At 41.0% G+C, this 72089-nt stretch overlaps 1 protein-coding gene across 1 annotated transcript; it reads right to left on the bottom strand.

The window, feature by feature from the left end:
* Positions 1 to 13460: 13460 nt before the first annotated feature.
* CLCN1 (chloride voltage-gated channel 1) lies at positions 13461 to 56409 on the bottom strand (the record flags this gene model as incomplete). Its single annotated transcript, XM_079541350.1, has 23 exons — positions 13461 to 13853; positions 14329 to 14415; positions 16552 to 16656; positions 17289 to 17327; positions 18019 to 18101; positions 19764 to 19869; positions 19987 to 20213; positions 20684 to 20817; positions 21441 to 21654; positions 21788 to 21898; positions 23414 to 23483; positions 27163 to 27312; positions 27734 to 27818; positions 28915 to 29016; positions 31588 to 31672; positions 33808 to 33933; positions 35796 to 35874; positions 45920 to 45997; positions 47528 to 47661; positions 47765 to 47893; positions 49170 to 49301; positions 49759 to 49912; positions 56203 to 56409. The coding sequence occupies 23 exons, from the start codon at positions 56407 to 56409 to the stop codon at positions 13461 to 13463; spliced, it is 3030 nt and encodes a 1009-aa protein (XP_079397476.1).
* Between the last annotated feature and the right edge of the window lie 15680 nt (positions 56410 to 72089).

Raw genomic sequence — 72089 nt, 5'->3', positions numbered from 1 at the left:
TAAGGCATATAATCAGTGTCTAAAAGATGTACATTTTCCTCCATGCAAGGGAATGACAGGGAAATATCTACATAGGAAAAAATGTGAAAAAAACAAGAATTGGACTTACGGAAAATTCTGTGGATTTCAATAGTGAGGGAAAACCTATCTAGAGTTTTCTAGACTCTGTTGAATAGGATGTATGCTGTATAATTTCATAACCTGATCTCTAGAAATGTATAGATAGACTCATTCTTTGTGCAGTCTAATGAGTTTGAGGAGTACTCTGTGAATACTTCAAAGCTTACGACACTCTATAAAGTTTTTTCATAAAGGTCATGACTTTCTGTGAATGAAATTCCAGCCTATTTCTGAAAGATGAAAAAGGCTATTTTTCACAATCTCTCCACAATCCAGATGATAAATGTATCTGCTTCTCTAATTGAAAGGAACTTGACTGGAGATAGCAGGCCACCCATAATCACTTGCTACTTGAGTAAGCATCCAGAGCTGAACTGGAAAGGTGATTTGAATACAAGTGAAAGGTTTGTATAACCTGGCCTTTTCTTATCTAATAGGCTTGCTGCTTGTGTGTATCCTCTATCAGAGAGAGTTACCTGGAACCTAAAGCACATTTTCCAAAAAAGCCATCATTATATAGTTACCTATTGAAGCATATGGAAGGCACAGGTGCTCTGTGAGCAAAATTTGGCTTCCAGTTCTTTATCCTGGTGAGGGTGGATGAATTGTACAGTGTCCAGCCAAGTACTCAGAGTGCATATTGAACAGTGAGGCTGAAAATAGTAAGGAAATGTAAGCTGAGTATACCTGATCTATCGTCAGGGTTGCTTATTTTTGATCAATTACACTCCTTTATTTATACCCAGCAAATGGAATGGGGGAGAAATAAGAACATCAGATTGGCAAAATCTTGGCAGATTTGTTATATTAAGATTTGGAACAAGTGCTGGAACCAGCAGCTTTGGGCTGCCCTAATAATGCATGAAAAGTGACTACCTCAGAACATCGGAGATGAGCATGTTTCATCTCTAAGGCATAGTTTCTGGCTCGCTTACATGTTGAGGGGGATGTAGGGAATTACTAAGTGGTACATGAATATTCTATGCTAAAGCCTTGATCAAAGAAAGTGGCTAGGAAAGCGAGGCACCTTAGAACTACTAAGTCATTGGTTTGGGCCTCTACCTTCCTAGCAGCTGTTAATCTTCCCTTTATGACCATTGATGTAATTTGATGAATGTCAGATTATTGCTTAATTGTTCCCCTTGCTTCTTTTCAGTGATGGCATCAGAAATGACATAATGCTAGTGCTCCTGTTCCTGTTGTCTTATGACTCAGAGGGAGGGCAGATCTTATTTACTTTACCTAAGATACAATGGAGTGCCCCTGTTTAGGCAGCTCTGGACTGCACCCATCCAATTCAGTCATATGAGATCTACAGACCCTGCTGTGTTTCACAGGATGAGTTCCTTCCATTCAGGGCCCTGGGATTACAGTGACTCAACAATTTTGCTTGTTTGGTCCAAACCTTAAAGGCAAGAACCATACAAGAGAAGCTTACATAATTTTTTCTTTATAGACACATTTTAAGCACTCTTCACAAGCTTTTTGAGTTTTCTTCAACCCCATTACCTCACACTCTGGGATGGAGAAGTCAATCTGCTTCTTCAGTTTCTGTGCTTCTAAGTCAGCAACTTCTGGGAAACCGCTGACAAGTCACCCACTTCCCTTTTCTCTCTTACCCCTTTAAGACTTTAAATTATCTTTCATGGTAAGGTTGAAGCAAAGAACAGAATTTAACCATAACTTTTAAGATGATAAAACGGTGAGATGCTGTGAAGGAAGCAGCCCTCTGCCCTGATTGTACTCACCTCCCACAGCCCTTGTGCAGATACTGATAGACAGCTGACCCCACAACAAACCTTTATACTCTACTGCAAAAGGGAAGAGGGAACAGCTGTGAGCAGATGGAGAATGAGCATTATTCTCAGCATCTGGTATTTATATCAGGTTAGGTAAACTGTGAAAGTCCATTTTGAAATTATATCTCCATGACAAGTCTAAGCTGCCAAAGGAAGCTGTCATGCTTCCTGCCTTTCCTCTCCAACAACTGTATGCTTCTGCTGCCTAAGAAGCATGAGTATTAACATTCATTTGGCTGCTCAGGAACTGGCACCAATGAAAATGAACTCAGTTCCCTATTACAAAAAGAGTTTCAGCAATTTTTATTGTTTCACTTGGTGAAACTTATTTTTTTCTGGATGGAATATCCCTTGTTTGTTGTTCAGGCAACTCTATAAACAAATCACCATTTCCCTTAAACTAATTGTTTGACTTTTTTTTTTTTCTTTTTCTTTTTTTTTTTCCTCCAAAAGAAGAACAAGAAAGGAAATAGAAATGAAACCCATTCCAATACCGAGATTATCAGCAACACCAGCTTAAAACTAGAAAAATATAAGTAACAGATTCATTGTGAATTTGATTCCGCTCCCCTGTAGTAATCTGACAGGGAAAGATTGCTATGCCATGGCTCAGGGAAAGGAAAAAATAAACAGGGAACGTGTTAGTAAAGTAGTGCCTATTAGAACTAAACGTATGTGTAGCACAGCCTACAGTCATTAAAGCACAGTCTCAAATATGAATGCAGGCTGCAAAGTCAACATCAGGTGCCTCTTCTGTATGACAGTTGTTTAGCAGACTAAATAGTAGTGAATCTGCGCAGGAACAGAAGAGTAAAACTTGACATCTGTGTCAGAGCAATGTCTTTCTTCATCTCAGAATGCATCTAGAAGCCTGAGCAAGAATTAACTGGGGTGGGAAAGAGGACAGATAGTTATTATGTTAAGAAATGGACACAGGAGACCTGCATTACAACATAAGGGTCTATTTACTTTTTTCCCCAAAATAGGGAAAAAAAGTGGTATCTTCTCTTTGGTAATCAAGAGAAGCTCTATAAATGTCTGTTGTTGGTCCATAAGATGGACCAAGAGAAAAAGGTGGTGGGTTGGTTTTTGTTTTGTTTTGTTTTGTTTTGTTTTGTCAGTGCAGATACACAATGCTGGAATTGGAAAAAATTAGTCAGTCCAGGACTCTGAGAAAGAGTATGTTTACTAAAACTGTGGAAACTTGGTTCTTAAAGTTATGAAAACTTGTTCAAGTAAGAAGTCTCTCAGTGCAGATGTCAAAGAACTTATGTACTGATGAATGGTAGTGGTAGCTGCTATCTTCTAGGAACAGAGGAGTTGCAGCGTTATGTAAAAAGAATGTTATCTGTTTTTATTGGGGATGTTTTGCATGTGCTGGTCTTGTTTCTGCTTTTCCCTAAGGGAGCAAATGTCCGTGCTAGTCAGACAAAAACATCTAAAATGGATTTTCTCCATGTTGGAAACAAGAATATGTGAATGAAGATTTACTTGTAATGAGATAAAATCATCTAGTACATATTTACTAATTTGCTGGATTCATTTTCATTAGGCATGGAACTCCAGTGATATGTTGGAGGTTAAAAGGTTAGGAACCCTTTTCTAAAGCTCTGCTGAGCTTCCATGGGGCAAATGCAGGTGGACTTCACTTCTTTTTGGATATTGCATGTGAGCAATGTAGCAAGCCAAAAGCTCTTTCGCAGGCATATATTCTTGTTTGACTTCATTTTCTCTTCTCTGGTTTGTGGATATTGTGGATTATTGGAGGTCTCTGAGAATCCCTAGACAACATGGTAGGAACTCAGAAGTAATTTCACAGGGAACATAATTTATCTGTTTTCATATATAGGAGGGTCCAGACTGAGGATCTGGGAGATGCAAGGGTGGTTGATGGGACTCTGGGGTGTCACGGGGAATGCATTCCTGGAGCATGTTTAAAAGTAAGTAAAGGTTTGGGGCTCCAGTTATTGTATTCTTAGTTTCTGAAACTGCTTTATCACGAGCATATGGGACAATGGAAGTTGCAGCAAAGCAATTTTAAGACCAGTCTGTACACATTTTCTGTAGGGGAAGGCTGCATGGTGATTATTTGTATTCTTTCAAATTAGTGTTTACAGAGATGCATTAATGTTTGGTGGGAAAGTATGGAATGAATGGAAGTAAAACGAAAAGAGGAAGAGGTCCACTATTGTAAGCTTTCATCCCTACCTAGCCCTTAACGATGATTTATTTGCCTTTGGTCTTCCAGCTCCAAAACATGTTTGCCTGAAAAGTTTTGTTGAATATACTTCGCATGTTTTGATAATGTGACTTATGAGATAACACTTCTACGAAGATATATATATATATAAATACATACATATACAAATACATACATACACATACATACATGTACACACACTACATATAGACTTAGGAAACTGTATGGCATTATACACCTCCATGCCTGTATGTGGCAGCAACCACATAGGGGAGGTAGCTCAAAATAGCATGTACAGTCCTTTATGGAGTTGTTATTAAACAGAATGTGGTCTTGCCATCCTGGCTGGTGGAAGTGTTTTATTTCTGTGGGACAGGGGAGTTGCGTCTGAGGAAGGATGATCTCAGGAAAGGGGTGGGTCTCAATTAGACTGTCTGATGGAAAACCTTGGAAAGAGTCCACATGGCTTGAAGAAACTCCCTAGAGTAGACCATCATATACTGTTTCTCGCTGAGAATATAACAACATCGCATGTTCTGCTACACAGGGTTAAAATCTCATGTGTGTCTGTGGTTACCTTGAAACAAATTCTTGGCCATTGTGACAAATACGATGATACAATCACATTGACAGGATCTTCTAGTTTAGCAGAGTGAGTTTTCCTGTTACACTGTAAGGGCATTTTTCACATGAGATGTGTAAGTCTTGTCCTGGTATTAGTGATATGCTGACACACCTACTGCAGTTGGACAGAAGTTTCACAGCAGTGGGTTAGGATGGGGCATAAAGAGGTGTCTGATTCTGGGGTGGCACAGGCACTGATCATGAATAGCAACACTGTGGTTTCATATTTTACTTTTAAATTGGCACTTCTCAGACTGCTGTCTGATAGCAGGTTGGGGGAATTGGTTAATCCAGAGAGAAAGGAGCATTTCTGAAATGCCAGTATTCTTGTATTGTCTGCCTCTTCTTAAAGGGTTTTGAGACGTTAGGCCAAATTCAGTAGCACTTTGTGGATTGTATGAGAATTCTATGTTCTAAACATGCAAGATACTTATTTCAACATGAAGATATTTACTTGTGTTTCTTCCATTGATTCTCTCAGGGTCTGAGCAGTGTCACACGCCCCGTTTAAGGCATACTCTATTTTGTAATAAGGAATTTTTAGGTGATCTTTGCTTTCTGTCTTCTGTTTAAAATTAATTTCCTCCCATTTTACGTACCTTTACCTACTAGATAGGTAGTAGGCACCCATCTTTTGGTATATGTGTCTGCATAAATATATTCATTTAGTTAATTGTGATTTAATTTAACTCCTTATATTTTTTTCCTCCAGTCCTGCAAGTCCCCTAGTATCCTAGTATTTACTTTCTGTGTTTTGTTTGGTTGTTGTTGTGGGGTTTTTTTCCTTTTTTTTTCCTTTTTTTCCTTTTTTTTTCTTTTTTCTTTTTTCTTTTCCTCCAAATGGCATCTAAATTGTCATCTAAATGCAGAGTACTGAATGAAATCAGTTATTGCACTTGAGCCCCTGGAAAAAGAACATGTCTCCTGAGCTTAGAAATGGTACCTTAAATATAGGAAAATTGTTTTCTTGATTTAAGATGATGCTACAAAGATGATGTGCAACTACTGAGTGCTTCATCTATCAGAACTCTTTTATCATCATACAAGTCTAGATTTATCCCTCAGTTAAGTACTTATCCTCTGGATTTAGCTTCTGAGCCCCAGCATGATCTTCACTCTGTGGTGTCTGTCCCAGTGTCTCATCCACACTTCTTATTCCTCTTTGTAGACTAGATGGCAAATTTGCTCTGTGTTTCTCACATCTTACTGTCTTACTGTTATCTCATATATTTTCCAAGTCAGTAATGAAAAGAGTAAATAAAAAGGGCTGTACACCTCACTGGCTCTGCATTTTGCCAGCTATGAGGGTATTTTCCATGAATAGTGCTTCAGAAAGTTTGTGGCTTCTGTGCCATAAGTTAACAGCAAAAGGAGTATCAGAGATAAAACCAGTCTGCTACTTGGTGAGGATGATCACCTCACAAATAGGGATGCAGAGAAGTTTAATGCCATCTTTGCCTCAGTCTTTGGCTCTGGGACTGCTGGAGCCCTGTGTTGGAGGATTGTGATCATGATAAACTTCTATCCAACCTTGAACCTGAATAGGATTTGCTGCTCTGGCTGGATATCTATAAGCCTGTGGGGCCCACTGGGATTCATCCTAAGGTACTCCAGGAGCTCACCAATGTCAATGTGACCTCTCTCTCTATTATTTTTCAACAATCTTGGGGATCTGGAGAGTACCCAGTGAACTGAAAGCTGGCATATATTGTCTCAGTATTCAAGTAGAGCGATAAAGAGTACCTGGGTAATTATAGGCCTGTCGGTCTCACTTCCAGTGCCTGGCAAAATTATAGAGAAGGTTATTCTGAAAGTTATTGGAAACACCTGGAAGACAGTGTAGTCACTGGTCACAGCCAATATGGGTTCACAAGGGGAAAGTGCTGTTTAATGAACTGAATTTCCTTTTTATGACTAGCTTACCCACTTAGTTGACCAAGGGAAGCCAGTTGATGTAATCTTTTTGAATTTCAGCAAAGCTTTTGATAATATCTTTCATGGCATCCGTCTGGACAACATGTCCAGTGTACAGATAGACAAATACATAGTATGATAGATGGAACAGCTCGCTGACGGGTCAGTCTCAAAGGATTGTTGTAAATTAAGTTATGTCAGGCTGGTGTCTGAGTCACTAGTGGAGTTCTGCAGGGCTCTTTAATACTTTCATAAGTGACTTGGATGTAGGACTCAAAGCAATACTAAGTAATTTTGTAGATAATACTATTAGGGAGGAGCATGGACTCCCTTGAGTGTAGAGAGGCCTTAACAAACTGGAGAGCTGGGCAATCACCAACCACATGAAGTTGATGAGAGCAAGTGCTGCATTCTGCACCTAGGATGGAGCAACCCTGGCTATCTTTACAGACTGTCGGTCAAGAAGCTGACAGCACGTTGAATCTGAATCAGCAGTGTACCCTGGCAGCTAAAAGAGCCAACCACACCCTTGGGTGCATCAGACCCAGCACTGCCAGCCAGGTGAGGAAAGAGGTTGTCCCACTCTGCTCGTGTGCAGCCTCACCTTGAGCACTGTGTGCAAATATGAGCACCACCATATAGGAAAGAAGTAAAACTACTAGAGAGTGTTCAAAGAAGGGGTATAAAGATGGTGAAGGGTCTGGACAAGCAGCTAAGGTGCTGTGGTTTGTTTGGCCCAGAGTGGCCAGGCCCTGGAGCAGGCTCCCCAGGGTAGTGGGCATGGTTCCAAGCTGCCAGAAGGTTTTTTTTGTTTGTTTGTTTTAGTTTTTCAGTTTAAATAAATCAAATTCTGTGACACATTTGGTCATAATCCAACCATTCCACAACATCCTTCCCCCTCCACACCCCCCAGACCCCCCTTTTTTTTTCCTTCTTTTTTCTTTGTTTTCTTTTCCCAAAGCCTATTTGTTTAAGTGCACAATAGAAATCTGAGGGTGGCAAAAGGAGTTTTTTTTTTCACAACTATATTTCTCATAAGCTTCTTATTGCTGTATTTTGCATTTTTTGCTGTGCAGAATAATTGTGAAGTTTCTAATTTGAGTATGTGTGACTTTAATTCTTACCACCATTTAAGTAGGTTTTGTATTTTAAAATCTGTCCTTTAAAATAAATATATAACTATTCACTGAACACCCAGATATAACAGCTTTTAGATTGCAGTTTGTATAAAGCAAGCAATTCATGTAGATGCTCTAGAAGCATTTTCTTCTAAGTTGTTTATTTTATAAATTTGCTACTGGACTTTTCCTCAGCATCTTTTGTTCTCTATATCAGGTCCAGTCTTTTAAGTTGGCTGGATGTGTCTCAGTAACTAGTTTTACTATGGAGTACAAGAGGTTTGCACAAGCAGCACACCAAAACTGCTTGGATAAGAGCAAAAGCACATCTGAAAGCCCAGTGCTCACACTAGTAGGTTTGTCTAGGACTGGTTTCATTAGTCAGCGTGCTAATCCCAGTGAATATTCACAGTATTGTCCCTAGCACAATGAGGCTGCATCAGGACTTACTGACTTCCAACAAGCTGAAGAGGGGAGATTTGACTCGGCAACCCAATTATAGACCTGTCTGCTACTGCAAACACAGGATTTGGAAAGGGAGATGGAGTGATGAGCCAGCAGTGTGCCACTCTGGCCAAGAAGGCCAACAGTATCCTGAGGTGCATCAAAACATGCATCAAAAGAGTGGCCAGCAGGTTGAGGGAGGTTATTGTCCCCCTCTACTGTGCCCTGGTGAGGCCACATCTGGAGTGCTGTGTCCAGTTCTGGGCTCCTCAGTTCAATAAAAATAAGGAACTACTGAACAGAGTCCAGCAGATGATCACAAAGATGGCTGGAATATCTCCCATATGAAGAAAGGCTAGGAGACGTGGGACTCTTCAGCGTGGAGAAGACTGAAGGGATTTCATTACTGCTTATAAATACCTAAAGATCAGGATCTCATTGGCCTGGGCTCTTTTCAGTGGTGTTAAGTGACAGGACAAGGGCAATGGGCAAAAACTACAACACAGGGAGTTCCATACAAATATGAGGAAGGCCTTCTTAACTTTGAGGGTAATAGAGCACTGAATCAAGCTGCCCATAGTGGTTGTGGAATCTTCTCGAGATATTCAGCGCCTGCCCGGACACTTTCCTATGCAACATACTCTGGAAACCTACGTTAGCAGAAAGGTTGGACTTGATCCCCAGAGGTCCCTTCCAACTCATACAATTTTGTGATTCTGTGATATCTGTGTGTGTGTGTGTGTATTTGTGTCTTTGTACTTGTTGACTGTTTGACTGTCCTCTATGAGAAGGGGACACAAAGAAAACTTGCAGTTATAGCCAGGCCAAGTTTAAGCTTGCTTTCCATAAATAAAAACTTAAAATTTTGCATCATGTGGCTTAAAATAAGAAGTCCTTTTTCTCTAATATTCAGTCATGGCTTTTATGCAGAAATATAAATTATTAATATTAATTAATTAATCCAGTGCTAAGTTGTTAAGAGAGTTGTGCCCAGATCCTTGTTTATGTAGCCATGAACAACTCAGTGTTAGTTGTTACAGTATATTTAACGTATGATTTTAATTATACCTTTACTAAGATTGGACTAATTTGGCAAGTAATGATCTTTCCTTCCTCAGCTAGTTAGTGTCCTGGCTTGTACTGTCTGGCCACAAAACATGTACAAAACACTTCTGTACAGTGTTTGCATCACCTGTATGTGTGTGTGTATTTATGCAGAGTTATTTTTTAAGTACTCTTAATTCTGTCTGTCTCTCTCTTCCTGTCTGTACTAAGTGGTTTTGTCCGTTGGATTAACAAACTAGAATTTTTTTAAAAAAAATTCTGAAATAATGTGTCAACCAAAAAAAATTACATGGTTCTTTTTCAAGAATATTTTTTTGGTTGTCCACTAATCTGTCAATATGTGATTTCTCCTTCATCTAAGTCATGACAAAGCACCTTATCCTTGTCATAACTATCCAAAGCCTTATCCATTGTCATATTAGTCTTGCCTTCTTTATTTTTAACTTACATGTGACTTTAAAAACAGGACTTTTGTTTTCAAATTTAAATGCCACATAAAAGGAAGACTTCCAAGTTTTGGTAGATAAGAATTTCATAAATAAGTTCATGCACTCATTAACTGAAAAACAGTAAGCTGGCAATTAGATGAGAGTTGGTTTCCATTTTTTGAGAATACGAGGCAAAAGGGTAATTTTTAATGGCTTTTTCTATGTGTGTGTTTGGTGGTGATTTCCTAAAAATGTCTGCTCTGATGGAGATCTTTAACTATCATGTACTTTTCAGAGTATTTCCTTGTATGTTGGGTACCAAATGTAGTTCAGCATGTGCTTGGAGTTGAAAATGCTGAACAAGATGAACACTGTATCAGCACTTTGAGCGATAATGGCAAGCTTGGTGTGACACAAAACTTTGCCCAAAATAAGTAATTCTAAGCAACTGCACAGGTTATCGAGGAGAAAAGCAAGTTTCCGTTGTTCAAAACAGCTTCAGAACTTCTTGTTTCTCAAGGCTTGCTTGAACTTGGATTTTTGAGATTTGATTTTTTTTCAATGAAGAGGAGGGTCTCATTGATGAAACAAATTTTCAGGACAGTTTCATCTGGGAGAAAAATTATTTCTGTGTGTTCTGTCAAACTTTGACAGGATGAGAGATACAGCTATAGTGAATGATCAATGATGCTTTGTATGTAGAAGTTTCAAGTTTAAACTTTGGAGGAGTGTGCTGGGATTGACCAAGAGCAGATGTAGAATTTTCTTGACAACAGTTCAGTGTCGGCTAACTGGACATCTCACACCTACTAAAATACTTAGCATCAACTCAGTGAAGATTTTATTATAGGAAAAATGGAAGAGGAAACATCGTCAGACATCACAGGTCATCTTTGCAGTATGTTTTTCTGTTTCCTCCTGGCTCCCAGTCCATGTTCATGTAGGCATAATTTTTCTCAGAAAGTGACACAGATGAATACCACTTCTGCTCAAAGGGTGAGGACATACCTGGAATGTCAATCAAGGTGGATCTTGAGCGATGTCTCCAAAAGCAGCAGTAAAAACATGCATCTTACTGCTTACTGCTTCCCCACAGAGAACAGTCCAGTTCATCAAAGTTACTCTGAGACAGCAAAGAGTAACAGGAAGAGAGATACATGTGTGTGTTTGTGCAGGAATGCATGTATATGCCCTTGTACCCTCATGTAACAAATCTCATGAAACTTTTCAGGTTAGCTTGTTTCTTACTGTGAGCTTCCCAAGCCCTTCCATGTGCATCGTTTTTTGTTCCAGCTTCATCTCCCCCAGCTCACAACCTGTCTGTTGTGACTCATGCACTCTCTGACTTTGATTTAGATTCCATCTGCTCTCCCATCCAGTCAAATCCATGTTCTTCTAATACACTACAGGAGAAGTGGGGGAGCAGAACATGTATCTGTATTCGGACTAGAAGCAGCAGAGATGCACTGACTCCAGCCTCTAAATTTCTCCATCTTATCTCAGTGCAGTAGTTTCACTAAGCAAAATGTGGTAGAAACAAATCTGTACTTGCTGGAAAGGGCTGAATCGGAGCAACTTGTCCTTCCAGAGGATACGTGGACCTTCAGGTCATAATTGGTCTCAGAATATTACTACTCACTGTGCATTTATGGATATTTAAAAGGAATGTTATTTCTCTCTGCTTATACCAAGGTGTATCACAGTTACCTGGGAAAAATAGCGGTTGTATTATCTCTTCTTTGCAAACAGGGGAAGGTGGCACAAAAGTAGCAACTACAGGCTGTTTTCTAATGCTTGGCTGTCAGAAATATGCCCCAAACCTCAGGTGGAGGTAGGTGTGAGTTAAAGACTTGCCTTCACATTGCAACTGGCTTCTCTCAAGGACAGGGTGGCCCTCAAAGAAGTGATCTTTGAAGATCACTTCAGACAAAGAAAGGCTGTCCCTAGGTAGCACAGAGGGATCATGTAAAAGAATACAGAGTAGGCTATTGAGCTCTTGAGTTCAGAGAACAAAAGCAAATCTCTCCCTCTCCAAGAGACTCTAAGAGATTTCACTCTACCAGACTTCTCCATCCACGAGTATCAGAAGAGTGAATTAGTACAAGGTCAGTCCTTGGAATTAAGGCCAGAAGGGAATTTTCCTAGGGAGACTAGGTTCGAGGTAACTGTCTTTTCTACTTACTTTTGAGACAGCTTATGGAAGACCATCCATTGAGGTGAAACTGGTCATTCTAAGTCAGATAATGCTTTATAAATATCAAGGAAAGGGATGTGGCTCAAAATCCAGGAGAATATTCCCAAGAATATGTTCTCAGAGCCTGAATTTTTTCTGTGTTGCTGATAAATGAAAACACATCCAGTAGCCTACTTGGGATCACATCTAAGTGTTTTGACACACTGAAAGTATGATGGAAAGAGAAATAGAATGTTAGAGAAAAGCTGCAGAATAGGCCAAATCGAATTCTGCATGTTTACTGAGAAAACCCCACAAGGACAATGAGTTAAAGCAACATCTCACCCTTGGATACTATGGTTTTGCATTCATGACATTAAGTTATGAGACATCTCTTTGCAAGATACAGATCAAGATCTCCTTCAGATCTACATCTGGAATAGAGGGATGCTGTAGACAAGGGCTGTAGTCTCTACTTCTAGTCACTGGAGACACAGGGGAAAGCGGGAGCTGATCTATGACATGCAGAAATATGTGGAAAATAAATAGAGCAGAATTATCAGGAAAAAGAGCAGGAGTTTTATTGATGAACCTGTTTCCAAAGCATAGAAAATGATTCCCTCTCCTGTATTTCTTGGTACTCCATTTTTTTAATTTTAATTTTTTTTTTTTTAATTTTAAGTTCTTGTATTTTAAGACTATAACTTTGTAAAAATTTCAACAGTGGTTTTGAGAGACACAGTTGACAGTTGTTTAGGCGCGTACATGATGTTTTACTCCTCTCCCTCCAACAGAGGATGCCCCTGTTTAGGATTTTCACATTCTGTTTAAAAATTCTAGAGATGGGAAGACAGAGGCTTTCCTCACTTTCAGTGCTTTTCTTTGAGCTCTGGCTGAATTCAAGACATGAAATGTAGACCAAGTATTTTCCTTCCTTTCACCTGATTTTAGGGTATGGCTCTGCTAAAGGTCAGTGGAGAAACATCTAACTGCAGTTCCACCCAGGAAGATCCCAGAGTAAAGATTAAGAAAGAGGAAAAATGTTCTAGATGGGAATGTTTTGGGGGGTGCAAGTTAAGAGCTAGCCAAAAGGAACAACATAGACAGGACTGCAGACAGAAGCAGCAGTATGCTTCTTGGCTGGAGGTCTGGTTTGCAGTGGTGCCTGCATGTCAGGTGTGACTATAAGGATGACACCAGTGGAGAAGATTTGCAATCCCTCCACTTTCTATATGGAGGATTGACCGAGGGCATCCTGATTATGTCCAGTAATATTCATGCCCTCTTATGATCCTTTCTGATATGTTATGTAGACACTTGCTCACCACAAGTGAAAGCAGAGGCCTTTAACATTATGAGCCTGCCCTCAGTCACCTTGCAGACTACATCTGACTCCTGTACACAGCTCAATAACCCAACTGATATTTGTATATAAAGCAGCAGAAAAAAAGGTTAAGTCCTATGTTCCTTCCCCCAACTGAATCAATTCTCTATGGGGTTTGCAAAGAGCATCCAAAAGCTGTGAGGAGCATACGCAGGACTGGCTCAACACGATGGTCTATGCCCTCACACCACCTACAAGGGGACATCTTCATCCTCATCTTCATCCAGATCAGTGGTGTGTAGGCTGATGTCCTTCAAGATGTCTGAGATGTTTTCATTAACTGGTCCTGTCAGCTCCATCTCTTCCAACTCGGTATCGGTGGCATAATTGGAGCACAGGCCTTCCCCTTCATCATGTAAGTGAGAGGGCTGTGGAGAGTGTGAGTGCAGAGGCAGTGTGCTTTTTGTCCCCAAGTCTGCTGCTTGCTGCGCTGCCACCACGCTGCTGTCCTGCTGGCTCCACACCTGAGCACCCTGGCTGACCTTTTCACCGCTGATTGAAGTCCTGTTTGTGTCACGGAAACTGGCAAGGGGGGGGCGGAGGCGAACTCCGGAGCGTGTGGAGCCCTCTATTGCCTTTTGAAGCTATTAGAAGAGAAAAAGTTCAGAGAAAAAATTGACGAAAGGAAGGCTGACTCAGCCCTACCCAAAAGTTCATCGGCTCTCCAGGGTAAAGGACTCACAGATAGAGTCACATCATTGTATAAGCGGTGGGGCCTGAGATCATCTTTCATACAGGTATTGTAATTAGTCCACGGTAAATAACAAATCCTGCACTACTGAGACAATAATAGCTACTCAGTTAAGAGGTCTGCTTTCAGGAAAAGGACAAACAGTCCAACGTGCCTGTAAATAACATCTGCTGCTTTCTCTGAAATACAGTCACCCAATCCTTGCCTCTACATAGCTCTCAGAGTAATGAGTCAGAATTCAACGCTGGATTGAAAACGGAGCAAGCACAGTTATATATACTCCAAGCTGGATCTCCAACCTGTGAGTGTTTTGCAATGATGCACAAGACATTTGCATTTGATTAGGAGTTGAGATTATCTGTACCTACCTCTTCCAAAGCCAGCACTCCCTTCAGCTTTCCCATACTGGTTACATAGGCATGGCTGAGGCCCAGTAATGAAAACAACGTATGCGTCTAAGAGGAAAAACACACAAAAAAAAATTCAGGGGCCTTGAAAACTGGTAAGGTGATACCTGGTGGACTTAGGATTTAGAAGCAGGAATGCCAAAGGCATACAAGCCTGGTAACCAAGGTGAGAAACTACTGCTTCCATTCCCCTTTTTTAGCTAGCAAATGTTAATCTCTGGTCCTTCTATTGCCCCTCTGTAGATAGGAGTGTGTTGATAATGCAGAGCACATTCTCAAAATCACTTCCATCCTCCATCTGGAAAGAGATTCATATACAACTCCCTGTGCATTTAAGGACTTACACAGATCCCTTTTCATTTCATGCTGGAAATAAAACTATCGTAGTAATATGCATAGTCAGAACTTTCTTAGGTTATTTGTTCCAGTACTTTCCTTACCACCAGAAGTTGGGTTTTTTTTTTTTCCTATTCTTTTCTTGTCTAATCTTGGTGCTGTTTATCCAATGCAGTGGCAACAAAAGAAAAGAGTTAATACCTTTCTCTTAGAAAGTATTCTGAAAAAGATAGGTATTACACTGCTATCAGTCTTCTCCAGCCTACATATACTATATTATTTTACTATTCTTTAAAGATCAGGTTTTCTGAAACTAAGCATTTTCAGTGCTTATCTGTGGAATATTTTTTACCTTTAATTTCTTTAAGCTGAGCTATGGCTGTGGACTTACACAAAGTAGTTCTTTCTGGGCTAGTATTTTTCTTTAGCATCACATGACATGCGGAATTGATTGTAAACTAAGGAAAATGTCAGTCTTCATGCAGAAGACATTTTACTCTCATGCAAAAGAGAAGCAAACTGCTTAAGTACAATATGATCACAATCTGTGATATTCTTGTCAGTATTCTCACACTTAGCTCTGACCGTGCATACCTCAGTTTGGTTACTTATTCCTGTTTTTTTTTCTTGTGCATTTAGGTTGACTTTTGTCTGTTACTTCAGAGTTTCTCTGACAAAGAAAGAAATATATGAAATGTTCTTCATTGGAAATCTCCAGGTATCACATCTTGTAGCCTCTATAATCTCAGATACTAGTGGGTTTCAGATTCCTTCAGCCAGTCCTTTAGAAAACACCATCTTAAGTATGTCAGCCTCTTTTTATTTTGCTAAAGGCTTAGATCTTACCGCTTTGATAATGGTAATTAATTTTGTGCAAGGCATATACTGACATTTCACGTTAAATAAATAATGATTAAAAACTTGCACTGTGTGCTTTTGCTTCAGTAGGCCAATTTTCCTTTCCATTTAATGAAACTCCGATCCTCTATTTCTCCTGATATAGCTATATAATGATTGCTTTTTCCCTCAGTCATTCTATATTAACTCTGGAAGTCATGTCGTAGAATATTCCAAGTAAGAAGGTACCTGAAGGTAACTGAATCCAACTGCTGTCTCTACCTGGTACCAGCCAACATTCAAACCCTATGTTTGAAGGTTGAGAGCACCGTCCAAATGCTCCTTGAGCTCAGGCAGCTTGGGGCCGTGGTCACTACTGTGGTAGCCTGTTTCCGAGTGCAATCACTCTCTTGTTGAAGAAACTCTTCTTAATATCTAATCTGAACCTCCTCTGATACAACTTCATGCTATTTCCTTGAGTCCTATCACTCACTGGTCACCAGTATGATCTAGTTTCTTCTTTCCTTGTGCTTCAGATCAGTGAAGACCAACCTTATGAGGTAGACTGGTTTGAAACAGCTTTTCTCACACATTAAGAAATACTCTGCATGCTGACAGAAACACCTTGAGGAATCCAGGAGTAGTCATTCCAGTGCTGTGCACCAACAAAGCAGTGTGTATCTCCAGGTAATGCCCGCAGGCAGCACTGCATATAATGCTTCTGTTGATGCAATGGCTGGAAAGTCCTACGTGTGTCCAAAAGTTATTTAACAACAGAACTTAAACTTCTTAACCTCTAGCCTTTCTTTTTCCAGGAGACTGGAAATACATGCAGAAAGACAGAGAAAAAAATTACGCCTGTATTTGGATGTGAAAATTGCTGATGTTAATTATAATTGGATGAGGACAATGTGAGTAGGTGAAGAAAAGGAGAAGACATATCATAGACGATACTTAATGATAGATATGGTAGACAAAAACAGTATGCCTCAGGGAGATGTCTGCACCCACCTTGTGCAGAGAGGTTCTCTCCACCAGTTGGAAAGGGGAAGGGTCTATGCGGCAGCATTCAAAGCACACATCCTTTTCCAGCTCCTCTTGTTCCCAAGCATCTATCTAACAAAAGAAAGGAGAACCGCTCATAGTAATCAGCAGTGCTGCTGGTTATGTACCCAGACTACGCCCATTCTCCCATTAATCATTTGTCCATCCAATGTATATTATCCACCTGCCTTGCATACTATATCACCTCCTTCAGGTTTCTTATTCTTAGAAGATACCAAGTCCCTGTGTGAAGAGATAAATTACAGTATCTCTGAGGTTTTCTGGGGAGGGAGAGTTTTGCTCCTTCCTGCTTAAAGAGGGAGTGAACATCTTAGCTTTCCTTCCTGAGTGCATCTTCCACTTGTCTTTACAAGGTAATAGTTCCTTTTTGCAAAGAATGAAGGAACAACATAGACCCATAGCTTTAGGTGAGAAGAGACCTGCAAAGGCCTCTGATCTAAAATCCTGCTCACAGCAGGACTGATTTCAAAGCTCGATGAGATTACTCGATGCCTTACTCATTACATCTAGCAGAAAAAATCTCTTAATGGGTGAGACTTGCCTCCTATACAAATCTAAGAAGAAAATGGGTTTATCTATGGTTTTATGTGGCAATTACTGTTCTAAGAGTTCGGGAAGAACTGCAAATGATAAAGAATGGGCAAAAGAAACACTCACTTGACTTACTTCCCTTTCAGTCTTACCTCTTCTGGTGTCATTGTCTCAATGACTTCCACTGGCTCCTGTAGAAGAAAACGCTGTTCGGTTTTACAGAGTACAGAAAGGAAAGATGTGCATAACCTCCTTACACCTTGTGGTCCCCTTTTTATTTCAGTTAATATATTACTAAGTCATTAGATTTTCTTATACTCATACATTGAAAAGTGCACTCTATACTTAATTTTCTTCCCTTACCAAAAAAAAATGGCCTATGTCAGGTGCCTAAACAGGGTCATCTGGTACTGCTTTGGATGCTTTCACATGGGGCCCAATTACTGTCCTAGAGTGGATGGATCTCTCAGAGACTCAGTATGATATCCACCAACCCGGTGCCCAAGGGCATCTAATGTAGCACAAGACAAAAGCTTTTTTTCATTTTTAGCTAGCAAAAAATAGTGCCAAATGAACTAGACTTGCACTTTGTTTCAGACTAGTGGAAATGATGTCATTTGCTGGGAAAAAAAGATGCCCAGACTCAATCATGATGGTAGCCTTGATACCTGAGCACAAATGGCTCATGAGCAAGATGTACACTCCTTCACAGTAATCACATCCTTTCTCCTTGGAGGGAGTTCCCCACTGACACTGTCGGAGTTCATGACCATATGTACGTCCATCATTTGGCCAGATGCTGAAAGGCTCTGGGTAGTAGGCTCTATTTCCATCACATCCCTTCTCTTTCCAGGCTACTGCTAGGCTTTCTGTATCCCTAACCTGGACAGCACTCTGTGTTTCAGGTCGACGGTTGTAAAGGCACAAGAGCCGCTGGAACAGTTGCCTCAAATTCCGGAAACTGTCTGAAGAATGAAAACAGATGTGGATAAGAGACAAGAATGAATGAGTGACAAAAATACAAAGCTCCATGGTTATCTTCTTGCCCAAGGCAGGCTAGGAAATAATATGAGGGACATTTTATACTGTACGTGACAGGGTTTAGCCAGCCACAGTTCAGCAGTCAGTTTGTAAGATGATGGTTAGGACATGCCAGGATAAATATTTCCATGCAGTATCTTTTCCTTAAGGAAAAGAAAGAAAACATTACAAAATAGCCCACACAGATGATGTTAATAGATCAATGTCCCTGAGGAGAAAAACAGAAGCAAGACTATTAGACAGAAAACAATATGATACAAGAAAGAAACTGCTATAGGGTTTCTGAAATACATAAGGAGAATCTGATTTAAAGGCTGAGTATGGAAAGGAAATTTGAAAATAACTTCAAATCAAAGCATACCAATTAGCCAGACTTGACAGTTATGAGGGAGTGAAAAGGCCATGGGCTGAGCCAATAGCGTAACAGTGGGAGTGAGAATAACTGCAGAATTATTCTAGGCAGGACAGTCAGAAATTAGCAAATGGGAAAGTATAGGGTTTGGTGCTGTTGTGAACAAGGCTGTTCAGATTGGTCAGAAACTATGGCAGCTGTGAGCCAAAGTAAAAATTATGGAAGGGAAAGCCTCATGAAGTCATCCCTCCTTCATTTTCTTTTGCGACTCCTTGATAACTCAGCACTAATTTCACTTAAAGTGTCTCACACAATATCCTTGTTTTGATATAATTGTTTTTCTGATTTGGTAAGGAAAATGAATTGTTATTCCACCATTCTACTGCCCTGGTAGCATAGCATAAAGTGAATTTTTGTATGCTGGAAAGGTTTAGTCATAAACAAGTGGTGTTAAGACTCCAGATATGTTATAGGCTATATTATATTTGGGTATCTAAAAACATGAGCCAGAACTACATCCTCTGTATTAATTCTGAAAATCTGGCTGTACCACTGTGTGAACTCGCTGTCTGCGTATTTCAAGGCACACAAAGGAAAAAAAAGCAACCAAACAAAAACTAACTAAACCATCCTGTATCAAATATACATGATATAGGAATCAGAAACGAGATACAAACATAGTTGTGGGAACAAAGCTAATGAAGGTGGAGCAGCACCAGAGAACACAGTAAGTCAGTATTCGTCCTTCATATTAAATAAGCTGAAACCAAGAGATATGCATCCAAGGGAGGAGTTGTTCAGCTTTGGAAATGGCCAAGCAACTCCAAAAATAAGCACATATGTTCAGCTCTCAGACTTCTCAGAATAATTCACAAGGTGAAGGTGCCAAGTGGTGGGACGTTCACATGCAGAACCTTCAGCAAAAGTCAAAGGAGACGTTTTTGCAAACCTTGGAATTGGGGATACTGACAGAGAGAGAGCTGCCTGAGTGGGCCTACTTTTGCTATGCTCTCTAGAGGATCACGAAAAGAAGATAATTTCAGGTAATTGTTGTGAGGTACATTTTTCAAAGTGCCAGCACAAGAAAAGCAGAGAAAGTTGACTGAGAACAATTTCTTCCCCACAACTGAGAAGCCAGCACCTTGCACAGGTGCACTATATTTACATATAGTTATCTTTACATCTTCCATAATCTAACTAAGGTGTGATTGGGGCACGCCAGAAGTTATCATACCTGAGAACTGCTGTGGCTCCAAAATTTCAGGCGTTTGTTTAAGAGAATTTGTTGGGCCATTGGGCTCCTCTGGGTGACTAGGAGAGGGGCTTGGTGGCTGAGGCTGCTGTTACGGAAAGGAGAGAAAATAAGGTCCACCCCATGTCATTTCTTTCTCAGTCTTTCCAAATGTCTTACTGCTTCTTAAGCAGTCTATAATGCAGTCTCTTTTCTTCTCCCTCACCTCTGCCTTCTCATCTGTATCATCATCCTCATCAACATAAACGAAAGATTCATGCTTCAGCTTTGGCAGCATTGCTCCTGATCCCTTGCTGTGTCCATCATAAGGTGCCTCAGCCAGCTTCTGCTGCATTTGTCTGTTGAGGCACCGTCGCCGTTCTGGGCTGATGTGTCTCTGGAGGAGTGCCTGCAGATCGGATCGCTCTACAGACCCCAGAAGGATCATGGTCTCTGCATAACAGAGTAGAGAAACTATTCAGTCCCCTCATGGTTTTGAATGCCACTTGCCACACATTGCCCTTTCTTCCTTTTAAATTCTTTGAAATGCTGGAAGCAGCACTATCACAAGCTATAAAATTAGCCCTGCTAATTGCTGCTAGTATTCTTTGGGGCTGGGGGAAGCTAGCCATCCCTGATCTGTGCCACTCCTGAAAACAACAGAAACAGGCTCTTTACTTATACAAAATTCCTCCCTTTTGTCAAAATTGCCACACATCTCTTACATACTATATCTAATTCTCACACTCCATCTTACCTGTCTGCTAAAGCTGAAACAATCTTATTTCATACTTAATCATAGTGGAAAGTTTTTAGTATGAATCATGTTATATACTGGACCACACTACCTTCTTCAAAGCGTGTGATTTGAGAGTTTCTTTTGACTCAGTTGAGACAGCCTTCAGGAAGGACCGGTCGCTTACCTGGTGAGTCTACCAAAGGCAAAGTCTTAACAGTGGTGCTTTGGAGTAGAGTTTGCAAGTCTCGATATTTACAGTTGGAGGAGACAAATTTCACATCTTGGACCATAATATCTTCAACAAAGATATTGTATTTGCTGTGAATATACGGACAAGATGAAGAGTTAGAATGTTAAAAATGTATAGCAGGTAAGTTCCTCAGTGTGTTCTTTATAGAGTTGCTAATTGATCATCTCTAAGAGTAACCAAGGAGGACTTTGGAGCAGTATCAACATGGATTTCATTACAGTTCTATTTCACTCCGCTATCTTCCACAATAAAAACACATTTCTATACATGCACATACACATACATGTTTTATACATACATACATATATACGTATATTATATATACATTTTATATAGAGACACATGTAGGCGAATAGCTGATTTTATATTTTTTTAAAGTATAAAATTATCCAAATAAAATGTTTCAAACATTTTTAAGAGAAAAAAATCCAAATGTCCAAGTCTTCAAAACTGAAGTAAATTGCTAATATTTACAGAAATTCAGTAATATTGCAGATGATTCAAACTTGTGCTTTCTGCGTATGGACCTTATTTCTATTCCACCTCCTTTTTTCTTCTCTTTTTGCTTTTTCTTCTCAGCCCAGATTTATTCTGCTTTTTTATTTTCTTTGTAACACTGTCTGCTTTTCATGACCTTTTCTTCTCCCATGGTCTCATTCTCCCTACCTCCATCTCTGCTTTACTGCTGTACCTTATATGATTCCAGCCCAGATCTGGCAGGTAGGGCAACTTCTTCACCTGGATGATGCTGTCATAGAGGCTGGGTTGCAGACTCTGGGCCACCATGTTGGCAAGAATGACAGCTACCATCATGGGCAGGATGTGGGCAATTTGACCTGTCAGCTCAAAGCAGATCACCGCAGTGGATACAGTGTGGCTCACTGCTCCTGTCAGAGCTGCTGCACCTTTCCCAGATAGGGTGGAAAAGTTATTGGGAGAGAAGAAGAAAGACTGTGATATAGAAACAGAACATCATGTCGGCCAGGAAAGCTATGGGGATGGGATTAGGTGGAGAAAGAGGAAGACATGAAGACTCACCAATGACAGCATACCCTCCAGGTAAGATTTTGTAAACAATACCATCAAAGAGGATCCCATCTGGAAAGAGAGATGCCATGATTTCTCCAATAAGACGTCCAAATGCAGCACCTGGAAAACATCACCAGCAATTATGGAATTTAACATCTAAAGAGCATAAAGTCTATGCTATGTAGCTATGCTGGGTAAACACTGGGGTGATTTCTAACAGAAACAAAACCAACACTTACATAAAGATGACACCAGGACTGAACAATAGCTTTCAGTTACAAAATACAAAAGTTGAACTCCAAGAGGAAAAAATGTACTAAGATATGTAAATACAGTTGAACCCTCATTCTTCCACTTAGATGCACCAGGCATGGAGGTATTTGTGATTCCCAGGCAGGGAGAAATGTCTTTTAAAAGACAGCATATTTTGTGTCACGTCAGTCCAAATCACAGTTCAGGATTGACGTGCACTCAATCTATGAATGTCCAAAATACTAGAGTCTTAAGCTTACAGAAAAGTTTGGATGGGAAGGGACATTTGGAAGTCTTTGGTCTGAGCCCTGATCACAACATGCTAATTTCAAAGTAAGATCAAGTCACCGAGGGCCTTGACCAAACCTGCTTTAGAAGTCTCTGGTGATGGAGATTCTCCATCCTCTTGGGGAATCTTTACCAGGGAAACAATTTTTTCCCCATGTCAATCAGAATTTCCCATGTTGCAACATGTGCTTTTTGCTTCCTCTTTACTAGGTGTCTCCAGGAAGAGTCTTTCTATCTTCCTTATACCTTGCTGCATTAGATGGTGAAACCTACAGTTAGCTCTCCTCTTGACCTTCTCTTCTGCAGATTGAACAAGCCCAATTTCCTCAGGTTGTCCTTGTTTGTTTTATTTGCTCCCCAACAATTTCAGTGGCCCTTCACTAGACTCAGTGCACTTCGTCACACTTCCTGCGTGGATGGACACAAAATAGTATTTGAGAGTTGTTTGCAGAATGCCAATTGCTCCAAAATAACCTGTTCCTTTGCCTTGCTGACTGGGCTTTTACTAATACAGCTTTGTTTGATGTTAGCCTTCATTACTGCAAGGGCATATTACTGATTCAGGTTCAGTTGTTGCCTTCCAGAACCCAGAGATTGTAAGCACACTTCAACACACTTCATTTAATTTCAGGGCTGTGGATAATTAATGCTGAACTTCATGAGCTTGTAAACAACTTGATAAATAATAAATTCCCATATGCCATCACACTCCCTGACGGAGAAGTGGCATTGCAGGTACTAGTTTTGAGGTTGTGACTTCTCATTGGCCTTCAGGAGCGAAAGGAGCAACTATTGCTAGCTGTAGTATGAGTTTCTCTGTAGATGAAGAGTCAGAGAAATGAGAAGACCATGACTCAGTGTGTCTTTCCACAGCTTGGCTTTTCTTTTGTAAAATAAAAAGATGTCCTCAGCATTTAGGTATAAGAGTGTGGACAAAAGAGACTGGTATAAGAACTGCTGACCAAGATTGTCATAGGCATGAAGTGATAACTAGACTCTGTATCCTCTCGAAGAAGCCTACCAGGCACATACACAGCATCTCTTGTCCTTTCTACCTGTCAGATCCATATGCTGCAACATAAAATTCGAACTCACCTAGAACAAAAACAGGCATGAAGCCTCCACAGGGGATTGGCATCGTGGTAGCGATGACAGACATCCAGAACTAGAACAGAGGCAGAGGGTGCAGTTGTTAGCGAGTAGCAGTAGCATTTCCTACAGCCCCACTCTACTGACCAACGTGTAAATCCATAAGGAGACACAATCTGATGGATATGGCAGTTCAGCTGGGAGGTGAAGGGCTAAGGGGCTGTGAGGTGTGAAGGGGAGTTAGAGAAACTCTTGCATCACACCAACAATGAAGAAGACCTTTGGGTGACTGCTGTGTTGTCAGGGAAGCCAAATCACCAAGAGAATGAACATGAGAACACCTTTGCCTTGAACTTCTGAAGGTAAGATTTCCCACTGTTCTGAACAGGTTTTTTAATTTTATTATTATTAATAATTTTATAAAATGAGATTATCAGGATTTCATAGCCTCAAAAAAAATTTACTGTAAAGGGAACTCTAGAGGTCTCTCACTCAACTTCCTGCTTCCAGAAGAGTTAATTCCTAAGTTAAATTAGCTTTCTCTGGGCCTAGTCCAGATAAACTTTGAACATCTTGACGGGTGGAGATTCCCCAGCTTTTCTGGGAAGTTTCTGAGAAGCCAAATTCAAGGGAGAATTTTTTCCTGAAGCCCATCTGCTGTAAGTTTCCCTTATTATAGCTTGTATCTAGCCTGTTCCAGTGTTTGACTATCCTCACAGTAAATACATTTTTCCTGATGTCCATCTAATCCTCTGCTGATGCAGCTCTGTGCTGTTCCCTTGCATTCTCTCACTGTTACACAGGAGCAGAGCCCAGCACCTCCCTCTACTTCCACTCATCAGGAAGCTGCAGAGAGCAATGAGCAATTGGCCTTTTTCATATTGGGCAGCCCGAATGTACTCTCAGCCTCCCTTCACAGGGCATGCCTTTCAGACCTGCTACCAGCTTGGCTGCCCTCCTATGTAAACATGCAAGTATCTTAATACCCCTTTTATATTGTGGAGCCCAGAACTATGCACAAGATTCAAGGTGGGGCTTGATTCAATTTTCAAGATTCAATGTTAAATAAAAAAATAAAGATTCAAGATTCAATGTTAAATACAGTGGGATAATGAACTGTCTTGGCCAGCTGACTATGCTATGTTTAGTGCACCCCAGAACATGATTTACCCTCTTGGCTGCTGAGTAGTGCTGAGGCTAATCCAAATATTGACTTAGTCCAGCCTTCTGGAGGCAACAGCCTATTCTTACAAACACCTTGAGTGCCAGTAAGCTTGTCTTTTCTTAGGCGAAAGGCCAGGAAATTTCCATAGCTGAAGAATCCACTAAGGATGTTGCTATTTCAAGAGCTTGTACAAAGAAATGTACTGTCAATTCCCTTGCAGCAGTTTCTTCTGTAGGAGAAAGGCAAGAACAGTCCAGTACATGAAGAGCAATACTTCCAGGTTTCTCCTAAAGAACTAGAATGTCTTGTTTTCCTCAGAGTAGGCAAATCATTCCTGTTCAAGGTCCACCCTTGATGAGGTGATGCCTATGCAGACAATGCAGTAGCTGTAGACAGATGAGGTATTAACCTCTAGACAGTGAAGAAATCCATCTAAGACAAATTTTCTGCAGTTATAGGCTGGTTGGCATAAAAGGAAAAAGAAACTAGTATACAGGCTATGATGTCACAGGCTATAATGTAAAGCCTTCCACAAAGGTAGCAAAGAACCAGCAAAACAGCATATCTCAGCTCATGGCAGAGGAATATGCAGGGAGGATGGTTTGGACCATCAGCTTGATACTAGCTGTTGTTCTTCACATCTGCCATTTGAATACTTCAATGAAGAGGCTCCTGGATGGCTACAGAAGCCACCAAACTGCATAGGTAGAATACTGCCACCTAAATTTTATGTTGCCAAACTCAGACCAAATACAACTAAGAATCAGGAGTATAACGAATTGGAGAATAAGGTCAAGTCTTCTAGAGTCAAAGCTGCAGTTACTTTTTAATGTGTGTATCCCAACTGTGAATGTATAAAAAATGAACTACTTGGAGCAGTTATGTCATGATTTGAGAAAACTCTAAGCCATGCACCTCCAACCCAGGGCCCATGGCCCACACATGGCCTGGCTCAGCCCGTCCTGTGGTTGACCCTTGTCCTGTGCCATCATGGCAGTGGCTCTTTTCTTCTAAGCAGTTTGACCCAGCCCCAGATGCACACCTGCTGCTCAACAATAGCCAAACATTGGTGTGTGACTGGGACTGTCTGGACTGAAACTAGGACATGGGGAGGGTGCAGTACAGTGCCAACTGAATTTATGGCAAATAATTTTATGCATTTGATACATTGGTTGAACAGTCCTCTGAACAGCAAAAAATATGCAGACTTGCTTTCCATTTTGATATTTTGGAATTTGAGAATAGTTTTCAAGGTTGCAGGAAAAAAACAATGCATTTTTCTTGGTATTTTTTTGACTCAGTTTTCAGTTGACTCCAATACATTACCTGGAAATTTTCAAGTGGAATGTATAGAGTTGTAATCAGATATTCAACTCAAAAATTTGGTCACGTCTCTCTACTAGACTTGTCTCTCATTTCACAGTCATGTCTTGTTCACAACTGTATGTACTCCCAGAAAGTGATGACATGAACAACTCTTCAAGGATGAAGTAAAGGAGGAGTAAAATTTCATGAAAATGTTTGATGAACACCTTGAGAACTCAGTAAGAACTGCAACAGTTCCATCAAACAAGACTGATGCATTAGTTTCACAAAACAAAGGTCAAATATCCCACTAGTTTTATGGTTTTACTACTCTCTTCTTTCTATGTTGTAATTAAAAATAAAATAAGTTTTGTTACTTACATACATTACCTATATTATATATTTTGTGCACAGCCCAAGACTACTCCTCTTCACTCAGTACAGCCCAGGGAAGCCAAAAGGTTGGACACTCATTCCCTAAGCTAGTGGGACAAGGCCAACAAATTCAGTCTTTGAGAATACAAGTCTTAAAGGAGAACAGATGGGGCTCAAGAAAGATGCACTGTGCAGTCCGCCCCTTCTTTTATTCAGTGAGACCCTATCTGCTTAGTACACTGTAATCAGAATTAGTACAGAATGATAACCTTCAGATGCCTGTCAGAAATTTGATAAAATGTTTTATGCTAGATGGAATCAGCTGTGTCAATCATCAATGCCTATTTTTGACCTATTGAAATGTTCAACTTGTATTTCAAGGTGGCTTCAGCTCTTCTTGTTCTTAAGAAAAAATAAATAAGCATTTCTGCAACTTTCACACTCCTTGCCTCCCAGAAACCTTTCTTGGTAATTGTATTTTGAACATTATCATGTCTACTTCTTCTAGATATCAAGTAAATAGCATGAGACTTTGTTTAGGCCAAATATAAAGTATCTGAGAGCTTTATACTCCATTACTTATTTTCTCAGTCCTTGAGAGACTTGTTCTGATGTAGTCTTTACTACCAGCCACTAAACTGTGTCTCTTGAAAGTCATTCAGCAGGATGCATAATGAAGATTAACTACCGAAGGAGAAAATGTATTAAGGCCAGAAAAGCTTTCCCTAATAAATTTGCTGATCTTGTATTCAATATAGGCAAAAATTCCATCAAAAGATATAAGACCCCATTCCTGTAGTAGTGTTTTATTCAATACCTAGCAACTTGTCATAGGCAGATACATTTTTAATGCAGGATCAGGAGAACTCACTCTGAGTGGAAAAGGGTTAGAGTGAGCTGAACTTCGTACCTTCATGAGAAAGAAAAGCAGGATGATGATGAAGACACTGACTTTGGGGTGGATCCAGGCAGCAGATTTCCCTAGGATCTGAGGGTCTCCTGTGTATTTTGCCCAGGTGTAGTTATCAAAGAGAGAGCTGATGGCTTCCCGTGGCATCAACTATAAAGAAAACAAAACAAACCAAACAAACAACAAACAGGGATTAAGCATGACATTAGACAGATTAAATATTCTGCCTCTGTTCTGAGGAAGTCGGGGAGAATTTTACTTAAACAATTCATGATTATGAGACTTAATTCATATTTTGATCTTCAGGAAGAGACGTGTGATTTTACCTGAACTTGTAAAAGGACAATAACCTTTACACATCTTCCTAAATTACTTGCTTAGGAAAGTGGAGCTCTTTCAAGTTTTACGTGAAAGGGATATCAGAGATCACGTCTCACAGTACAGTCCTTCAGATCAAACTCTTCCCAAATCTTTCTTCTCCTTCCCAAGATGTAAGGTTATTGGGGAACAGGAGAAAGGAAGATTGCTCTACAGAATTAGAAATAATTCAAAATGCACATCCCACTCTCACCTCTCCTGCCATGAACTGCCCAAACCCCAGAGGGAAGGTCACGGATGCTATAAAGAAGGTTATGAACCCAGGGTATATGAGGAAGCTGAAAAGAAAGAAAAGTCTGTTAAAATGTAACCTCATATTCTTGTAGCAATATCACTTCAGGAACATAAATGCTATTCCTGTGAAAGTTCTCTGCTGCATCTGGGTCCATGCTTTGGAGTTGTGTCACTGACTATTTAATGTCCTGCTCCACTGACCATCATGATTCATAGAGAGTTCAGCAGGCAGCAGAGCCATTTTTTCCATCAGAAGTAATATAATGGGGAGGGATGTACAAATTGCACAGTCTTGACTATACAGAGGTGACGTGTATTTACAACTGTGAGGTGACCCAGCGTCAAAAGCCAGCCTCTCCTCCAGTTGTCGCAAGTATTTTTATCTTGCTCTTCATCCTCCATGCAATTTATCCTGTCCTAGGGTGGTTCTCCTTCTTGCCATACATTTCCGCATGCACTCTTAGTTGCATTAGTACTTAAGGGAAAATATTGCCTTATTTTCCATTGAATTCCTGTCCACCACATTTCTGGGTGGAAAGTTGTCAGTAAAACCTTTATTGCTAAATCTTACTTTATCTTGTATTTCTCTTGCATGCTGCAATTCACACCTTTGGATTACTATCAGTTTCAGCTTTTGGTTCTTGAATATACAGCAATTTCAATACCGTGATACACTCTTTACGTATTTGTCTCCATTTTGATTTTAAAAAACATTTTAGACGTTAAGGATGTAGTTATATTTCAGTTGTTTTCTGTTTCTTACAATATAAGCATTTGTTTCTTTTATAGATTCTAAGAAAGAAGAACCCAGTGCCTCTCCAGAAGTATGATCAATGATTTTCTAGTTAAGAACATTTCTTGCCCAATCAATATTTTCCTTTCTCCTCTTAATAAGTATTACAGAATTCCTTCTAAATCAAGATGCCATTTGAAGCTATTGGAGCCAGTCTAAAAAAAAATTCACCTCAGAATATATTATACTGGTATTTGCAGATATCTTTCTCTGATATAAATTCAGTTTTTCCCATTTTTACAATTTTATAATTGAAATAGCTCTACTAGCTTCTAGAAAGTATTTGTTCCTATCCATTATCAGTAGGGTATCAAAAACTTGCTGATAAAGTATTCAAAGACACTCACTACTTGGTGAGGAACTGGCTTAGAGCTGTAAGACGCCGGACGCACAGCACCACTTGACGATTGAGATAAACAAAAAATGCTCCAAGGAATCCTGAACATATCCTAAAATAGTGGAAATGAAATAAAATCATACCAAACCATTAAAAGCATACAAACCACCAACCAAAACCCAAGCGTTTTTCATCTACAGTTATTATGATGTCTTTTAACTTAACAACATGCAGCAGCTCAGCTGAAAACACTGACTCCTTGGCGAAAAGGGAGAGATGGTTTTGGACCTCTTTGTCACACACTGCTATTTTGCTCCTAAATTTTCTCTTGCTTGTAGATGAAAATGTCGTGTCAGGATGTGATGTCCAATTCCAAAATGCAGTACGGTTGCACCTTATCTCTAGCTGGTCCCCTCCTTCTCTTTTCTGCGCCCTGACCTACAAAGACTTCCAAAGATACACAGGTGCACAGATACACATGCATACATACAGTGTATCAGTGAAGAAATGAACCATGACTGCAGGCAATACAGATACAGCGTGATAATAGCTTTATCTCATCTACGGTTACTTGAATATAGGGTTTGTAAGTAGCTCCACTCAGAATTGATGCACTGAAAACTAATTAGAGCTTGTGTTTCTCTGACAGTCTCTAATTTTAACTCTTGAAATGTTTGGGTGATGGGAGCAGTATCAGGTTCTATAAAAATAGGACTGGCAGATCTCGGTGTGGTCTGGTGAAGAGCAATTTGCCAAAAATAAGTATTGCCAGAACTTTGACATTAGGTTAGAACAGGAAATAGTAAAAAGTAGGGGGTTTAACTCTGAGCCAGCAAAATTATATACCTACATAAAATATTAAATGTACCAAACTTGGTGTGATAGTGTCCAAAGTTGTGACGCCTACATATTTCAAAGAAACAGGGCAGATGAGTGCACTGACCAGAGTGTGAGTTCCCCAGCCCTCTTGAAAGACAAGAAGCCTAAGACAATCTCAAGAGCATGCATACCAACGCATGTAGTCTGGGCAACAGGAGCAACTGGTGCTCTATGCCTGTTCTCCAATCTGAGAAGTCGTAGGAATCACAGAAACTTGGTGGGAAAAATCATATGACTGGAAGACCACAGTGCACAGTGCATACAGTTTTTTGCAAAGACAGGAAAGGAAGGATAGGAAGTGGAGTTGCACTTTGCATGAAAGAAATGTGAGTGTGTGGTAGGTAAGCTATGGAGACCATGAAAGTTCTAATGAATGCCTTTATATCATGATTAAAGGGATCGTCACCAAGGTTGATCTAACATTAGGTATCTGTTACCTCTCAGTCAGGATTATAGGATCAAAATGATTTGGACTGGAAGAGACTTTAAAGACCATCTAGTTGCAACCCTCATAACATGAGCAGGGACACCTTCCACTAGATGAGGTTGCCATCTATCCTGGTTCTGAACAGTTCCAGGGATGGGACTTCTCTGGACAACTTATTTCAGCATGTCATCATCCTTATAGTAAACAATTTCCTCCTTATATATAATCTAAATCTACTCACTTTTAATTTAAAGCCATTATTAGCCTTTTTTCTATCACTACATTTCTTAATAAAAAGTCCAATTCCACTTTCTTATAGGCTTCCTTTAGGTACTGAACAGCCACTTTAATATCTCCAGCCTTCTCAAGACTGAAGAACCCCAGATCTCAACCTCACTTCATAGGATGTGTTCCATTACTCTGATCTCCTTTGTGGCCCTGCTCTGAACTTACTTCAACTGGTCTATGTTTTTCTTATGCTGAGAGCCCCAGAGTTGAAAGTGGTACTCCAGGTAGGATTTCATGAAAGTGGAGTGAAGGTGCAGAATCACCAGCCTGCCTTGCTGGTCATGCTTTCTTTTGATGCAGCCCAGGATATAGTTGTTTTTCTGGGCTGCAGTCACGTATTGCCATCTCATGTTGAGTTTTTCATCAACATTCCAAAGTCCTTCTCCTCGGGGTAGAACGTGGTAGTTTATAATTTGTCTAGATGGTCGCATTGTGGTTAATGGCTGGATGTCCAGGTGAAGATCACTGACAAGTGGTATTCCTAAGGGACTGGCACTAGGACCATCACTACTTAATACCTCTGTCAGCAATGTGGATGGTGGGATTAAGTACATGCTCAGTGTGTTTGCCAACAGCAGCAGGCTATGTGGTATGATCAACACGCTGGAAGGAGGGTATGCCATCTAGAGGGGCAGTGAGTCAACATGAGATGGCAATACGTGACTGCAGCCCAGAAAGGCAACTACAGCCTGGGCCCACTTAAAGCCTATTTTAATGACATTATGATCCTTCCCAATTACATTATCCTATGCCTGTTCTTCAGCAGCCCTGTCTGTCGGTGCCTCACAAGGCTTCTGGTTACTTTCTGCACACCCTTTCCTTCCTAACTTAAAGCCCTCCTTATGAAGAGAGCCATCATACTGACAAAAAAGTCTTTGTCTCTGCTAGAAAGGAGCATACCATCTCTCCCAAGCAGATGCTAATCTTCTAATAGAAAGATTACCCATTGTGTTACCACTGCTGAAGGAAGAATCCCAACACAAAATCAAAATGTCTAAAAGAGGAGTTATTCTGTTTTGCAAAAGAATTACCAACAGAACTTACTTGATATCTTTTTTAGAGCAAGAAACCAAGTTCCTGGTAACTTACCCTATTACAGCAAATGCTGGCAGCTCTTGCAGATCAAAGGGGAAATCCATGCGAAAGTTAGTTCTGAATAGTGCTGTGATGGTAACTGTGAGAGAAGAAAGAGGTAGAAAAGGAAAGGGAATAATGAGGTAAAAGTTAAATGGCATAAAAGCTGGAAGCAGAGACAGGGGAATTAGTTATATATGTGTCGTATGGTTTCTTATTATGTACAATATTACAGATATGCAGACTGCTTTAATTTTAGTAATCTCAATTTTTAAATACTTGCAAACCTACCACTATTGATGATATAGGTTTGTTTTCAGAGTATATACACATACATTTTCTACAATCCCAGATTTGTACATACTTTTTTCTTCTACCACCCGTCGTCCAGTATTATACTGCATTATTGTAATGCTTTCCATGGAATCCGTTTATCGCCACACCTGCTTGGAACTCTGATAATTTTATCTCAAAGCATTTCTGCAGTAAGATGGCAAGTGCTTGCAGAAGAGTTAGCTGACGTACTCTATATGAATTTTCAATAGCTTAGATGTTCCACGTAAACGTTACAGGTAGATACGAATAGTGTGCATTAGGGAAGCAGCTCCGTCTACTTTCAAGTACATTAACTACCTCACAAAAAGGCACTGTTACTGAGTGACAATAGTACCCACACAGGAAACTAGTGCAAAGACATTATTTTACCTACTAAGTGCATAACTGCTGAGAGCAGACAAGACTAGAGATTGTGAAGATATCAGAGAGAGATCTGAGAAAAACTGCTGCATGAGCAATGACTGAAAAGACTTGTAACTGTTGTAAGAGAAGGAAATAAGAAAGAAAAGACATGAAAGGTAAGTTACGGCACGCATGATGAAAGACTGTAAAATAATGAATTACTGGTCTAAACAGGAGTTTCTGATTCTCTAATAAGGGATTCTTATTATTAAGGCAACACAAACAAAGCAAATTCAGAATTATGAACAAAAACCCCAGGATTTTTCATAGACAATTGGATCATGGAACATTTTAGTCCAGACAGTCACTGAAGCAGAATGTAGTGAGGTATTCACCCCGGTTATTAAAGCTGCTTGGATGATTTTGAAGAAGGGCAGGTTAGATAAGATGTTTCAGGATTAAGCTAATTTCAAATGATTTTAGAGATCAGCAGGGGCCTACAGTAGATGAAGTGAAGGATTGGGGATTATCTCCTGTTAGTTGCCTTCTTCTATTTTCCTCTGGAAAGAAGAGAGGCAAGTGTTTTTGTGACAGATCTGATGGTTGAATAACCCATGAGACAGTGTTTTGCAGGCAAAGATGCAGTTCCTTTTTACATTCAGAGCACAAATTGCCATCACTTTCTACATTCAAAAAGAATATTCAAGGCAAATAATGTTCTAGCACAATAAAATCCAATTCTGTGATGTCAAGAGAGAGTAAATTACAGCAATTTTAGAATGGGAAGAGCCCATGTGGAACTCAGATCAGTAAAATAAATAAAAGTGCAAGAACGAAGGATAAAGGCATTATAAGCAAGAAATTTACCTATGAATCGCAACCTTCTGTATCAACTGGAACCTCATTCCGGCAGTATCTGAATTGATTTCTCGAACACACCTGGTCTATGCTATTTCTGCCTGCACACATTTCAGTTGAAATGGTGTTTTTGTTGATTCGTTTTTTGTTTGTTTGTTTTTTAGTTGGTTGGTTTCTTCTTTTTCTATCAGAGCTGCAGTTTCGGTCCTCAGGACCTTCAGTCAGATCCAACCAGTTTCACAGCCTCCTAGTCATTTCATCACCTCAGTTTTCTAGACTACTGCTTGTTTTGTGTGCATCTAGCCAAGAGATGACCAAACCAGGCTGTGGTGTTTCCAGTGAACTGCATGCATTGCAATATGTATTACCCAATTTGTGGTGGGATATGTTTATATTTGCGGTCATGACATTATGCTGACTAAAGGCAAAAATCCCACCTGGGGACACTTCTTACTTGATTGGTACTCATACACAGTCTTTTTTCAGTCATATTCTGAAGAACTGGGATAAGTTGTGTTACACATTTAGTGATAGAAGATGCTTCCTTTTCTCTTTTCTTCTCTACTGTTAGATGTTCAATGTTTCAGTGTCATGGCAGAAGTCTCAAACATCCTGAAAGTTGAGGGCTTTGAGAAAGATGGAGAGAAAAAGAATATAAAGGACATTTGTACAAAGACAACAGGAATGATTTTAGCTTACCTGCATCCTTGTTCCAAACAGCAAGGACTCGGAAAATGAAGGCACTAAAGGTAGCTGCAAAGAAACCTCTCCAATAATTACGCACAGCAAAGTAAGTGGAAGTGACTTCAATGCTGAAAAGGACCCCTAAAAAGAGTTAGAAAAGGAGTAAAGTTAAAATCAGAAGTGCAGTGACAGAAGGACAAGAAATACTTCTAAATAGTCTTCTAAAGCAGTGATCTCAAAACTTCTTTGATTGTGTTACCCCATTGGTAAAGTATTTTTTGATTGTGTACATTTGTAAATTGTAGATTTGCAATACTGTACTAGTGCACTAGGTACATTATAAAGCACACACGAAAATAAAAACAATAAGATGATAACACGAGGAACATTCTATGATCCATTTATTTTATTAATTGTACAAAAAATTACTGTTCTCACTAAAAATATTATTATTAATATTTGTTCTTATTTTTGAAAATCATGGTTTAATTAGCTTGCAGTTGTAAGTTCAGTTTATATCCATATTTAGTTTTAATGGTTATCACAGTTGAAAAAGAGCCCTCACAAAGCCTGAAATGGGAGAAGCATAACTTTGGCTGCACTTACTAAATTAAAAAAAATATATATATAAATATATATTTTTGTATCTTTAACAAGTGTGTTCCAAACCCACTGAAAATTTTCCTTTGGAAGGTTTTTCAGTGGATTAGAAAACTCTTACAAGCTTTTCACGTGTACAGATGAGAGAGGTTTTATAAATGACACACAGTGTTTTCAGCAAGAAAATCATGAAATCTCCACAGCACAGCATCCCTCTGAAAAAGCATGTATTTTCTCACTCAGTGTTAAAATGGCACTTTCACCTCATAGGGACAGATTATGTGCTTCTGTTTTTAAAAGCATTTGCTGGGTAGCATATTGCTGTCAGCCACTTGTCATGACAGAAAAGATCAGGAAATTCAGAACACCTTTCTGTAAAAGAAAAATACTCAACTGATCTTTAAATTAGACAACTCTTTTAAGTCCTTTGCCATGAGATAACCTCTGAACTGCTGTGTGGTACAGATGATTTCCATGGTCATTCCTCACCTCACTACAGACTATTATAAATATCCTACTGTCTTAAGATTTTGTTTTTATGAAATTAACTACATCAGTGTTATCCTGTTGCACTTTGTGCACTTCTGGCTCTCCCTTTTTTGCTGCAGTATCTTGCTTCCGAGCCATGCAGCCAATGATTTTCATGTGCCAGTGCTGCTCCTGGTATAATTACACAAGAATCCTTTTCCAGGCAATGATACTGCACCATCAGTTGTTAAAATTGCACTGCTTTTCAATAAACCATTGCTTTTATGAAAGAAGTCATTTGCTGTTGAGAATATATCTTCTCTGGTAGGTCTTTCCTTCATGTATTTCACTACTGAAACAGAATCTAGCAAATACCAGAAGACAGGATAGAAACATCTGCACTTTCATCCATTCAGCTGGGTAGGCTGAAATACTTTGCAATACACTGAAAGGAGATGAACAAGTGAGGGCTCTACTATCAACCGCCTGTGTGATGGGACAACCAACCTTCATCCAGAACACCTCACAAACTGCACGTGACATGTGGACCAAGTGAAGGCATCAGTGCCAGTGTCACTGGCAAACCTGAATTTCTTTCTTATTTATTTATAGATAGAAAATAAGTGTAAGTAGACAGTCCAGCATTTTCTTCCCACAATGTAGTGGATTGTTTTGCAGACCTCTTGAGATGTGCATACCCTCAGTTTGGAAACAACTGTTCAGAAAAGCCATCACTTCATGCCCTTCAGAAAGATGACACGTAAAAGAAAGTCTGTGTAAGAAGAGGTTGGAGATTGGTGGCACTAAAGGCAAGCTTCTTTGTTTTAGGTATATGACAGATCAAATATAGGGTGCAGGAAATGGGGAAATGAGAAGTGGACTAGGCAGGAGATGATTTAGGTACCTGAGAAAAAGGAAACAGAACAGCCACTTGCCTCCAAGTGGTGTCCCAAAGCAGCAGCCAACACCCACAGCACAACCCACAGTCAGGACATCCGTGTAATAGTATGGCTGCTACTGGTAGAAGAGACAGAGAGAGACAAACAGAAACAAAGAAAAAAAGCAATGAATGACAGAATTAGCAGGTATGGCCCCATACTGTCACCCAGATCTGTCACTAATCTTACATCATCTACATTCTGGATGGCTGCAAAACATTCAGACAGATTCTATGTGGTACAAGACAGGAATACACTTGGAGTTGCATATTCAAGACATGAAGAGAAGGCAGCAATTCATCTTTCACTGAAACACACACATTTCTGTCGCTTCAGAAAGAATGTTTCATGAGATGTTCTTCAGAGCATGGAGCACACACATGTGTTTCACTCTCTCTTTTACTTTGGTAGGGAATTTCAGGTTGCACATGCCCCAGAATGTTTCAGAAGAGAAACACTCTCTGAGTTTGCATACAAAAGGCACAGGTTTATCCAGAACAGGGTATGGACAACGGCTGGAGAGTGAGTGGGTAACAGGTTACCTATTAAAGGATTGTGCTCTCCTGGTTAAATCACTAAAGTTGCAAGTTTATAAGCAATCACTGGGACAGTTTTGGAGAACATGGAAAGAGAGAGGGTCTTCTTCCACTCTCTAAGACTTGGAAGAGCAGTTGAAGGCCCTGACATGCCTGAGAATGATGTTGACCCTTATGGAGCAGATGGGTTTTGTTTCATGTTAACTAAATACTAGGTAGTGTCTAATATAAAGAACAACATGGTTAACACCTGTGTATTTGCTACTTTCTGCTATTACGTGTTCCTGAAGCAGTCTGTTATGACTTCCATGAGAGCTGACTTTTGAGAAAGGGTGTACATGGGCATTCTGAGCAGCCAGGGAGAATTCCAAGGGCAAAGGCAATGAATTCCTACTTACCTGAAAAAGTATTTGATAGAGCCTCAAAGAAGAGGTTTGTCAAGGCTATGGCTGCACAGCCCAACAAAAAAAAGAGCCATAGATTATTCTGACCCATAAGAGTCTTTCCACATTCACAGATTTGCCTTAGGTCACCTTTGAGTCCTACTAATGCTTCTGTGGCCTTAAACATCATCGTGTCCAGAATGGGAGTGAGTTTCAATTCAGTGTCTGGGACAGTGTGTGGGTTATGTTATAGCCCTTCAGGACAGCTTGTAACAAAGGTGTCATGGTTTTATGATTTTTGGTCATCAGTATTCCACACCATAACATCATGTAATGCACTGGGGGTGGGGTTTGATATCTGCCGAATGTTCGTCCGACGGAGAAGAACTACATTTCCCCAGGAGGCTTTGCGGTCAGCAAGGGGATATAACTCCATGCAAGGTCACCTGATCCTTCTTCTTCGCCTGCGCTTCGCTGTCTGCGCTTCGCTATCTGCGCTTCGCTGCCTGCGCTTCGCCATCTGCACTTTGCCGTCTGTACTTCAGTCACTCAACTGGACTGCACTTCTCACCCCAGCATTGTGGTGAGGTCTATACAATTCAAACAGATTCTCTCTCTCTCTCTCATTGTATTTTACTAATACTATATTTAGTAAAATCATTTGTTCCACCTCAGATTAGTGCTGTTATTTTCAAGTATTTTGGGGTCCCCTGCTTCCCCTTTCCCAGAGGCGCGGATCCGCAGATCCCTCCGCCCTGCTGGTCACGGAACTGGGCTGGACCAGCCCATAAACCGTTGACATTTTTGGTGGAGAATGCGGGCAACAGTTGCTTTCTAGCTGTTTAGACTCTCTGCTCTCGGAGAGTTCCGTTGGGAAAGCTTATCTGTTTTACCGCTACTCTCTGAAAACGTGACCTTGAGAACTCCAGGCGGACTGCCAGTATCGTAGGATATTTGTAAACTCTGAGCTTTACTATCTTGCCTCTGTAAAAAAGAAAAAAAAAAAAAAAATGCTTTCTGCAGTGAAACTGACTCTTAAAGGGCTGCACGCTGCTGCCTCTTCTTTCCTAATGCTCAAAACATACTGGGCATTAATTAAGCTGGCCACCTTGCTCTATGGAGCAATCGGCATATACAATCAATTGAAAACATGGGTGGAAATATGGACCTGGCACGTTCGTACAATGTGGCTTACAATTCCGGAGACAGCTGTCAATTTTACAGGACTGGGATTTTTTAAGGTTTCCAGTCTCACCTTTCAGCCTGTAATGCAGTTTTTGAATGAACACCTAGTCGCATTACTAATCTCCCTGAATGTATTGCTCATCATTTCACTCAGTATTAGTATTTATTATATTTTGAGGATGTCCTCCCCAAAACCAGAGAATACTGAGTGGCAGGGAGTGTGGAGAGGTCTGGGAAAGACTTTAGACAGATGGAAATCTTCAGTCTCATGGAACTTTACTCCAGAACACCTGAAAGACCCCGAGAGTCTAAACAGCTATTTAAGGCAGGAATGTTGCGGCTTGGGCAGTTCTGAGGAGGCACATATGATTTGGGGCCTGGCTAATGCTTATCGGGCCTTATTCAATACTATCCTGGAGAGAGAGAGAGCTTCTGAAATTGAAAGGGAGAGTCTCAGGGAAAAAGTTCAAAATGAGCGAGAGAGTCTCCTGCTCCAGAGGAAAAACCTCCGATCTGAGAGAGATGCCCTCCGAATTGAGAGAGACTCCCTGCAATCCAAGCTCGACAATCTTCAATCTCAACAACACACCCTCCAATCTGAGCTAGATACTGTCATAATCGAACGAAACAAGCTCCAAGCTGAACTGGAGGATGAGAGCATTGGAACTGACCAACCTGATCAACCACAGGAGGCACCACAATCGATGTCAGTTGCCCCTGTAAGAGGATGGAAAACAAAGCGAATCTCGACTCAGTTAGAAGAGAAAAAAGAGGAGGAAAGAGGTCCAGAGGAGTGGCTCCGAGGGCCAAGAGAAGCACCTCTGAGTCCAGGGGAGGGGCCCTCAGTAAGACCACGGTCACCAACACCTACAAGGGCAAGAAGTCCTGGAAGAGCAAGAGGTGAGCAAGATATTGTTACCTTTGTTGATCGATCTCTGAAAATGAATGAAATTCGAAGTCTGAGAAAAGACTTCTCACGCCACCCAAATGAGCCTATTGCTACTTGGTTACTTCGATGCTGGGACAATGGGGCCAACAGTGTGTGGCTAGATAGTAGAGAAGCTCGCCAACTGGGTGGCATTGCTAGGGACTCAGCCATTGACAGAGGTATTAGTACATGCCAGAACCAGGCCTTCACCCTCTGGAAGCGGATGTTGTTAGCTGTAAAAGAAAGATACCCCTTCAAAGACGATCTGATGCCTGAGAAGAAGAAATGGGCTGATATGGAAGAAGGCATCCGTTATTTGAGAGAATGTGCTGTGGTGGAAACACTACATAGCCCCGATTTCATTCCTGATGAGCCAGACCAAGAGCATGATCCCGAGAGAGCCAGGTGTACACCAAACATGTGGCGTACATTCACAAAGACTGCACCAGAAAGGTACGCCAGTACATTTGCAGCTATGTATGGCAGAGGGGAAAGAAGACCCCTTATAAATGAGTTGCTTAATAAACTTCAAGACTTTGAGTTACATTTAAGCCCTCTACGAGCTTGTGTTTCAGCCATTGAAAAAGTAGCTGAAAAGCTGGACAGAATGGAGAACAAACAAGAAGATATAATAGGTAAACTATCAATCGTGCCTGATGCCGATGAATACATGGTGGTAACAGATACATCCAATGAGGAACAGAATTCCCAAAACAGCCTACTTGAGGGGCTAATCAACTTGATTTCCTCCCAGTCAGTGTCATCCAACGTCTCAGCTATCAAAAGAAGACGTCCTCCTGCTCGAACAAGTGACAACAGTAAGACCACGTCACGTTTTGCCTTGTGGCATTACCTACGCAACCATGGAGAAGATATGAAGAAGTGGCATAAGCAACCTACTCCAGCACTTCAAGCACGGGTAAAAGAATTACAAGACAAATCAACCACCAAGGTGAACTTCTCCAGAAAGGTGATTGCTCCAGTTGCTGCAGACAACGGAGGTAACAAATAGAGGGGCCCTGCCCCCAGCCAGGGGGGGGAAAGGGATAATAGAGTTTATTGGACTGTGTGGATTAGATGGCCTGGCACATCAGAATCACTAAAATATAGGGCCCTGGTGGATACTGGTGCACAGTGCACTCTAATGCCCTCGAGTCACCAAGGGACAGAATCAATTTATATTCATGGGGTGACAGGAGGTTCCCAAGAACTGACTATGTTGGAGGCCGAAATCAGCCTCACTGGTAGAGACTGGCAAAAGCACCCTATTGTGACTGGCCCAGGGGCTCCATGTATACTTGGTATTGATTACCTCAGAAGGGGATATTTTAAGGATCCCAAAGGGTATCAATGGGCCTTTGGAATAGGTGCTGTAGACACAGGTGTTAAGCAGTTATCTGTTTTGCCTGGCCTATCAGAAGATCCATCTGTTGTGGGGTTGCTACAAGTGGAAGAGCAACAGGTACCGATAGCTACAAAAATGGTGCACAGACGGCAGTATCGCACCAACAGGGATTCCTTGCTCCCCATTCAGAAGTTAATTCATCAATTAGAGAATCAGGGAGTGATCAGCAAAACTCACTCGCCTTTTAACAGCCCCATATGGCCAGTGCGTAAAGCCAGTGGAGAATGGAGGCTGACGGTGGACTACCGTGGCCTGAATGAAGTTACACCCTCATTGAGTGCTGCTGTGCCAGATATGTTAGAACTCCAATACGAACTGGAGTCAAAAGCAGCTAAGTGGTATGCCACCATTGACATTGCTAACGCCTTTTTCTCCATTCCTTTGGCCAAAGAATGTAGGCCACAGTTTGCTTTCACATGGAGGGGCATTCAGTATACCTGGAACCGTTTGCCCCAGGGGTGGAAACATAGTCCAACCATTTGCCATGGGTTGATCCAAGATGCACTGGAACAGGGAGGTGCTCCTGAGCACTTACAGTACATTGATGACATCATTGTGTGGGGCAACACAGCAAAGGAAGTTTTTGAGAAAGGAGAGCAAATAATCCAGATCCTTCTCCGTGCTGGTTTTGCTATTAAGCGAAGCAAAGTGAAAGGACCTGCCCAGGAGATTCAGTTCCTAGGCATAAAGTGGCAAGATGGCCGTCGTCACATCCCGACAGATGTGATCGACAAAATCACTGCCATGTCTCCCCCCACTAATAAGAAAGAGACACAATCGTTTCTGGGTGTAGTGGGTTTTTGGAGAATGCATGTTCCAAACTACAGCCTCATTGTAAGCCCACTTTATCAGGTGACACGGAAGAAGAATGATTTTGTGTGGGGTCCTGAGCAGCAGCAGGCTTTTGAGCAGATTAAACAAGAGATAGCCCGTGCTGTGGCCCTGGGGCCAGTACGGATGGAACAGGATGTGAAGAACATCCTCTACACTGCTGCTGGAGAGAAAGGCCCCACTTGGAGTTTGTGGCAAAGAGCCTTAGGAGAGACCCGAGGCCGACCCTTGGGATTCTGGAGTCGAGCCTACAGGGGGTCGGAGGAGGGCTACACTCCAACTGAAAAGGAGATCTTAGCTGCGTATGAAGGGGTTCGGGCTGCTTCCGAAGTAGTCGGTACTGAAACACAGCTCCTTCTGGCACCTCGACTGCCAGTGCTGAACTGGATGTTCAAGGGAAAGTTTCCTTCCACCCATCATGCTACTGATGCCACTTGGAGTAAGTGGGTTGCGTTGATTACACAACGAGCACGGATGGGGAACCTCAGCCGTCCAGGAATCCTAGAAGTCATCATGGACTGGCCTGAAGGTAAAAAGTTTGGAACACCACCAGCAGAAGATGTATGTCGTGCTAAAGAAGCCCCACCATACAATGAATTACCAGAGAATGAAAAGAAATATGCCCTGTTCACAGATGGATCGTGTCGTATTGTGGGAAAGCATCGCAGATGGAAATCTGCTGTGTGGAGCCCCACACGACAAGTTGCAGAGGCCACCGAAGGGAAAGGAGAATCAAGCCAATTTGCAGAGGTAAAGGCTGTCCAACTGGCCTTAGATGTCGCTGAACGGGAGAGGTGGCCAATGCTCTATCTCTACACTGATTCATGGATGGTAGCAAATGCCTTATGGGGGTGGTTACAGCAGTGGGAGCAAAATAATTGGCAAAGAAAGGGCAAGCCTATTTGGGCTGCTGACCTATGGAAAGATATTGCTACCCGAACAAAAAATATGGTTATAAAGGTGCGTCATGTAGATGCTCATGTGCCCAAGAGTAGAGCTACAGAAGATCAGCGAAATAACCATCAGGTAGACCAAGCTGCCAGAATTGAGGTGGCTCAAATAGACCTGGACTGGCAGAACAAGGGTGAGTTATTTTTAGCTCGGTGGGCCCATGAGACCTCAGGTCATCAAGGGAGAGACGCAACATACAAATGGGCCAGAGACCGAGGGGTGGACTTAACTATGGATGCCATTGTACAAATCATTCATGACTGTGATACATGCGCCACAATTAAACAAGCTAAGAGGATGAAACCTCTCTGGGAGGAAGGGCGATGGCAAAAGTACAAATATGGGGAGGCATGGCAGGTTGATTATATCACTTTGCCACGATCTCGCAATGGTAAGCATTATGTGCTCACCATGGTGGAGGCAACAACCGGGTGGCTCGAAACATATGCAGTACCCCATGCTACCGCCCGAAACACCATATTAGGTCTGGAGAGGCAAATCCTGTGGCGACATGGCACCCCGGAAAGAATTGAGTCAGATAATGGGACTCATTTTAAAAATTCACTTGTGGATACTTGGGCCAGAGAACATGGCATCGAGTGGATTTATCATATCCCCTATCATGCACCAGCCTCTGGTAAGATCGAACGCTACAACGGGTTGTTAAAAACCATGTTGAAAGCAATGGGTGGCGGAACATTTAAACACTGGGAGAAGCATTTGGCAGAAGCCACCTGGCTGGTTAACACCAGAGGATCAATCAGTCAAGATGGTCCTACCCAATCCAGCTCCCTACATATTGTAGAGGGAGATAAGGTCCCTGTAGTACATGTAAAGAACATGTTAGGAAAAGCAGTTTGGGTTTTTCCTGCTTCTGGGAAGGGCAAACCTCTTCGCGGAACTGTCTTTGCCCAGGGACCTGGGTCCACCTGGTGGGTGATGCAGAAAAACGGGGATGTTCAGTGTGTACCACAAGGGAATTTGATGTTGGGGGAGTGCAGTCTGTAATCCCATGTGTTAAGCATGATGTAGTGATGTAGAATAAGGGGTGGAATGTCATGGTTTTATGATTTTTGGTCATCAGTATTCCACACCATAACATCATGTAATGCACTGGGGGTGGGGTTTGATATCTGCCAAATGTTCGTCCGACGGAGAAGAACTACATTTCCCCAGGAGGCTTTGCGGTCAGCAAGGGGATATAACTCCATGCAAGGTCACCTGATCCTTCTTCTTCGCCTGCGCTTCGCTGTCTGCGCTTCGCTATCTGCGCTTCGCTGCCTGCGCTTCGCCATCTGCACTTTGCCGTCTGTACTTCAGTCACTCAACTGGATTGCACTTCTCACCCCAGCATTGTGGTGAGGTCTATACAATTCAAACAGATTCTCTCTCTCTCTCTCATTGTATTTTACTAATACTATATTTAGTAAAATCATTTGTTCCACCTCAGATTAGTGCTGTTATTTTCAAGTATTTTGGGGTCCCCTGCTTCCCCTTTCCCAGAGGCGCGGATCCGCAGATCCCTCCGCCCTGCTGGTCACGGAACTGGGCTGGACCAGCCCATAAACCGTTGACAAAAGGGTACATATTACATGGTCTGCAGTATAGCAAGAGTTAAGTAGAGCTGTTTGAAAGTGCAAAAAGCCTGTTGAAACAGTGAAGTAACAGTAAAAGATGGCAAGAATCAAGCATGACATGGTATTACTCATTCCACCCACAGAGAACAGTCCATGGCATATGGCATCCCCCAGAGTGTGTGAGTGCCAATGCTATTTAATTTAGGAGTAGCCAGAGAGGCTAAAACAAGCAGACAAACAAAGAGTACCAGAGCGCACTCAGAAAAAGCAGAGCTGGGCATCTTTTGCTTGTAAAAGGCAAACTGGTTTTTCAAACACATTTTGAGGGATCCTCACTAAATACACGGGGTGGTGTTAACCAGCAACAACCTTAAAAAATTATAGTTGCAAATTATAACCTGGACTTAGGTCCAGGGAACAGAATTCTACAATTTGGTGTGATTCTGCAAGAGGAAATCAACTAGAGCTGTAAAAATTATGATAACTTTTAATTCATTCTTACACTACAATGCTGTCACAGACTCACAGCAAGTTTTTGCCTGGAAGGTATCCCCTTTTCCAGTTCCCTGCTCAGAGTTGCACTACCTCCAAGGCTCAAGCAGGGTGCTCAGGATCTTGTCCAAGTGAGTCCTGAACGTTTCTATGGGTGGGGATTCTCTAGGTTCTCCGAGCATCTGTACAATTACTGAACCACCTTTGGAAAAGGGGAGCAACTTCCTTATAAAAAATTACAATTTCCCTTATCACAAGTTGTGTCCTTGCCTCTTCCACTGAGCCCCTCTGAAAACAGCCTGACTTTATCTCCTCCAAAATCCCCTAGGTGGCTGATGGCACCAGCTAGACATCTCCCATTAGCTTTTCCTCCTCTACACTGAGCAAGCTCAGATCCCTCAACCTCTCCTCATACATCATTCCAGCCCCCCAACCATCTTCCTGGCCCTGCAACACTTCTTTTACATGGGGAATGCAAAATTTTACACACTGGTATTTCTGTTCTCCAGTCCAATACTGAAGGCATAAATACCGTAGATTCTTTGTTCATCACTCCTGGTCATTCTTGTCATCATCTCCTGCCATTAGATGATTACTTTTTTTTTTTTTTTTAACTTCTCTGTATTTATTGATTTGCTGGACAGACCTTAGGACTCCCAGAGAGAGAGAACAATGAACAATTTTCATGGTAGGAAGAGACTGAGCGAGATACATTGTTAGAAAAGTTGAAGTTGTTGCTTTAGAATTTTGCACTCAAAAGCTGTCAATTTTCCTTTGGCTTTTCCAAGATTATCCTTTCCCTTTCTTTCAATGCCACTAGCTACATAATTAAAGAAAGAACTCATGATGCTAAAGAAGTCGAGAGACATCTCTGGGGAACCTGCTTGAGAGCAGGAGGTCTCACAGCAAGAGGTGGAGTTTTACATTAAAAGTCACAGACAGGAAGTCACTTGCCTCCAAGAAGAGCCCCGAAGCAACATCCAACTCCAACTGAGCAAGCCATCACCAGGAGGTCGAGCTGCCTGTGCTCTTTCTGGAACAGAGAGGGCAGCCAGAGAAAGGCATGCTGTGGTTAGAGGGAGCAAAGCCAAAGTGTTAGGGTCCAGAAGAACAAAACAAAGCAACAGCCAATTGCAGATTCAGCCACTGCTATCACAAATAACAGGCTCTACACACTTTAGCACAGTTTTTAGTACACTCAGCCTACAGTAGCGAGATTTGATCCTTATGCATATACAGGATCAAGTGAAACAGCACCTCCTATTGTTGTATTACAACTGCTGTTAGGAGTTTGTAAAGCAGTTCCCACACACAGCTATATATGTGGTTAATAGCGACTGTGTTGTTTTTGGGTTATTTTTTCCCGACCACAATTTGTCAATACATCAATCAGCCAGCAGAGGCCGTTTTGCAACAGCAAAAGCCCAGAGGCAGAGTCAGTGGCTATAATTAGTAATGCTCTACATCCTACCTTAAAGACAAATTGATCTTTATCCGCAGCTATTTAAGGTTTCTTTTTTGTTTTGTTTTGTTTTTTTCCCCACACAGACACTGATCACAGTGCAAAGGAATTGGAACTGTGAGACAGAGAACTTGTGAAATGCGTGTTCTTAACCAGTATCTGTGTCATGTGGTAGATAACATACAATTGATTTTGCGTGGTTATTCAGTTGTACATCTGGTGTTCTACTACAATTTTCTTTGTCCAGTATCTTTCTGCTTTAGAAAAGCATAGTGAACTTCAATCTGTATATTCCGTCTGTGTGCTGCCTATCAATGTGTCTTAACAGTTCAGCCTGTGGAAGAACTGAATGCCAGAGACATGTGCCTTACCTCGTATACACCACAGAAAATTGACATAAACTTGCTGAGCACTGCTGCACAGATGCTGGCAATATGCACAAAAGGGCCCTGCAAGAAAACAGGAGGAAACAAATTAGAAAGAGCTATTTTTTTTTTTCTACAAAGGCAGCTCCAAAAGTAATTCCTTGGTGTGGCAGTAGAGGTTGAACCTTCCAGTTGGGTGGGGAGAAAACCTAATGAGATTCAACAAGGACAAGTGCAGAGTGCTACACCTGGGGAGAAATAATTGCATGGATCAGTACAGGTTAGGGTCTGATCTACTGGAGAGGAGCTCTGCAGAGAAGGACCTGGGTGCCCAGGTAAACAACAGGTTGGCTATGAGCCAGCACTGTACCATTGTGGCCAAGAAGGCCAATGGTGTCTTGGACTGTACTAAGAGCATGGCCAGCAGGTTGAGGGAAATGATCCTCCCTGTCTACTCTGCCCTGGTGAGGCCACATTTGGAATTCAGTGTCCAGTCCTGGGCTCCGCAGTTTGAGGTCAGGGAATTTCTAGAGAGAGTGCAGTGGAGGGCCATAAGGATTATTAGGGGCCTGGAGCATCTCCCTTATGTCAAGAGGCTGAGATCTAGGACTGTTCAACCTGGAGAAGACTGAGCGAAGTCTTATCGTCAACACTTACCAATATCTAATGAGTGCAAGCCAGCTGGATATGGCGAGGCACTTTTCAGCTGTGCTCAGTAACAGAACAAGGGGCACTGGGCACAAACTGGAACATAGGAAGTTCCATATGAACATGAGGAAAAGCCATTTACTTTGAGAGTTACAGAGCACTGGAACAAGCTGCCCAGGGATGCTGTGGAGCCTTCTTCTCTGGAGATATTCAAAACTCATCTGGATAGTTTTCTGTGTAACCTACTGTACGGAACTTGTTTTAGCAAGGGGTTTGGACTAGATGATCTCCAAAAGACCCTTACAACTCCTATGATTCTGTGATTCTTTGATTCCCACCAGTATTCTATGAAATTTTGTTGTCGTATGATAGAGGGGCAGTCTGACAAAATGGCATCTGACATGGATGTGTGTATGAAGCCCAAATGTGGAACTGAATTCCTCCATGTGGGAAAAATGGCACCGATTGATCATTGATGTTTGCTGAATGTTGATGGAAACCGAGCATGGGATGTGAGCACAATAAAGCTGTGGGTGGTATTTCAGCAGAGGAGACAGTGACATGCAAGACAAGCCACGTTCTGGATGTCCATGAAGATTTTTAACAAGCGTGGCATGCAGGCTCTTGTTCATTGCTGGTGAAAATGCATAGCTAACGGTGATGACTATGTTGACAAATAACATTTTGTAGCTGAGAATTTGCTCTGTCAAACAGTGTTATTGTGCTCTTTGTAGCTGCTTTTGTTTCCATAGAAATAAATTGGTTGTGTTACTTTCAGAGCTACCTACGTATATGAAGCTTTTCAAAGTAGAAGGAAATGTTTAGTGGAAGATAAGTGCTGCTGGGAAAAACAGAGCTTTGACAAGAGGAATGGGGTCAAGGAAAAGTAAACATTTAAAGACTCTTGCATAGACAACTCCTTCCTAGACCCTGGCTGCTACTGCACATGAACATAGCAATATTTACCTCTTTCCCCACAGGCATGCCACTTCCAAGCCCTGCTGTGAGGCCCACAACTTTGGCCACAAATGCTTGGAGAGTGAGATATTCCTTGAGGACCACTCCCCTCATAATTGTCTTGAGTTCTGGGATCCCAGACCCTGAAAACAACAACAGAGCAGAGGATATAGAAAACCCAAAGGCAAGAAGAATAAGAAAAAAGAGGCAGACGGAAACAGATCTTGCCATGCCTTCTACCCTCACCAACAGCCTGTGGAGAGACGAGGTGGCAGAAGACGGCTGCAAACAGTATGAGAACAAGTGGGTATGATACCCACACCAGATACTGCAAAGGAACATTCGGGTGCAGCTCTCTGTACATCCACTTGTAGGCTGTAAACAAAGAAAGAAGTTGTCAGTAACCACAGATGCTCCAATCAGTTTGGTAAACTTTAAAGAATCACAAACAAAAGCCCACACCTGCCCCTACTAAATCTCCCTGAGAAAAGCTATCTAAAAGTCCTAATTTTCTAAGACAAATAGGGTAAAACCTTGTTTCATTTAAAGTACAAAATCTCAAGTAATATATGCATTCTGCAGGAATGGATACAAGCGATCCTCTGCTATCAGACATTATTAATACCTGTGCTGTAATGTGGCATTGGAAGAGCTGTCTTACTTTCACTTGCAAGGGTGAATTTCTGTGCAGGATCTTTTCATTTAGCAGCTGCAGGGTGTTATATGGGCCCTGAGGGACAGCAAAGTTAGTGTCCTCTCCTCCATTTCAACCGCATGAAAAACAGTTCCTTCAGAAAAACTACCTCAGAAGCCCTGCTTACAATTTGATTTCTAGAACAGCAGCATGAAGGGAGAGGTGCCAGCTGCTACAACATGGGCCTTGTGCATGCAAACTCAGAGGGTGTTCCTTTTTTGAGACGTTCTCTGGCATACATGCAAGCTGAGATTCCTTGCCAAAATGAAAGAGATGGAGTAAAATATACACGTGTGCTCCTAAGAATTTTGCATAAATCATTTCTTCTGAAGTGCAATCAACATGGGATGGGAGGCAAGGCCACTGAAAGATTTTGTAATTTTTAAAGCTGAAAAAGGGTATGGGAACCAGAGGAATGCTGTAGAGAAGTGACATAATCAAGTGATTGTGAGATCGTTGTTAAAAAAAAAGTTTAAGTAAAGAGCACTATGGTTCCATGTAGCAGAAAACACCAGAGAACTGTATAAATAAAATTTGAGAAGAATAACAATGAGGATAAAGGCAGAGAGAACTGTATCAAGAGGGCATCAAAGAGCCCTTTCCTGTCCCCACCTACCATATGCTCAACAGCTCTGGAGAGGATGGCACACTGTATAATAGGAAGGGCCGAAGTCACACAGTGTTCCCTTACACATAAGCAAGAGAAGGATTAAAAGTGAGTAAAAATAATGGCTTATCTTTGAATGGTACGCACATCCTTTGCTCCCTGCCCACTTAGAAATATTTCCCTATCACTCCTTTAACAAACCTTTTCTTAGTTAACCTTCTCTCTACTGTGTTTGCAAGTCTTCCTGAGGTATCGACGATATTAAAGGAAGAGGAATGTTGGTCACTGGGCTTTGTAAAAATATTTATAACATTTACAGTATGCTTTTGCAACACCTGAATGAGACCCACCCTGTAGACTCTTTGCACTGGCATAATCCATTCCCCAGCTCACCAACGCCATGACCAAACCCAACAGAACCAAGAAAATCCAGTCTTCTCCAAGTTTCCTGGTGACATATTTCTGGATGCGTCTAGCACAGTCTGTGGAGAGAAAAGAGAACCAGAAAAATGGAGACAACATAGATGAAATCTGTGCTTCTGTGTTGAGAACTGACCACCAAAAGAATGTGTTTGAAAGAATTATGGACTTAGTGTTGAAGGTCTGAGACCCACCCCTTCCTTGCAGTCTTTCAAAATTCTTTGAAGTTTCAAAACAAAATGAAGGGACAAGATAATTTAACCTCTTGTGCACTAGCAGCTAAAATATCTTCCCTCCTGTTATAGAGATCTGTTGTGGGAAAAAAAAATAATAACTTGGGAGCAGTTATTCCTACACATAGCATGCAAACACCTTTTAAAAACAAGATGGCTCCTCATTCCTTCTCTACTTCTCCCCTGTCAAAGTCTCCTTGTCATTTTGTCTTGCTTAAATTCCAATCTCTTTGGCTGTTCTACCCAATATCTGGTCACAGGGTAAGCAAGGATAAATCATTCCTACCTTGGCATTTGGAATAGCGTTCTTCTTTTATCTCTACTTGACTCTCACGTTTCAGGGGTCTTTCGTTGTTCTTTTGGGCCTGCTTTGTATTCAGTAGTTTTGCTGCTTCCTTCTCAGCAAAGTCAGTTATCTGGTCTGTGTATTGTCCATAAAGCTGGAGAAGCAGAAAGCAAGAGAGAGCAAAATGAAGATGGAAGGCAAACATTCCTTCACAAGTATTGTTAAAAATGAAAAGGCATATTTACTAACAGTAAGAGGTGCAGTCAGATGTATTCAAGCAAGGAGACAGACACAAAGACTCAGACAGAGGCAATTCATTATTTTTTTCCTTTTCCTTCCTGGTTCCCTTTTCCCAATCTCACTAAAATCTCTGCATCTTCTTTTGGGTGTACAAGCTACGGTAACACAATGCTAACTGCTTTTTAAGATCCTCAGAATGAGCAGGCTCAGGTCTGAAGGCAAAAGATTGGGCAGGCTTTTTGGAAGTACAGAAGAAGGTCAGAACTGTTCACATGAGGCTGCCAGTCTTAGGGCTGTCTTCAGCAGCACTGCAAAACAACTCTTAAAATTTAGAGAGGTATCACACTACTAAATAGGTTGCAGGAATGCCCTGCATCTGTTCACTTTGCTGCCAAGGAATGCTTAATAGGGTATGCAGCCACTGGTGGTGTCTTGAGTGGAAAAGAAGAAGCATCAGCTCACAAATAGCAGAGGTACCACATAGCACCTCCCGTTATCTACCCAAAGCATTCTAGTAAATCCCCATATATCTCTAATTCATCTGATTTTTAATTACCTAATCTAGTCCTCGTTATGAGATACTAATCTTGAAAACATTTGATATTATGCAATTCACAAGCAGCTACATGAGCTTGCCAACAATGTTGCTCACATGGATCAGTGATAAAACTGTCAGTTGTGCCAGCCTGTCAAAAAGAGTTCTCAAGGAAGCTGGGAGATTCCTGACTGCGTCCATCAGGTTCCCCCAGAAGTAGCTATTCTCCCTCATTTTTTCATGGCATATACGGGGAAGATGTGAATTGGAGAAGCTGTGAACAGATCTCTTCCCTTCGCTTCTATCTACGAACTATGACTTTACATCAGTTTCCTGCCTGATGCTGAGCCTGTGATCTTGGCAATTCCCACCTGCTAGAACCTGCTTTCTCCTAGCACAATACCTACTTCTCTGAGATACTTTAAGTGGCAAGAGGGAGTCAGCAAAAAGTCAGACACTTCAGCTGGAGAATGAAAAGACATTTGAGATACGGAGCTCTACCATAAGCTTAGGAGACAATTCTACCTGATAGCTTTACTTCTTTTCTTTTCTAAGAGACACAGGAGATATTGCTCCTGTACCCTTGAGATTTCCATTAATTGAAACATCATCAGGAGAATGGCAATAAAGCAAATAACTTATTTGTAAGAGAATTTGCGATCAGATAGATTTGGAGATTCACAGAAGGTTGAACTCCGGAAAGCACCTCTTGGGGGTTTCTCTTCCAATTTCTCTTTCCAAGTTTCTCCTAGCTCACACTATGCTAACTCCAAGGCCAATCAGGATGCTCAGAGCATTGTATGGGCAAGTTCTAGGCATCTTCAGGGGCAGAAATTTCCCAGCTTCTCTGAACAGCCATTTCAGTGTCAAAGCAAGTTATATTTCCAGTTGCCAAACGTGACTGAGTCCTAAGTAGTTTATTTGCCTGTATTCCTAAGACACTTGAACTATGTGCAATGGCTCCCTTTAAAATCTCTGTTATATTTTCACATATTTTCACAGAACATGCATGTAGGCTTTTAAATCATTCTGTCCTTATGACGACTTGCGTTCCATCTCTGAAACAAATTGATCCCACCTGAATATCTAAACCTATTCTTCCATCCATCTATCTCTGCACTGGAAAATGATATTTTATTTAATTACTAACCCCATTATTATCACCAGAGTCTAGCCAAATTAATTGATACATACTCTTAGCAGTGAAGAGTGGCCATGCTCTGATCTCCATAATATAGACAGGATGGTGAAACATCAAGATGAAGGACCTGCCAGACTTTGTATAGGTTATCACATATAAAATCCAATAGCAAATAGCAGATTAATCCCTGCTTCTCTCACTGTATCTATTTCAGGCAGCAATGCCAACCACCAACAGATTTTAGATAAATGCACCTTCATATCACATCAGCTAATTTTTCATTGCCTTTACATGCTCATGAGGAATTGTTTAATATCAAATGGAGCTTAATCCAAACTATGAACTTAATCCAAATTATGAACTACCTTCTCAACCATCTTGTTCAAATTAAAGTCCTCCATCAATTCAGATGGAAAAGTTCATGGTTTGTATCTGACTGGAAAACTATGAAATCAGGATGTGAAAGAAAAAAGAACTAGTTTCAGGACATAACGATGTCCTGGAGGACAAATTGGTCTCAACTCACTTAAATAACGCTTCATACACATGCTTTATTTCTCTGGGACTCTGGCACTGCTTCAGTTTATATTCAGTAATAGCAAGACAGAGAAAGATTAAAAAAAAAATCAGAGGATGACCTCATAGAAAAAATGTTAGGCAAGAAATATCCTTTCCATTAGAATGCAGGTAAAACTAAAACCAAAACACTGTAGTGCTTACACTGTTGTATTCTTTTGATACTACCTCTTTCTGAGCAACACAAAAGCTGAAGAGAATTTTAAAATATATCATCACTTAAAGAGTTGAGACAGAAAAAGGTGTTATTACGTCCAGCTTGGCTAAATTCTGAATGAGAACACGGTAACAGTGTAAAAACCAATGAATGTATAAATACTGTTAAGGATGCTGCATGTGGAAGTGGGAGGAACATCGCTGTTTAATGGAGGAAAAGTTTTCAAGAAAGTTCTCACAACATCAAGCCTTTTCTGATAGCTATTCTGATGCTGATCATCTATTTAAATCTTCACTCCTCTCTCTGTCCATACCCTAAGTTATTTCCCATGCCATTCAGATTCAGCAATTACTCTCCACAACAAACTCTAGTCATGAAATCCCTTCCTCCAGCACCACCAGTGCATGTTGCTGCTCCTGGCCATTGAATCTGCTGTGGGCTCTGCAGACTGCTCATCTCTTCCACTCCTACCTTGGAGACATGCTGTTGTTCCTGAAATTACCTTCCATAGTACAAAGTCTAGTCTCAACTGCTTATGCATAGAGCTAATGAGACACGTGTGACAGACAGGGATCAGCTCCAAAATAATAGTTGTCCCCAAAGAAATAAAGGCAAAGGGGAGATCTAATAGCAGTACTCTATACCTGTGGGGAGTGAGAGGGCTGGAGAGAAAAAAGAGCCAGACTTCTCAGAAAGGCACAGTGAAGGACAGGAGAAAAAAGGCAAAACTTGCAACAAAAGTATGTTCGAATGTGTAGAAAGAAAACCTGAGGGTAATTCAGCATAGGAACAGGTGCCCAGATGGGCTAAGCATCTTCATACTTGGGGATACTCAGTACTTACTTGGATAAATCCTGTGAACAAGGCATTGGGCTAGAGAACTCCAGAGGCCCTCTCAAGTCTCTCTTTGAGTCTGTTACTCTGTAATACTGCATTGCCCAATTAATTATTACACTGCGTTACTGTGGCACCCATCTGTGTACTGCTGCTGGAGCTCTCTGCTATGAATACCCTTTCCTACCTCACAAATGCTGTATCATATAAATACTTCATCAGTCTGATCTGCTTGAGGAAAGGTTCTTATTTTTCATGTAGGAAGATAAAAACACAGAAACCCACAATTCAGAAGAACATAAATTTTATAAATCTATTTTCTGATACATCTCTACTGTTATAAGTATTTGGGCTGTGTGAGAAACAATCACTTGAGCTTTTTTTTCCTAGCGTTTCTGTGAAGTGCTGACATTACTGAACTTAAAGGGAGAGCAAAAAATCTCTTCAAGATATCATTCTAAATGGTAGATAAAATCTCTAGTCTCTAAGTCAAAAGCTTACAAGAGAGACAGGGACTGACTTTTTACACTGATAGTGATAGGAGCAGGGGGAATGGCTTTAAACTAAAAGATGGGAGGTTTAGGTTAGATGGTAGGCAGAAAATTTTTACTTAGAGAGAGGTTATGGTGGAACAGATTTCCCAGAGAAATAGTGGAACACTTCATCCTCCCAGGATGGCATTCAAGGCCAGCTCAGGCCCTGGGCAGCCTGGTCTGGTGGGTGGCAACTCTGCTTGTGGCAGGGGGTTGGAACTGGGTGATCTTTAAGGTCCTCTCCAACCTAAGCCATTCTATGATTCTATGATACAGTTATCCCAATTCTCACAAATTAAGTACACATTATTATCTATTTTTATTACATTATCTATTATCTAATATATTAACTATGTATTATTAGAGAATCCCAGGCCAACGATCAAATTCCCACTGTTTTTTGCCTTGTAAACCCAGTCAAATCATGTATTCTGTCTGAAATAGCTTCCAACTTACATATAAAATAGAAAGGAACAGCTAGCACAAGCAATTGGCGCAACAGAACTAAAACATCTACCTGTTTTTTTCACATCACAGCGGTAAGTATTCTGCATGGAAACAGATGAAAGCACGTGCAGCAGATTGTTTATCATGCCAATAGCATAAACGTGCATGCCTGTACAAGATGTGTGTGATAGTATGAATGTTTATAATTTATCTCCATGTTAATTAATGGCTATCAAAATACACATGCACAGCAAGACTGGTTTTACAACAACATGCCTTCATATTATATATGTAACTGTGTGATTTTTACATAACAGCATTTCTAGGGCATATCTGCATTAGATCTATAAATATGACTGTCTGTTTTCAAGACTGAAAACTGCATTCACAGATGCATATTTGCTTGGGGATGTTACTGCCTGAAGACTTGTATGGGAATGCATCTGATGTCCTGCTTGTTTGTGCTGGATTTTGGCTACATTCATTGACTGGCATGCCTGTGGGGATGAAAACCCCAGGGCCAGGCAGCAAGAGATAGGTTTTTCTGCCTCACTGTGTCAACTATGTCACCTTCTAAGAGAGGTTTCATCCATGTGGGAATAGTCTGTAGAGTGGATACATGTAAACTGGTATATTTTTTTTTGTATCCCAACTGACTAATGGTTCATGTAACACAATGTGCATTTCCATTTCCATAACCCACCTCAGCCTTCCAGCCCTAGGCATTGCTCCACTTGCATCCCATGAGAGGGCCAGGTCACATCCCAAATGCAAAAATCTCAACGTAACTCACTTGAAAATATAAACAAAGCATTAACTCTGTCCAGACAACTCCTGGTTCTGACTGTTGCTTCTGAATCAGCCAGGGAGCAGTTTTGGGACAGTTTAAGTAGAGAAATAATTTGCAATCTCTCAGATGTTTTGTACAACTTCAGAAGAGAAATTTCTGAGTACGACCATGGGACTGACTTCCTAGTCTTTTGCAACATGGCAGACACAATCCTCATTGGGATATTTATCTACTGGAAGAGATCATCTTGGTTGCAAATGTGGCTTTTCCTACTCCAGAATTATGCAGTTCTTAGGGAGATTAATGCATCTCTTCCCCTATTCCCCAGTCACAGGCACAAGAATATGTGTAAGGGTATTTTAGAAATCTCCACTCATATCTTCCCTGTATGAACGTCACATTCACACGTTCTCTCTCCCTCCCGTCACTTGATCAAATTTTACATTGCTCTAAACCCTTCTACGTCAGTTCAGTCTGGGCAGACTGGCAGGAAATAAGACACCAAGACGGCTGTAAAACCTCCTTGTGGAAGGGTGTCCCAGAAGGAGAGGCAGAAGAGATACAGAGGGCAATAGAACAAGAGGTCATAATTAGAGTACATCTTTGTACTAAATACTTTTCTGAGTTTCGTATGAACCAGAATGAGAGTCAGGTCAAGTTTAAGGGTTAGAAAATTCCTCACAGCTCTCAGAAGAGCTACTGAAACTATCAACATGCATATACAAGTGTGGACTTACTCTTCTTGTTCAGGGAAAAGTCAGAACAGAGCTCTGCTTGACTGTCCATTCAGCTATGCAGATAGATATCTATCTAGCTTCATTACTGTTCTACTTGTTTTTATTTCCTCTCCTGCTCTACCTAAAAATCAGTATGCAGCTGAAAGCAGATACAATTTCACTTTGCATTTAAGAATACAGTAATGGTTTCATTGATTTTCATGCCAGCCTAACCACTCTAACACTGCGGTCATAATAGATGGAAATACCCAATGACTTGAAACGCTGACAGCATTCTTAGCAAGACTGTGAAAGCCAGTGCCTTACTTGGCAGTCAACAAGGAAAAGGGAGAATTGGTAGGATTGGGTACAGACAGGGATGTGTGCTCTATAGCACCATTCCAGGAGCCCCAAGAATGTACGTGACCCCATTGAGACCTGTGCTGCCATAAACATCCCAGTAGTCCGACCCTACCTGTGGGTGGCTGAGGGAGTTGTCCAGGTAGTGCAGGTCGTCCCCTGTCCCCCTGGCCTCGCGTCCCGCCTCCAACGGTATCCCATAACGAGTGCATTTCTCAAAGCTGATGTAGTCGTATTGCGGTGTGCCCCCCCACAAAGCTGACTTCGATCTGGATTCCTGCGTCACACTCTTTGAGCTTTCCATGTCTCTGCTCTTGCTCATGCTTAGTTGTAACAGAGCTGCCGCTCTGGTCCTTTCCTAGAACCACCTCATGGTGTGGCCTAGAAAATGGCCTCTGCACTTTCTTCTGTTCTTTCCTTCCTTCCTTTCTCTCTCTCATTAGACCACTCTAAGTTCTTCTGCACTCCCTTTCTCTCTGCCCCTCCTACTCCTTGTGTCTCTCTCACTTTCTCCTCTTCCTGCCCAAAGGCAGGGTTCAACTATATTTATAGCAACTTTCACCTGTCACATGATTCCCCAGTGCCAGGTCTGATCTCAGCAAAAGGCATTAACTCTGCCAGGATTAAATATCAGGTGTGGGCAAAAGGGGAACTCCTGAAGGAGAGGGAAGGGGGACTGGGAGGAGGAGAAAAGAAGGCTGTAAGAAAAAGAGAGATAGAAATACAAACACAATATATAGAGAGGAGGAAGCAGGAGAATTATCCAGATATCTTCCCACATCTTCTTGCTAAGTCCATAGTCCACAAGAGAAGATACAAGTCCTGAGGGAGAACTCCAGCATCCATGTAAACTGCTAAGCATTAGAGCTTAATCTCAGTCTTTCTATATGCCCTTATATTGAAGGCTTTCACTTTTGGAAGATGTTAATAAATTGCTCTGAGTATTCAACTATGACTATATGCAGAAATTTATTCTTCTTGATATTCACTTCCATCAGGTTCCCATTCAACACCTTCTCCTCACCACACCAACACTTGTTTCTGAGCCAGACAAAACAAACAAACAGAAAAACCCACCCAAACAAACAAAACAAAACTAACCTCAGCCAAACGAATGGGTCCCAGTCAGCACCAGGAATGAGAAGTATGTTCTAACAGTGTGATGTTATAGACAATTCCCAGTACTGCCAGTAAGCATTGGTAACTGTCCTTCCTGTAACCATACCTTCTGAAGGCTATTGTACAACAAAGAGCCGTAAGTTTAAAATCCTAGAAACTGCTTGCCAGGAAAGAACAAAACACATGCATGAAACATGATAACTAAAGAGCAGCTATTAACTGCTTCTTCTTCATCTTTTACACCGTCATCTCTCCAGGATAATGGCTTCCCAGCTTTTCACATCTTAGAGTAAGATCTGTGAGCAGGATGTGAGAGAGGGGAAGACAGAACACTCATCTGATTGGTCCAGAAGACTAGCCTCAATGTCCTTAGTGTCTTGACAGTATTCATTTGCAGACCTGCATGAAACATTTCTCACAGATTTTGCTTTTTCTCATTCTATATGGTCTCCAGAATATGGCGCAAAGAAAGTCTCCAAGAGGAGGATATGCCATTTCCTCCATAGACCACACTTCCACCTCTTCCATCATTCCAGCTAACAATGTTTATATGTATACCCAATATCAATAATATTCCTATGGATACTGTTAGACACTACAGTCTACATCTGATGGCATTTTAGGCAACCTCTGAATACTTACAAATGCAAGATCAATTCTAGCTTTGAACATACAGGCTCATCTGTTATATTCTTGCTAGCTTTAAATTTATTGTTGTTCAGTAGCATTTCCCAGAGGAAGGCTGTGGCCCACCCGTAGATAAGACTTGTAATGAACCACCTTGAATAAGAGTTTCTAGGTAGAAATGTCTAGGATGCAGAAAGTAACATTTGGATACTCTCATAGATTTCCATCATAATGACAGTAAGTATTACTAGCCCACTGAGATGTTTTTGGAAGAAAAATTCAGTTTATATAGACACTAAAGCTTATATTAAAAATATTATTTAGTTTGGTGTATGTAATACAAAAATGTGTATAGAATATGGATGTATACCTTACGTAGGAAACCTAAAGACTAACCACCCAAAGCTCCAGTAATCATCAAAACTGCAATAGAGCACTAGATTTTCAGTTACTGTCACGTCTGCTGAAGGATAATACTCAGCATGTCCCCTGGAGTAAACTAAAGGGAACCTCTATCCACAGAAGCACTCTTCTAGCTCTTGTTTTTCAAAAGGCATAATTATAGCTCGTCAGAAATGATCGAGAGTAGAAATGAGATAGATGAAGGATGCCCTACTGTCAGCTAATCAAATATGGAATTTCCATGGAAAATCACTATATAACTATAGCCTAAAATAAGACAACCCTAAAATATATTTCGTAAGAACAGTTCATCTCAACCTCCAAATAGACCCCAAACCTGAGTCACTTCATCAGTAGAACATCACGGTGGATCCCAAGGTCAACATTCACCAAATGACTCTAGATGTTAGTGAGACAAGAAACCTTTACTGCCCTCATGAGGAAGACAACCCACAAAAACTCTGTGTCCTTATTTGCAATTTCCACAGTGTAACACAACTCATCCAGTGCATCGTTTACATCTATTCAGATGAAACTAAGCAATCATTATACACACGGTGGCACATGCATGCAGCTAAGGACCTAGAATTTACCTAATTCCCACTTACCAAACAATCTTTCCACCTCTGATCCCTGTACCTAGACATTGCCGATCAAGGAAAAGACTGAGAAATTAAACCTACCCTTTTAATAACTGAGAAAATATATGCCATCTGTAGAGAAAGATACTGGTTTTATGTCACTTCATTTCTTATCTCCTGAACAATATATTCCACTGATTATAAATCATCCTCCCCCACATTTACCTAAGAGGAAAGGACTTTATCAGCTGTCTTGGCACTATTAACATCCTCTTTATTTCACAGGGTACCAACAATCTTTCCTCACAGCCTCACTAATCTTGTTAAATTTAAAATGTAAGGGTACATTGAAGGAGATTATCTGCTCCTGTAAGAGTAGCTAGGAAAGGCCTTTTTTCCTAGGCATGAAGGGATAGTAAGAATTGTAGAAGCATAGAATGGCTTCAGTTCAGAGGGATTTTACAGACCATCTAGATCCAACTGCACTGCCATGGGCAGGTCTGCCATCCACCAGCTCAGGCTGCCCAGGGCTCTATCCAACTGGCCTTTAATACCTCCAGGAATGGGGCATTCACAGCTCTCTAGGCAGCCTGTGCCAGGGCCTCATTGTCCTCTGAGTGAAGAATTTCTTCTTAACATCTAATATAAATCTATTTTAGTTTGAACCATTTTCTTGTCCAATCACTATCAGAAAGTATAAAAAGTCAGTTTTACAAGCTGTTTATAAGCTTCTTCAGGTACTGGAAAGCGGCAATGAGGTCTCCCTGGAGCTATCTTTTCTCCAAGCTAAGCAAGCCCAGGCTTTCTTCATAGGAGAGCTGCTCCAGTCCTTTGACATCTTCATGGATAATAAGAAAGGGAGGAAGTGATGGGAACCGAGTCTGATCAGTCACATTAATTTCTGAGAGCATATGAGAATTTAGGAATGTTTATGCCAGTGGTGTTACTTGATGGAGGACCTCCAAGATGGGAGACAATCACAAGAAGCAAAGCTCACAGTCAGACTAATTAATGGGTTAACACGTCACAGAAAGGATGAACACATCCAGAAAGGATGAACTTTGTAACCAGTAAGACTGACAACCATGGGGCCCCGGACTGGGAAGGTGCAGAAACTGCAGAGTTCTGCAAAATCATAGGGGTACTCAGGGGAAAAGGAGGAGCAAAGAATGTGCACAGGTAGAGAAAGGTATTAAAGGGCTGGTAGTGTGTAAAATGGGGTCAGTTACTATCTTGTTTGGCTGAGCTCTGTAGATGAACGTCACAGCCTGACATATTCCTATTTTTCTCATGAAATCTTCTCTTAACTCTCCCTCTGGATATATACCTCTCTCTCCTGTGTGTGTGAAGACAGATGGGCAGGGGTGCTGGGCAGACGCAAGAACTATGCCAGGTACTCAAAGAACCCACAAATGCACACGTGCTTGCGAATCTGGAGAATGCTGTTTGAATGCCTGCACTGGTGAGCTTGTATCTCTCACAAACAGTGATCTGTCTCTGCCTGTGTCTCTCTGAACCATGTCCTCAGCTTTGCTGCTGGCTGAACCTGAAAAAGTGAAAAGGACGGCTCCCTCAGCCTGGGCAGAGATCCCAGTGGCCACACAGGAGCAGTGCTGAGCCAGAGCAGCTGTAGGTTACAGTTTCTTTCTTGTCATTCTTTACCTCTCTTAACATGAAGCATCAACACTCAACTTGTATTTAGTTTTGAGATCTTCTGTTTGTACTTCAGACTCAAAGCAGTGCTTGTTTACTTTATCCAGCTGTCAAAGGTACTTCTCCAGTTCTACCCATTATCTTGCTTATATTTTCAGATCAACAGAGTCCCGAAAGCACAGAGTACTGAGCACAGCACTCACTATCTTTCTGAGCTGCTGCTGTCCAGTAACTGTCAGTTTTCCTCTGTCACACTGTCAGTAATTTCCTGCCATGGTTGCTTTTTATGTATTTTCTTTATTGCTCATCAATTCAAATTTCCACTACCAAGTCCTAGCATTGCCTTTCTAGCAGGACACAGCCATGCAGTATTGTTGTATGGGAGGTTCCCAACAAACTCAGAGACTTAGAACAGAAACAGCAGAAAATGTAAAAGAAAGAGGATGATCCTGTGCTAGTCACAAACACAGATGGCCTGTAGATATGGCTTTTCTCAATTCCCCAGGCACTTCTAAACCAGTTCTAAGGACTCACAAAAGCCTCAAAACCCTCAGTAGGACAGTTTATAGACTGCCCTACAGCTCACAAGAGGAAACATTCAACCTGCTCAAATACTAGTTTCTTCCTTGGGTATTACAGGCCCTAGAGGTAGTCCAAAGTGCATTTCTGTGATACGTCCTTCAAGCAGGACACCTTCATCATGGACAAATCTACAGTCACAGACCAAAAGAGGGTGTAAGTAAAGAAAATATACATATATATATAATTTAGAACTCCCACCCAAGATGGGTCTCTTCTCCCGTTAGTCGTCTCCCTCTTCTTCCCCATTTTCTCTCAGATGCTCCTGTTTCTCTGCCTTTATTCCTTTCTCCTGAATGCTTTTTAGGATGCAGAAATACAGCTCCCAGCTTTTATAGTAAAAGCTCTGATGGTATGGAGGAAGGGATGATTGAAGACCAGCAATTCACTAATGGTCCCGTTCCAGGGAGATTTACCACCTGAAATCCCCATGCTATTAATCAGCAATGACAAGGTTGACACTGTCATCTGTGCCCTGCCTGTAGAGACATTATAATAGTTTCTAAGCCTTCTCTCTACACTAGAGCTGTTTTTGCTTCTCTAGCAAATTTATCCAGATCTGGAATAGTTCACATCCTCACTGTATACAAATCTCTTGGCTCACCAACAGCAGCCTCCTCTGGAGTGAAACGTTTTTCAGCTACCACCAATACTACATGCACAGAAAATATAGGAGATGGTGATCTAGAGCCCTCAAGCACCCCATATTGAGAAAAGATGATTTTTTAGAGGCAAAATTGTTACTCCAAACTGTGTATGCAGAATAGAAAAGCAGTCATTTATGAATAGAGGAAGAATAGTACTCTGTGCTTCAGCCAACTTACTCCAAGAGGCCCAAAAGGAAGACAACATACAAGGACACAACATAAAATATAGGTTATGAAACAAAATAAATTGTAAAGGTGAAAGGAAAAAAAGGAAGTTCTAATGGAGGAAGAAGAGAAAGGTGACAAAAGAAGGACTACTCAGAGGCCATAATAGACAAAGAAAGTATGGAAAGATATAAGGGATTGAGATAAAGGATATGAAGTTAGGTGCAACAAGTGTACCTTGCCTAAAGCAGCAGCAACACATGGAGAGTGTTGTAAGAAGAAGGCAGGAAAAGGTTTCAGTGGACATAAGGTAAGACAATGTCTAATAGGTGAGAACAAGGTGTTTGAATGGCACATTTCATTAGACAAGATACATTTGGAGTTTTCAAAGAGCTATAGGATATAGTCAGAACTTTGTGAGAGAAAGAATCCTTTGAAAAATGTTTGGAAGAGAGAGGGAGATGGAGAAAAGATAGATTTTATAGTGAAAGGAAGGAAAAGACAATAAAGTAGGGCTTGAACAGAAGAAAAAGTCTGAAATTAAGCTGTGCAACACATTGTAAGTATGGCTGAATATGGATAGATGATGACAGGAACTCACAAAGATGACTTGAAAGAAGGGTTGAATTCACAGTGAAAAATAAAAAGAAAAGAACCAGAAAGGGCTTTTAACACTGAAAAGGAATAACATAATATGAAGATATTCAACAGGACAAGTACTGACTGAAACTAGGATGAACAGAACACCTCTGACAGAAACAGGGCAGATCTTGAGAATCATTAATTGATAAGTAAGGAAAAGATGGGGTAACCAGAAGAAAGGCAGGACGAAGAAAAATAGACCTCACAATTTTAAGTGGATAAACTCTTCCAGGAAAATGAAGTCACTAACAGGAAGGAAGAAGCCATTGAAGTAGGAGTTGTAATAGATGAACCTGGAAGGAAACGTGAACAGATATGACATGATGACACTGTGATATGACATAGTATGACGTTATGATATGATATGATATGATATGATGATAGCATCAACTAGGAAACATGGTGTGAGCTCTAGAGGGGCAGATTGAGGTCCCTGTTCCAGAAACAACTGTGACAATCTGCACAGAGCATTGCGTGAATGCTGGGTCAGATAATTTGAAACAAAGACACATATATGTTGATGTTGCTACCTAAGATGGATGACTCGTTAATTCGAGTTGCCTTATCTTACACTGCAGTGTGATCACAGTTCGGAACTGGGAGTGAAAAGAACAAGTAGAGAGAACCTTCACAAACTCAGTAGAAAGAGGAAGATACAGCAAAACAGGTGAAAGAGGATAGCAAATCTAGGTTTTATAAATTGATCCCAACATCTCAACTCATCCAGAACTTTAAAGTGAATATATCTAGATGTCTTGGTGAGCTCTCCAGTCAAAATCAGCAGGGTTCAAAACTTGAAGATTCACACCAGTGATTAAAACAAGATTACTGTATATTTTTTTAACACAGAGAAAACTCCAAACATATGACAGACAGTACAGCAATGAATATAAGAGAACAGACTCTTTAGCAGAGTCTGTGGTGATAGGATAAATAGAAATGGTTTCAAACTTGAAGTGGGGAGATTTAGGTTGGATATAAGGAAAAAGTCTTTTACAGTGAGGATGGTGAGGCATTGGATCTGGTTGCCCAGGGATATGGTGGAAGCCCTGTGCCTCGAGACATTCAAGCTCAGGTTGGACTAGGCTCTGAGAGTCTGATCTAGCTGTGTCTGATCTAGCTCCCTCATTGCAGGGGAGTTGGACAAGGGCACCTTTAAAGGTCCCTTCCAACTGTAAGGATTATATGATTCTATATGCAATTCTCTCCCATGCACTGCGATCTTCTAAATTCTTGCTTCTAAGTCCATCTTGGTCGCGATAAACACTGTGACTTTCTGATCTGCTAAAATTTTGTGCTGACACTCCTTTGTTTAGGAGCATGTTCTGTACTTCTAAGGCATGGCTGCTGTCTAATGCTCCTTCCCTAAAGCTCACTTTCTTAAATTGCAACCCTCAATTCCCTCCAACGTGCAGCACCACATAAGTCTCTACTAAGTCTCTACAGTGGCTCTCCAAAGCAAGAAAGCAAGATGTGCTTCATTGGCAGGGTAGGATATAACTGTCTTGACTTAAAATAAACTGAGTACAAATTAAATATGCACAGCGTGTATGCAAGAATCAAAAAGATGAATCTAAAAGAAGAAATTAAAATTAGGCTGCATGTTGATGAGGAGCAGAAGACTTTTTACATCTGCATTAGGTACCTAAAAGCAACTGAAAACAGTAAAACATACAAGACACTCAATGCACTGTTTAAAGTGGGTTTAGTGGATCTGTTTATTTTCTATGAAGAAAAGCTGCATTAACAAACATTGAAGTAGTGTTTCAAGATGAAATAATCAGCTTGGCAGCATTTTTAGCAGAAGAGACTAAGGAACATCTAGGAAACGCAGTCATCTCTAGTGATCAAAACTCATTAGGGATGCTTCCAAGCTTGTGAATTTTTTATTGTTGCAGGATGGAGAATCTACAAATTCTGGGTGACTGCACTTTACCTCTCCACCTAAATGACAGGCTCTGATTGCAAATAGTGAATATCTCCTAATAAGCCACCTGCACCATACCCTAACATTTTATTGTAAGAAAAAATCATCCTTCAGAGGTGAGAGGCAGCCCATGCCCTGAAGATGATTTATATTTTTCTTCTCCTCCTTCCTATAGATCGACTGTTGCACAAGTAAAATTAATATATGTACATTCAATTTGTTAGTCATACAATTATACTGATTAGCAGCACCAGGACTAACATGAAGAAAATGCAATCATGAGCTGTACAGAACCAGGCTGGCACAAGCTATGCTGGGGCTGTTAATTTTGTATAAGACTTGGCACATTTCAAGAGAAGACTCCTGCCTCCTACATCAACTATGGCCAACTAGGAAAAAAAATGCAATTAAAGAAAAAAAAAATAGGAGGCAGATTGACTTATAAAGCAAAATTTTCTAAAATTACTTTTAGAAAAATGTAAGGTTTTAAGGACATGTTAGAAATATATTTTGAGCCAGCAGTGTGCTCTTGCAGCTCGGAAAGCAAATGGTATCCTGGGCTCCATCAGAAGAGGGATAGCCAGCAGGGAGTGGGAGGTGTCTGTCCCCCTCTACTCTGCCCTTTGTGTGGCCCCATCTGGAGTACTGTGTACTGGGGGCTCCAGACCTGGACAAGAAAGACAGGGAGCTGTTAGAGATGGTCCAGAGGATGGCCATAAAGGTGATCAGAGGGCTGGAGTACCTTCCCTGCAAAAACAGGCTGAGGGAGCTGGGCTCGTTCAGCCTGGAGAAGAGAAGGCTACAAGGATTACAGAGAGGGGATTATACAAAGGAGGGGAATCAACTTCTTGCAAGGGTAGACAGTGATAGGACAAGGGGGAATTGTTTTAAGCTTGAGAAGGTTTAGTCGGATGTCAGCGGAAGTTTTTCACAGAGAGAGAGGTAAGATGCCGGAACAGGCTGCCCAGAGAGGCTGTGGAAGCTCCATCTCTGGAGGTGTTCAAGATCAGGTTGGATGAGGCACCTGGTCAAATACCAGATCTGGAGGTTGATGGTCCTAGCTGTGGCAGGAGGGTTGGAATTTGATGATCTTTGGAGTCTCTTCCAACCCAAACTATTCTATGATTCTAACCGTTCTGTGTTTGAGCTAGGATTTGCCATGAAGACGGTGCCTTGAGAATGGACAGACAACTCTGGGAGGCGATGGCTAGGATTAGAGGTATATAAGGGAAAAAAGCCAATTAATTTCATTTTCCTGATACTCATTCAAATTTTAAATGCTTGAAAAGGCATTTCTTTGAGATCCTAGAATCTATTAATGTCTCTGAAAAAGAGATTACAGTACCGGCTTAGGAGACTGGCTTAAGAAAAAGGCAAGTTGAAACTGATGGCTGTGATTTGTTAGGTACTGGAGCTAGTGATCTAAAAACTTGATGCAACAAAAAGTCATTTTCAGGCAGCTCAGCACTTTGATCCGTTTGATTAATGAACAGGAATGTTCAAAAAGAAGGTGGCAGGAGCACACCTAGAAATGAGAAAAGGGGCTGTCATAGATCACAGTATATCACAGACAATCACTTTTTCTCAGTAACACTTCAGTCTTGCTTATATTTTAGTTTCACTTCTGTAATTGTACTACTAGAGCACGTGCTATAAACAGCTCATGAATTTCACGGATGCCAAGTATTGTTTGTTTTGACTTTAATCATGTGCCCTATCCTGTCTCAATAGATATAAATGATGCCAATATGGAAGTTATAACACAGACGTTATCACTACCACGTAATATTTTTAAGTACCCTACATAGTCAAATTTATGCTAATACATTTTGTACAATTTTGACTAAGTTTCCTGTTTCCCTTCTCCTATCCAAATGCACCTAAACATACAAGTACACCTAGCCTTTCTGTACATACAAGTCTTGTCGCCTCCTGCTGTCTTCCTTATTTCCTGTAAAAGAATCCCTAATGGTAATGTGAGATAAAGATGAAGGCAAGCAGTAGGAAGTTCTCAGGGCAGACAAAAAATAAATCCATCACCAACAACGGCAAAGCAAATCCCCTGTGGAAATAATCCGTCCTGTTATCACTGACTGCTGTTACAGGGATGACAGTGAGAGCCAGCATAAGAGACACTGGGCTGTCTCCCTCTTTAATCAGCTCCCTGCTATGACTTTTAGGTGTTGGGGAAAGGGAAGAAGAACTGCATGTAGCAAATGCCACGTTTTGTCATGAAGGCTGCAGAAAGTCTTTTCCCTGTGGAACTCATTAAACTGAAGCTGCTGTATGTGTATCAGTAAGAACCAATTTTGACTGTCACAAGGAAGAAGGCGCAAAAGACTTCCAAGGCATGAAAGAGCAATAGCCTGCAGCTATTGAAGAGACAGGTATAGATAGGATTTCAAGTAGTCTGGTATTTCAAGCCTAGAACAACACAAGTCAGCAGAAGTGGCAGGAAGTTTCCTACAATTAGTGCTATATCTTTTACAAAGTGGGCTGACGTTTTTTATCCAGGTCATTTGAAAATAATAAACTTAGAACAAAAAAATTGACAGTGTCCAAAGTCAGCAGAGTCACAAGGAAAACAGGCCAATAAAAACAAAAATGCAGAGGAAGAAAACTGGGAATTTTTCTATAGTTCTTTTAACTTGAGAACTGAGATAAGCTCTAGAAGCTGCTGAATTCTGATTGTTTATGGGAAATTATTGAATTTTGGATGTCTTATGTGTATGTTTAATAACACTGCTCACAGCCTTGACGTTATGCATTGCTCACTGCGCAAAGTCAGGAAAAATCAGTGAAAGTATTTGTGGACTTCAAGAAATTTTTCAGTCCTTTCTGAAGTCCATTATACTTCCAAGAATTGAAGAGGAAAATGTCAGGCTAGAGATAGATCTCTTCTCTCAATAAAACTCATCAATTGACCAGTGAGCTTGTAGGCCCATCATAACTTTTTCAACTATCTTGAAGGACTGACAAAAATTATTCCTTGAGGGTATTGACTTTAGGGGTTACTTCTCTCCTACTTGAAAAGAATATTGTAATTCTTATTTTAAGACATCTTATGCTATTCCCATTCTACTAGCCCTAAAAAGTGAATTCCTAAGTGCCTTTAACTTTCATTTATCCCTCCATTTGGTATACAGAAAAGATGGAAAACTTACCTAATTTTAAGTTTTACCTCTATGGAAATCAAGCTTCTATTAGTTTTTCTTTCTCTCTGTATTTTAGATTCTTGGCCATCTAGCATACGAAATTCTGACATATATGGACAAGTTGAGGGAACTGTATTTGCTCAGCCTTTAAAAGAAATGGCTGTAGGGAGGAGGGAGGGATGTAACAGCAGTCTCTCTCTACCTGAATAGGATGGGCTGGAAAAAACATCAGAGTCAGACTTCTCAGAGGAACGCAACAGAGGACAGGACAAAAAAGGTATGTCAGAATGTGTAAAAGAGAAGCACATACACATCCACCCTCTCTTGAGGGTGATTCAGCTCAGGAACACATGTCCAGAAGGGCTAGGGAATCTTCCATCCTAGATATGTTCAGAACTTGCTTGGACAAGGCCAGGGACAATCTGATCTAGAGTTGGAATGAACCCTGCTGTGAGCAAGGCTTTGGACTAGAGACCATCAGAGGCCCCATGTAACTTACAATTTTTTTTTGAGTCTCATGGTACGCACATACCATACAGACATCTACCCTATCACTCACTTAGGTGATTAGAGTTTTTTCTTCCTTTTGAGTGAAGATCTCCAGTAGGGCTGGTACACTCCTTGCTTTGGGCACTGTGCACTGTAGATCTTCAGTAATTGACCTGCCAAGCTTATTTACTGCAGGGGCAGAAAAAAATCATCTACTTTAGCTGCTTTATGGGTGTCTCAGATAAAGCAGTAATAAAGCAGTAAAATAATAAAATATATTATATATATATACATATAAAAATACTATATTAGTAGTCATACAATAAATGGGTGTACAGTTGTACAATTAATAGGCATACAGTCAACAGGTATACAGAGGTTAGGCTTAGTAAGCTTATCATAGTGGAAAAATAATAAAAATAAATGGAAACATATCATAGGCTCACAGTAAACTCCACAAGGAGCAATCTCCAGAAAGAGATCCTTCCTCCTTGCCAGTCAGCACTTAAATGGGGTCTAGGAGAGGTGCAGCCAGGCTCCACCCCTTCGGTTAACACAGGTGAATTGCCTTCACCTGTGCTCCTGTGGCTGACTCTGCTTGCCTCAGGTGGTCAGAGGTTCAGGCTATGATCAACAGTTCCCATACAGTAGTATATATGTATATACTATATATATACTTTATATAGTACTATATTAGTATTATAACAGTATTTGCCATTATAAATAATAAATAAAATGACATTTGCACAGAGAGAGAATGAGAGTGTGAAGTCACCAGAAGAAATAGAAGAGCAGGACTTGGAAGAAAGTTATATATTCATGGAGTCAAAACCAAGAACAGAGCTGAATCTCAAGAGATGCTACATAGAACAGGAAGAACTTTGCAGGCATTGTATAAGTTTCCAGTTCCATGCTGGAGATAAGGTTATAACACATGTCAAATGAAATTGTGATTAACATCAGCTTGTCCCTGAGCCTTTGTTGCTCACAGGCAATATAAAGAGTGCAAAGATCACGAGGTGCTGCTGCTAATTATAAGGAATCCAGAAAACATGTTGAAGAATAAAAGCAAGACCTTTGTGGCAAGACCACTTGGACACACATTTCATACCTAATTTTGCCACACTGATCACTACAATCCTGTCCTCTTTTGACCTATAGTCTTGAGTGCAGGGGAACATGATCAGTGTACTATATCAGCTGCTGCTGCACATTCAGATCTTCTTGGAAGTGCATTAACACCTTTAGCATCTGTGTTCTGATACTAGGTCTGCAATGTCAATTTTATGAGAAGGCCTTCCTCAGCAGTATCAGTCCTACAGAGTGTCTGGCCTTAACTATGAATTTTACTTCCACCCTGTACTGAAGACCTGCACTAGATATGAGAGGCAGATATCATCAGAAAAGCAGGAAGTCATCACTTCCTGGTGGAGTTGATACCTGGTACCATCTACAACTACTCAATAATATATCTTTCACCTTACATCCAAATGGAGGAGATCAGGTGGAGCCACTGCTGCTCATTCAGCATCTGCATTATACACTGGCACATCTCACAGACACTGGGTTGTTGTCCATCCCAGACAATCATCTATTCTCTGTGAGGGCTGTTGACATCTCACTGGCCTACTGCCCATTTTAAAATGGACATTGTAGTGCCTGTGGGAAGACCATGGGAAACTTCAGTCTGGAAAGCATACTGTCAGATGATACACTGTTCTGGAATTAGCAGTGTCAATCCCACAATTTTAAAGATTCAGTAGCAAATACCATCAGCTAACAACTGTTAATTCTCCTTAGACAAAATCCATTTACAACAGATCCAAGCACACAGACCTGGAGAAGTGGGGAGAAAGAGAGAATGCTATACTCACAGAAAGGGGTTGTGTTGGAAATAAAAGCTCTTTGTGAGAGGGTAGAAAATCATTGGGAAAGGATTTGGAAAGGATGTGGTATAGCATCTCAGGGTGTTTCGTGAACACATTATACTAAAATCACGATACATACTTACTGTGATGATGTCAGGTTTTTTAAGGTATTGGAAGTTAGGTGGTTGAACAGAATATAAACACACAAGGCTTTAGGAAACAGCACATCAAGAGATAATAAGCAAGTTATACACAGTGAGAATCTTGCTACCAACTGAGCAAATATGAACACCCTTTCTCTCCTAGGACCAGCACTTTGGAATGAAAGAGTAATTCACTAACTGCCTGTCCCCTGGGGTTCTGTTTCCTAAGATCCTTCCAAGATAGAAGAATGGGTCAGAGCACACAAAAACTGACCCAACTGGGTCCTTTAGGCAGTTGCTGGTAGTGACTCACAAACTTAAACTGTCCTGACTTACGCTTCAAGAATGGTTTTTCTTTGATACCGTTACACCTGTGGGTAACTTCATAGCCCACTATTTAGTATTAGAGCAGTGATGGAACAATAAAAATAAAGAATAAGGATGACACGGAATGGCTCATGATTAGTGATTGAGGGTGAAAGATAGCTAACTCTTGCAGACATTGACTATGAGCTTGTGGTAAAGGGCTATTAGTCAGGTTGCAATATCCCACATGAATTGAGCTGTAAGCAGTAAATGCTGCCCGTCACACTGTGCACCCAATTAATCACAAGCCAATAATGCAAAAGACCTTGAATTTCCCAGTCCCTTATTCTCACTTTTCCAGACAGTTTCAATGTCTGGTCATTTACCTTTTGATATAAGATCAGTATGCATAAAGGTACATACAGAAAGTTAGATATATAATATAAGTTAAAAGAAAAAAAAAGAAACTTTAGGGGTCACAGGAGTAAGAGTACTCCTGACAGCTTTTGAAAGGCAGAGAAGAGGCAGTCTTAAAAAGAGAGAACATACAGTAGTTCAAGATTTTTTAGTGCTGGCTGAAACCTTCACAGACTACTTACAATTGTGAGTGGCATAAAAGGATAACCACGTTCTCCTTCCTGCACTAGTTCTGCTGTGTCTGGCCTTAGCATTCTGGAAAGTAAATTGATAGAAAAACATTCATGATTTTATGCGGTTAACTTCTCTGTGTCGTGCTCTAAATGAGTTCACCACAGGTCAGGGAAGCAGCATTCAGAATGTCCTGCATGTGCCAGTCAATAGATCATCTCAGTTATAATGTATACCCTCAAATGAAGAATTAACACACATACTTAGGCAAGAGGAGAACTTTACTTAGCTCTTGCTTAACCTTCCCAGTGGAAAGATTTTAGTATCTATGGAATAGATATGGTATATGTGTGACTCGCCACTGTTAAGACTAATTGGTGTCACTTCAGCCTCAACTTGAGGGTCAAATCTGAGGGTTTACAAAGAAGGTTCTTAACCACTGGTAATGTTTTTAAGCACGAGAGAGTATTCTTGAACAGTGCTTCCTTATCAACGTAGAAGAGAACATACTGCCTGTAATTTACCTATTTTCAAAGCTGCAAGTGGTTGCTTGCTTTGCAAAGATACAGGTTCCATACATGCGCTGTGCAACAAATACAGTGAAGGCGCCATGTATTCTAATCTACTCTTAATGCCCATGGATAACAGTCAAATATTAATGAAACTTTTATAAATATTTTGTGGAAATGAATGACTTTCAATCACAACATACACTTGGTTCCTTTAAGGGCACATAAGAATCAACTAATTCACCAGGCTGGAGCAACAAATGTTGTACAGATAGATGGTTCAGTATTAACAATATAAGCAAATCTGTTAACCTAGCAATTTTCTTAGTAGTGTCCACAGATTGAACTGCATGTTGCAGTAACAGCTTACGGAAAATCTCTGCCACTCCTGTGTTCAACTTATATCACCTGTAGCATTATGAAACACAAAAGATAATATGCTATCACAGCAGTGAAATTTGGGTTCCCAGGTTACTTGATAGTTAATCACTATGTGATTGGTAAGCTTCTAAGTGGTAAATGAAAACAGTTTAGGTAAGCAGATTCAGATAAGGTAGCGTTCAACATGAATAGTCTATGCCTGTCCTCTCTGCATTAACACC

Source organism: Tetrao urogallus, assembly GCF_951394365.1.
Source record: "Tetrao urogallus genome assembly, chromosome: 1".
NCBI classification, from domain to species: Eukaryota; Metazoa; Chordata; class Aves; order Galliformes; family Phasianidae; genus Tetrao; species Tetrao urogallus.
The sequence above is the reverse complement of the archived record's forward strand: the minus strand, read 5'-3'. Positions and strand labels throughout refer to the sequence as shown.